At 46.7% G+C, this 72089-nt stretch overlaps 4 protein-coding genes across 4 annotated transcripts; 3 read left to right on the forward strand and 1 right to left on the reverse strand.

Moving 5' to 3' along the window:
- Positions 1 to 4345: 4345 nt before the first annotated feature.
- Positions 4346 to 53328, reverse strand: LOC310816446 (large neutral amino acids transporter small subunit 4-like). The gene is made up of 3 exons (XM_083686649.1): positions 53260 to 53328; positions 4852 to 4975; positions 4346 to 4662 (listed from the first exon to the last, which is right to left on the reverse strand). The coding sequence occupies exons 2-3, from the start codon at positions 4936 to 4938 to the stop codon at positions 4390 to 4392; spliced, it is 360 nt and encodes a 119-aa protein (XP_083542775.1). The 5' UTR covers positions 4939 to 4975; positions 53260 to 53328; the 3' UTR covers positions 4346 to 4389.
- On the forward strand, positions 8814 to 14270 carry LOC310816115 (equilibrative nucleobase transporter 1-like; the record flags this gene model as incomplete). Its single annotated transcript, XM_083686121.1, has 6 exons — positions 8814 to 8831; positions 10874 to 11013; positions 12627 to 12745; positions 13498 to 13641; positions 13767 to 13874; positions 14080 to 14270. 6 exons carry the CDS (start codon positions 8814 to 8816, stop codon positions 14268 to 14270), a joined length of 720 nt encoding a protein of 239 aa, XP_083542247.1.
- LOC310816116 (equilibrative nucleobase transporter 1-like) lies at positions 22299 to 25252 on the forward strand (the record flags this gene model as incomplete). The annotated part of the gene is made up of 6 exons (XM_083686122.1): positions 22299 to 22485; positions 22567 to 22696; positions 24176 to 24222; positions 24354 to 24430; positions 24871 to 24963; positions 25109 to 25252. 6 exons carry the CDS (start codon positions 22299 to 22301, stop codon positions 25250 to 25252), a joined length of 678 nt encoding a protein of 225 aa, XP_083542248.1.
- LOC310816117 (equilibrative nucleobase transporter 1-like) lies at positions 51819 to 55239 on the forward strand (the record flags this gene model as incomplete). Its single annotated transcript, XM_083686123.1, has 6 exons — positions 51819 to 51936; positions 52989 to 53132; positions 53336 to 53443; positions 53675 to 53861; positions 54484 to 54607; positions 54799 to 55239. The coding sequence occupies 6 exons, from the start codon at positions 51819 to 51821 to the stop codon at positions 54919 to 54921; spliced, it is 804 nt and encodes a 267-aa protein (XP_083542249.1). The 3' UTR covers positions 54922 to 55239.
- Between the last annotated feature and the right edge of the window lie 16850 nt (positions 55240 to 72089).

Consider the following 72089-nt stretch of genomic DNA (forward strand, 5'->3'; position numbering starts at 1 on the left):
AACCTTTGACATTGCCGGTCATCGCAGCAGCGCCATCGGTGCAGACACTGATACAATTTTTCCAACTTAGACCTCCCTGTTCAAGGTACTCTGTTGTGACACGGTATATCTCCTCTCCTGTTGTTTTGTGCGGCAAACACTTGCAAAATAAATAATTCTCACGAATTTCTCCTCCATCAATAAATCTCACAAATCCCAAAAGTTGTGCATGGCCACTCACGTCTGTTGATTCATCAACTTGCAGAGAGAATTTCCCACATAGCCTTATTTTCTCTAAGACCACGTCTTCTATGTCTGCCGACATGTCATTTATACGCCTTCCAATGGTAGAGTTCGAAAGTGGTACCTTTGCGATCTCTTTAGCTGCTTGTGGGCCTATCATTTTGTTTACAATAGCCGTGCAGGCTGGCATTATTACTGATTTGGCAATGGTGTGAGGCTTTTTAGCCTTAGCTATTATTTCGGCTACCAGATAGCTAGCCTCCAGTGCATTGTTTGAGACTTTCGCACACTTGAACATCACCTGCTCCTGTCGGCTGTGTTCGCTTTTCAAACGAACAAAGTATTCCCTACTTTGGTTGGCATGTGATGGGTGATCAGATGTCAGTTGTCAGATGTCTTTTCAACTTGCTGGGTACCATTGCCTGGTTGGACAATTTCATACCACATAACAGGCACAGGGGGAGAGGACATGACAGCTCTCCAGTGAAGATGAATCCAAACGTGAGGTAATTGTCATCATACTGTCGTTTCTTCATCTTGCTGGAGGTGCCTACCTCCTTCACTGACTGACGACACGATGACGATGTTGAGGGCTCAGATTCAGATATATCAGACTGTGGAGCTTTTCTTTTCAAAAACTTGTCCATGCTGCTGGCTAATTAACCGCTGCACAACGCTATGACAACTCATCCGATATCGCGCGCTGTAAATAAAAGTATTTGCCTACGTCATGCAGCCTACTTTCCAAACACTGATTGCAGCGTCGGTAGGCAACTAGAAAATTAATCCGAACTATTTTCTCTGATGTGTGCCTCGATTTACTTAACTGTATGATACAGCTAAAAGAAAGATTCCAAAATGATGCATTCATTTATTTCAATTTCACTATATTAGCCTAGTGTCAGCCACGTTTCTGCGGCACCCCTAAGGATGCCAGACGGCACCCAAGGGTGCCGCGGCACCCCTGTTGAGAAACACTGATCTATCCAACAGTCATCATAAGACAAAGTAATCAATGCTCACACCAGGGGCCATTGGCAGTCGTAATGCCAGAAGCCAAGTATTATTATAATTTTTTTATTAACAGAAGAGAACTTGTACAGAGGGGAAGTGGGGGTGAAGAGGTCTCAAGGGTTGGGGTTAGGGTTAGTACAGGGGGGGTAGTGGGGGTGAAGAGGTCTTTAGGAGGGACTGTTAAGATGTAGCCTGAAGAGATGGGATTTCAATCTACGGCGGAAGATCGGTACTGACTCTGCAGTCCTGACAGTGGTGGGAAGCTCATTCCACCAGCAGGGCGCCAGGACAGTGAAAAGCCGTGACCGAGTGGCACGGCCGCTGCATCCACGTAGAGGTGGCGGTGCAAGGCTGGCAGCCGAGGTGGAAGAGCGGAGCGATCGTGCAGGGGTTTGGGGGCTAACCATTGCTTGCAAGTAGGGAGGGGATGTTCCCTTTGCCACTCGGTAGGCGAGCACCAGGGTTTTGAATCTGATGCGAGCTGCAACCGGGAGCCAGTGGAGGGTGCGGATGAGGGGCGTGACATGGGAGAATTTGGGGAGATTGAACACCAGTTGAGCGGCAGCGTTCTGGATGATCTGCAGAGGCCTGATGGCGGAGTCGGGGAGTCCGGCCAAGAGTGTGTTGCAGTAGTCAAGGCGAGAGATTACAAGTGTTTGGACAACAGTTGTGCTGCTTCTCTGGTGAGGAATGGACGTATCCTTCTGATGTTGTAGAGGAAGAATCTACAGGAGCGTGCTGTCGCTGTGATGTTTGCCACACAGGATAAGTGGTTGTCAAGGATCATCCCAAGGTTCTTGGCTGTATGGGAGGAGGTCACAGTAGAGTTCTCTTCTGTGATGGAGAAGTCTTGGAGAAGGCAGGCTTTCCCAGGGAGGAAGAACAGCTCAGTCTTCTCAAGGTTGAGCTTGAGGTGGTGGGCTGATATCCACGGAGAAATGTCTGCAAGACATGCCGAGACACGTGTTGCCACCTGTGAGTCAGAAGGGGGGAAAGAGCGACTGACTGACGACGGACCATTAATGCCCTGTCGCGACCACCAGGGTCTTGAATCTGATTTGAGCTGGTACTGGGAGCCAGTGAAGGATCCAGTGTTTTGATCACGAGTTGTGCTGCTTCTCTCATGAGGAATGGCCGTATCCTCTGACAGTTGAAGAGGAAGTATATATAGGAGCAGGCCATTGCTGTGATGTTGGCTGCACAGAACAGTTAGCTCCAGGATCACCCCAAGATTCTTGGCTGTCTGGGGGGGGGGGCACAGTGGAGGTCTCAACAGTGATGGAAAGGTTTTGGAGTGGGCAGGCTTTCTCATGGAGGAAGAGTAGCTCCATCTAGGAAGAGCAGCTCTGTCTTTTGATCTGGGAATATTACTAATGTTGTATGTTTTATCAAAGTTGATTTGACCAGTCTCTGTCTCTCTCTCTTTCTCTCAGAGCGTAGTTTCCGGAACAGTTTTCTGTCCAAGTTCTACATGTTTCACATGGTGTGGCTGTCTGTCATGCAGCTGCGACACTATCGGCACACTCAACCGCATGCTACAGCGACTGACCGAGGGCGGACCATCCCTGGGTAACCACACACACACACACACACACTACGCAAAATGAGTGTTGGCTCTGTTTGTCCCTCCAGTGAGCCTGTACATCAATGCGTTTGCGGTGACCCAGCTGTGTGGGGTGCTGTTCGCCCCTTTGAATGGCCTGATCATGGACCGACATAAGGGCATGGCCAGGGCCCCAGGTACCAACCATACACCTACAGTACAACCACTAAAACCCTACACAACACACACACACACGCACGCGCACACACACACACATGCACAGGCTTCAGAAAGTATTCAGTCCCCTTCACTTTTTCCACATTTTGTTGTGTTATAGACTCAATTTAAAATGGATTAAAACATGTTTTGCCATCAATCCACACACAATACCCCATAATGACAAAGTGAAAACACGTTTTTAGAAAGTTAATAATAATTTTCTTTTGATCCTGACAAACTCCCCAGTCCCTGCTGGTGACAAACATACCCATAACATGATGCAGCTACCACTGTTCTTCACACGATGGACGGTGTGGAAACAGCATTGCATGTGCTGGATTTCCACTAAATTTAATGCTTTGTAGTAAAACCAAATAAACAAATTTCCAGACACTTTATTTGGTGTATCACTTGAATTGTTGCAAACACAATTATGGATGTGAGAGAGATTCTTTTTCAGATTAAGTTGTCCCATCGACTATGCTTTTTCCTTTTGAGTTATGCATACAATACTCTATGTACAAATAGTATACATAGTCTAATGCTATAGTCCCTGTGTGTAAATATTACACAGTTGTAGTACACTGCTTATGAAAAATAATCCCTTTACAATTGATACAGTTCCAATACAAATAGTAAAGTTTCAATAAATGTCATTTTACATGTTACGGTGTAAGGCATAAATGCTGCAACCTGCAATACCTGAAGCAAGTTGTCTTCTACGGTACGGCCACTAGGGGACAGACATGCATTGTCATTTTGGATGACATTTCAGAATCAGGGTGGAAGGCATGTACAGTTCTTTGTACACTGTTATTTTTCAACACACAACCTGAAAAGCTGTACAGTTGTGCTAAACAAGATGTGTGTGATGATTTATTATCTGACTGTTGGTTTGGCCATGGCTCGATTTAACACAGGTGCAGTGCAGATCCTCACTGTAGGATCATTCCTATAATCAAGCTGGAAGGAAGTGTCCATCTGACATCTTTCCTACCTACAAAGTGATGGATTGTAAATGTGATGAAATATACTATATAGGCAGTTGTCTCGCCTGTATTGCCTGATGGGTGGAGTAGTGGTAATAGGCTCAGGACAATGAGCAGGTCAAGTGCCATCAGGTGCACTGAAACATTCTGACCTTGAAAACAGCGATAATATTTCAGATACACCCCCTAGTGCCAGCGCCACCATTGGCAGTAAGACTGTATTACACTGTTAAAATTGCCTTCGAGTTTTACAAGCCACTCTGGTATCCTATAATGACAAGCATGACTGTAGGGCTTCGGACAACAAGAGTCACAATGCACAGGTAGTTGATACAGCTTGGAGGACAATATTGAAGAGTTGACAGCTACAATACATAAGAGCCTGTAGGCACAGGAATACAGCTAGAGTACATGAAGTAGCAGACGATATGACCTGTCAGCTGCTGTGACAAACAGCAGCCAACAGCATGAGGAAGCTTTAGCACTCATGGGTCTGTAAATGGGGTTGTTCCCACTCGGATTAAAATCGCTATTATTATAACCAGAGCTGGCCTTGGAGGCAGTGATGGTGTCCTTGGTTTTAGCCCTCTGGGCTGCCAGGCCACGACAGTGCAGGTAGACGTTGACAGGATGGATGAAGGCCAGCAGACTGAGAAGGACCAGGGCTATGTTCAACTGTAGGGAGATTGAGGGAGAGAGGAGTGGAAAGAGAGAGAGGGAAACGATAGGGTTACAACTACCACTGTCTCTACCATCACTTTAGTGATGGCCAAGTTGATGCTGTCTCTGGTGTGAATGGTAAATGTTACTGGGAGCTCTAATCAAGCTAGTGCTCTAGTGATGGTAACAGGTAGCTTCACTCACGTATAGCGGGTCCCCTCCCAGTATTCCTTTGATCAGGATGAAGCAGGGGTACTGCAGCAGGGCCACAAATGCAGACAGGGCGAACATCAAGCCGTAGAGCTTACCAAAGTGACAGGCAGGGAAACTAAACAGAGAGAGAGAGAACGATGGGACACAGGTGAGAGGGAGGTCATTGATCTACAGTGCAAAGGTATGAACCAGGTGTGACGGTCTATCCTGTTGAACCATGTATGTGTTTGCAAACAGCTGGTGTATATGATATGAGTGTTAACTGAGTGTACATATACGTACATATACATACGTAGTGTGTGTGTGTGAATCATATGATCTTTCCATTTTCATTTTCATTTCCTTCTTGAATATAAAGTGTATGTTTTTATTGTGATCTCTGCACATATCTCTCTACTCACATGATCATAATACATATTCAACTTTTCATCAATTCAACGTAAACTGTGTGTGTATGTGTGTGTGTGGGTAAGGTGTGTGGGGTAGGACCCAAGTGAGGGAATGCAGTTAAAAGGCAAAACCACTTTACTTTCATAATCCACAGAGTAGACAGGATCAGACTCAGGAAAATAATAAACAAAAGGGCTTAACTAAAACAACTAGAGCATTAGCGAACTTGTTCCTATGACATGACATCGAGGACCATGAGAGATAAATCATGAACTAGAATCAAGCTATCACACTGGGAGTTACAAAACACACAACTTAAATAGGAAGGTCATGTGGCCTGGGGTAGTCCAGTGGTCTAGCACCATGGTCTACTGCGCACACATATGCCCATGTTAGCATGGGCTAGAATCTGGCCCATGCCCTGCTAAAATACCCTCTCCTTACTTTCCTGTCTATCTCCACTATCTCTATCCAATGAAAAATATGAGTGGGACTGCCCCACAAAAAATAAAATAGGACGGTCATAATGAAAATAATAGGATGCACCTGTTGTGCCTGAGTAAGAGAGTTGGTCACTGTGACCCCCTAGTGTAGGTCTGCCTCCCACTCGGTCTCTCCTGCACACACAGATAGGATTAGCATTAGAGAACACAACGATGGACATTTCCTTCCTGTCCCCAGCACATGGTTTGGTGTGCGTATGTGAAGTGGTTTGGGGTGTGTTGTGTTGGGTTTTAGTGGTTGTACTGTAAGTGGATTGCTGGTACCTGAGGCCCTGGGCTTGCCCTTGTGTCTGTCCACAAACAGAGCCAATGAGGATAGAAGAGAATAAAACTCAACTGGGGTAAAGTGAAGATAGGCAAATTTAAATATGGCAAAGTTAGATACTGAGGCCTTCTCTGAACAATATTACCCAGCAGCTCAGAGGAGAACACTCAGTTTGTGTATTGTGTATTGTGTGTGTGTGTGTGTGTGTGTGTGTGTGGGGATGTTTTGTCCTTGATCAGTCGCTGTAGCATGGGGTTGAGTGTGCTTACGAACAGGTAGTCTCGCATCTACATGACAGACAGCCAGACCATATGAAACATGAAGAACTTGGACAGGAAACAGTCCCTGAAACTACGCTCCAGTGATGGCTAGTGCTCCTTGTGTCTGTCTCCTCATCGTTGTCTTACCCCTTGCCAACGAATATGAACATCGTGTTCTCTAGGACTGAGGAGGAGCACCAACAGCACGTCCGTCTGGTCCCCCAGCGACTCCTGGAGAACAGACTCTTCGTTAAGGCCGAGAAGTACCTATTCCATGCCGCCTCCGTGGAGTATCTTGGTCACATAGTCGAGAGGGTCCACCTTCGGGCGGACGGGAGAGGCGGTGGTGCAGTGGCCACAACAGTTGAACCGTCAGCAACTACGACCTTTCCTGGGCTTCGCGGGGTTCTACCGACGGTTCATCAGGGGATTCAGCCAGGTGGCCGCCCCACTAACCGCCCTCACCTCCACGCTCCGCCCGTTCTCCTAGACCACGGAGGCGGAGGCCGACTTCTCGACCTTGAAGGATCTGTTCACAGCAGTCCCGGTGCTCATGCACCTGGATCCTTCCCATCAGTTCTTTGTGGAGGTGGATGCGTCCTCGGGACTGTCCTCTCCCAGATGTCAGCGGAGGGCCAGAAACTCCACCCCTGTGCATTTTTCTCGCAGCATCTGACTCCAGCTGAGCAAAACTACGATGTAGGGAACCGGGAGCTGCTGGCAGTGTACGCAGCATTGGTGGAATGGAGACACTGGCTCGAGGGGGCCCAGCAGCCGTTTGTGGTTTTGCCGACCACAAGAATCTCATGTACATCCAGTCGACCAAGAGACGCCAGGCACGCTGGACCCTCTTCTTCACCCGCTTCGAGTTCACTATCTCCTACAGACCTGGCTCCAGCAACACCAAGGCCGACGCACTCTCCCAACTGGCACCGGAGGAGATGGCCCCGTCAATGCCAGGCACCATCCTTCCTCCCACCCGGGTGGTTGGCATCGTCACCTGGGCCATTGACTCCGTGGTCAGAGCGGCCCAGCGCACCCACCCCGGACCAGGACGCGGACCCCCCGGTCGTCTCTTCATTCCCACATCAGCAGCCCGATCCTGAATCCTGGAGTTGGGTCACGTCAGGCCACCCGAGAGTCGGCCGGAACCTCTCTTTCATCCGCCGGCGATTCTGGTGGCCCGCCATGGAGGCAAACACCAGGGAGTATGTCACCACCTGCACCATCTGCGCCCGGAGTAAGGCCTCTCACCAGCCCCCTGCCGGACTACTGCAGCCCCTTCCCATCCCTAGCCGTCCTTGGACTCACATCGCCTTGGATTTTGTCACCGGTCTACCCACCTCCCAGGGTAACACAGTTGTGCTCACCATCGTAGACTGGTTCTCCAAGGCCGTCCACTTCATTGCCCTCCCTAAGCTCCCCTCCTCCGCTGAAACTGCCGACCTGGTACTCCACGTTGTCCGTCTCCATGGCATTCCCCAGGACATCATTTCTGACCGTGGTCCCCAATTCACTTCCCGGGTGTGGCAGGCCTTCTGTAAGGGCATTGGGGCCACAGTCAGCCTCTCCTCCGGGTACCACCCCCAGACCAACGGCCAGATGGAGCCAACCAGTGCCTGGAATCGGTCCTCCATTGTGTCTCCTCCAGCCATCCCTCCACCTGGCGCCGACACCTACCCTGGGTGGAGTACGCCCACAAACACCATGGCCAGTAACGCCACGGGCATGTCTCCGTTCCAGTGTTCCCTGGGATACCAACCCCCCATGTTCCCCTGCCAGGAGGCAGAGGTGGCAGTTCCGTCCACCAGGATGCACCTCCGTTGGTGCCGGCGGGTCTGGAGGGCCGCTCGGGCCACTTTGGAGAAAACCACAGAGCGGTCCAGGCGCAGCGCCAACCCGCAAGCGCAGACCCGCCCCGACCTACCACCCTGGGCAGCGAGTTCGGCTGCAGGCTAAGGACCTCCATCTCCCCACAACCTCCCAGAAGCTCGCCCCCCGCTACTCCCCATCGACCAGATTATCAAACCCTCCGTAGTACGTCTTACCCTCCACGCATACAGGACTATTAATCCTGTCTTCCACGTGTCCCAGCTCTAGCCTGCAGTCTCCAGCCCCCTGTCTCCCCCTGTCTCTCCCTCCTCTGCCCCGAGTGCTAGACAACGGCGAACCCATGTCGACTGTGAGGGAGGTCCTGCTGGTCCGCCGTAGGGGTCACGGTTTCCAGTACCTCGTCGACTTGGAGGGCTACGGGCCTGAGGATTGAGACTGGGTCCGGCCTCCTACTTCGCGTACCCCTCCTTATTGGCCGACTTCTATTGGGCCCACCCAGACGCTCCAGGACGGTTGCCCGGTGTCTCCTGTAGGGAGGATGTCTACTGTTATGGTTCCCCCTCCTAACCAACCCTCTGGCACCACCTCGAGGCCGTGGCGGTCATCAGTGGAACGTCTTCCTCCCAGTCGACAGCGCAGCTGGACCCGATCCCCAATCAACGCCCTACTTAAACCCTACCTGAGCTTCAGTCCAGCGTCAGAATGTACTGTGACCATACGGTAACTTTTGTGTATCTTCGCAACTATGCTTCAGCCTTCCAGTGATTCCTAGTGCTCCTTGTGTCTGTCTCCTTGTCGTTGTCTTACCCCCTTGTCTCCTGTGTTTCTCCTGCAGTCCTGACCCCTTGGATCCCGCCCTCCCATGGACTTAGCCCCTTCGTCTCCTCGACCCTCTACCCCTGTCCCACGGACCTAGCCCCCTCCCAGTTCCCTCGGCTTCTTCCCCTCCCCTCACCTGATACTGGACATCCCCCTACCGACCCTGGACCGGCCCTCTACTACTCTCTGGATTACCCTTACTCTCCCCCTTCCCTTATCCCTTATTATTATTACTATTATTAAATACGCCTTTGGGCTAACCATTATTCTCCGCTCTCTGTGCCGTCATTGGTTCCACCCAAACGTCTCTGTGTAACAATTTGAGCCCAATTTGAGCTCTTGGCCAATTTTCAAAATTGACAATATCGTGCGCTTTGATGCGTTTGTATATCATCAGTCTGAGGAATAGATAACCATGATGGCACGAGAAACACACACGCAATTGCAAACACAGACACACACTTCTCTGCTTGTCTCTCAGACTGAAGTGGGCAGGATCAACAGTTCTCCCTCATATTCACCATCGCCAACAATTTCCTGCTGCTGCCCAACGGATTCAGGCTGATGAGAATGTGTGTCTGACACAACCTTTTTTATACAGTGTTGTTTCGAAAGATACCCTTGTGTGGCAGTTATTGCATGCAAAGTATTGTCCACCAAAAATGCACAGTTGACAGACGCTGTACAGAGCAACACCAGAGGATAGGAGCGGAGAAAGCGTGAGCATACCAAGAAGTGACTAGAGAGAGAAAACCTCCCACGCACCTCCCCCTCCGCCAAATGAAATAGGCTAATCTATATTTCGGGACACTTGCTTCACCCTGCCTTGCTTCAGCCGACGCAAAGTTAAATGGTTAAGAATCAGTCTTTGTCAGTGGGAGTTCATGCTTGATTCTTACTAGTTATAACTGTAGTAGTTGTCCATAGTGACCAGAGATAAAGAGCGAGAAGGCAGGGAGAAGAAAAAAGGGGGACAGCAACACCAGAGAATAGGAATGGAGAGAGAGAGTGAACATGCCAAAGAGAGACTAGATTTAGGAACAGAGAGAGAAAACCCACAGAACCTCGACACACCTCCCCCAAATGAAATAATCAGGTCTTGCTTCAGCCTGTGTGAGTCGTGGCATGAGTGGAGAATTAGGATTGATGAGCAGCATAGCAACAAAAAGTAGACAGAGAGAGAATTCAAAGTTTGGAATCTCAGAGGGTAGTACAGGAATGACTTTGAAAGGAGGTTGGGACATGCAGCAGTGAGAACATGCTTCAATGTTCGCGACCACAATAACCAAACAGCTCTACACATTCGAGTTCCATTCATCATTGGGGGGGCAGAAATGGGCAATTTTTCAATAGGTTTAAATTTCATAAGACAGAGCAGCCTATCAATACTGTATACCTTGGCTACAGTGAGAATAAACTGAGGCAGCTAGATGGTTTGCCCAACGCGCGTGCATGCGCAGTCAGACCTTCCCTTTTCTGCACAATATGATAAAAGTGCAGTTGAAAAGATGCATGGCCTGCTAAAAACTTAACTCACCACGATGATTAGTTAGGCAATTCTCTTTAGATATAGCCTACTCAAGAAGCGCCAATCCATGCACATGACAATTACTATTTTTGTGTCAGTGTGCTTCGCCATTGCACTCATGCTGTGGGAACTCCAAGGTAATCAATGCATTAATGTTCCAGCACATGGAAACGGGCCAACTATATCTCACCAATGTTGGTGGGCTAATCAAAGCACAGTTATATCACAAGCTTTCCTTTGACAGACCAGATCTTTTTTCTCAACAGTTCAATTGCCTTGATTGTTACGCACACGCACACACACAATCACACTATTTCACTCACATATTGTATTGATCTCTCAGACATTTCTATTATTTTTCATGACCTCAGATGATGATGATGATAATTCCACTCCTGTCTCTTCCTTCCTTTAGTTGCTGTTTGAGGCTGGGGTTTCTCTACGAGCATCCTTTCTCTTCTTGTCCGCGTATGCCGTCATACACTTGGTCAGGACCTTCCTACTGTTACCCAAGAAGCACATCCCTTACCCCCTCCCTGAGGGCTACACATATGGGTAAGCAGATCGCACAATGCCCTGAGGGCCCATCTGATCTCCCTCTCTGACCTGAATGAGTTCAAGTTTTTACCTCAACCCTAGTAGGTTTACTGGTTCCCTGGGGGCAGAACATTACATGTATGGTAGAAGTGCTTACTGCCCCAGTCCATTGTTCCCTAGGGGCAGAGAGTAAAATCACAAAAGGTGGAAAAAACTTCTTACTGCCCCAAAGGCAGAACTCAGAAGGGTAGATAGCCCATGGTTCCCCGGGGACAGAAAACTACAATCACCATGTTTCCCTGAGTGAAGACAACATCAAAAGTAGCTAGCTAGATTACCCACCAGATAACTAACTATACACCTTAGTGTTAATTTTTGTCTGGATAGTTAGCTAACAACTCATCAAAAACAAATCAGATAGAGGAGGAATCATGGTACCATCTGTACAGATGGTGTGCTTGATTGACATTGCCTTTGTCATGGTCTGCCACAAGCATGACAGTAGCACCTTCCTCCTCTCCCTCCTCCCCTCCAGCATTTGTGGGAATCTCCACTTGAACAACCTGTTTGTAGTACAACTCCCGACTTGGTGGACATTGTTGTAGTGAAGAATACACACTAGTGTGGCGTTACCAAGAGTAAATTTGTGTACATATTGGTTTCACCATTGAGAAATTACAACACTTTTTATGCATAATTCCCCTAATTCAGTGACCTCACACCCACCCCCCCCCACACACACACACACACACACACACACACACACACATCTCTGAGACGGCAGTGGCCAGTTTGAACAGTTGTCCCTCATCTTAACCATCGCCAACTACTTCCTGCTGCTGCCCAACGGCTTCAGGCTGATGGGAATGTGAGTCTGACACAACCTTGTTTATACAGTGTTGTTTAGAAAGATTCCGTTGTGTGAACCAAAAGAAATGCACAGTTGACAGTTGCTCTACAGAGCAACGGCAGAGGATAGGACTGGAGAAAGAGGGAGCATACCAAGAAGAGACTAGATTTAGAGCGAGAAAACCAGTGCCCACCACGCACCTCCCCTTCCGCCAAATGAAATAGGCTAATCTATATTTCGGGACACTTGCTCCACCCTGCCTTGCTTCAGCCTACGCAAAGTTAAATGGTTAAGAATCAGTCTTTGTCAGTGGGAGTTCATGCTTGATTCTTACTAGTTATAACTGTAGTAGTTGTCCATAGTGACCAGAGATAAAGGGAGAGAAGGCAGGGAGACGAAAAAGGGGTAGAGCAACACCAGGGGATAGGAATGGAGAGAGAGAGTGAACATGCTGAGGAGAAACTAGATTTAAGAACAGAGAGAGAAAACCAGTGCCACCCACAGAACCCCCGACACACCTCCCCCTCCCCCAAATGAAATAATTAGGTCTAAAACAATTTTTTTATGATGTATGTAATGCGATTCTGTGTTTGTAAAGAGTAAGACAATTTTAATGAGAAGAGGAATGTTACAGCATACAAATGTTACAAGTTGTCTCTGAATGCAATGGCTTGTGCATTTCTAAGATAATCTAAAGGCCTAATAATATATATTTTTCCTATTGCGCCAACATTTTGGTGCGACCGAATGACCTTTGAGTTTCATGTTGTTCCTTTGACAGGATGAACTGTGGACAGATGGAGACCGTCAGCCCAGAGCCAGCAGCAGTCAATGGCAGCATGCAGGACAATACTGTGACCGAGATCACACATTGTATCAACGAGAACACAAAAAAGGAAGGTGTGTGTGTGGATTCATATAATTTCGATCATTATTATTGGCAAAGTTGCACAGCTAGCTGTTTACATTTAAGATCTTTTATTTTTTATTTTAGTCAGTTTGTACACACTCTTACATTATCCATCCACATAAACAGAGAAGAGCCGAGACTAAGCCGGGTGACCACTAGGTCCTTGTAGAGATGGCAGTGCCAAGCGGCCAGCAGAGGTGGAAAAACTGAGAGATTGTGCTAGGGTTTGGGGACTGATCATTGTTTGCAGATAGGGAGGTACTGTCCCCTTTACTGCCCTCGAGGTGAGCACCAGGGTTTTGAATCTAATGTGAGCTCCTACTGGGAGCCAGTGAAGGGTGCGGAGCAGGGGGTGACATGGGAGAATGAGATTTTGGGAGATTGAACACTGAGCTGCAGAGGTCTGATGGCGGGAGATTGAACGTACATTCTGGCGAGCCATCGCTGAGATGTTAACCACACAGGACAGTTGGTTGTCCAGGATCACCCCAAGATTCTTGGCTGTCTGGGAGGGGGGGCATAGTGGAGTTCTCAACAGTGATGGAAAAGTCTTGGAGTGAGCAGGCTTTCCCAGGGAGGAAGAGCAGTTCTGTCTAGGAAGAGCAGCTCCAGGTGTTGATCTGGGAATATTAGCAATGTTGTATGTGTTATCAAAGTTGATTTGACACTAAGCTACCAGTAACCTTTACCATTCACATACTACAGTGCCATAACAATTACTTTATCTCTCTTTTTCTCTCAGACTGTAGTTTCCGGGACTGTTTTCTGTCCAAGTTTTACATGTTTCACCTGATCTGGCTGTCTGTGATGCAGCTCCGACACTACCTGTTCGTAGGCACAATCAACCCCATGCTACAGCAACTTACCGAGGATGAAACATCCCTGGGTAACCACACACACACACACACACACAGTGTCGTATTTAGATTCGCCTTTCTTCTATTGACTCGAGTTGACTTTTTATTCCCTTTTTTCTTACCCTGTCCTCATTGGCTCTGTTTGTCCCTCCAGTGAGCACGTACATCAATGGGTTTGCAGTGACCCAGCTGTGTGGGGTCCTGTTTGCCCCTTTGAATGGCCTGATCATGGACCGACACAAGGGCAAGGCCAGGGCCCCAGGTACCAACCATACACCTAGCGTACAACCACTAAAACCCAACACAACACACACACCAAACAACTTCACACACATACACACAAAACCACTTCACACACATACACCAAACCGTGTGTGTGTGTGTTGGGGACAGGGGGTGTAAGGGAGGAAATGGCCATGATTGTGTTCTATAATGCTAATCCTGTGTGTGTGTGTGTGTGTGTGCAGGAGAGAGCGAGCGGGAGGCAGACCTGCGGTCATTGGTGCTCTCTCTGTCTCTGACGGCGGTGCAGTGCGTCCTGTTCTCCATCTGTGCCGCCACGCCCGTCCTCCCTGTGCAGTGCCTCACCTTCATACTGCAGGTCATCAACCGCTCCTTCCTCTATGGAGGCAACGCCACCTTCGTCAGTATTGCGTAAGTTACATACACACACACACACACACACAGTTCATGTTGAATTGATGTAAAGTTAAATATCTGACAAGCACTTCTGGACATTAGATCCATCTCTACTTGCCACAACTTTGACCCACCTCATCTAGATCCAGCTGTACTGCTGGCCTCCGGCTCACTTGGAATTCTGCCGGGCAAGCGACGTCGACACAAACAACAGAGGGGGTGTCGAGCCAGGATTCTAGTTAGGCTGAGACGCTGTGTGAACTGTCCCCCCCAAGCCCCCCCCCCCTCAGCTAAACTAACATTACCTCAATTGTGTTACTCAATCATACAGTAATACAATAACCCAAAACATACTGCCATGGCAACTGCTGTACAGAGGTTTTCAGGACAAAAGAGTGGAAAGTTCTTGACTGTCCAAGTCATTCTTCAGATTTAAATCCAATTTCACATGCATTTGAATTCAACATTTTAGGTGAAAAGACCTCAAAACAAACAACAACTGAAGATGCCTACAGTACAGGCCTGGCAGAGCATCACCAGAGAACACACCCAGTGTCTGGTGGGGTCAAAGAGTCGCAGGGAGACTATGCATACAATTTTGGACTTTCTGAATGGTGAAATGAATATGTACACAAATACCATTAAATAAAATCTCTCTCTGTCTGTAGTTTCCCTGGCTGTCACTTTGGTAAGCTCTTCGGCTTGATGTTGGCCCTGTCTGGATTTGTGGCCCTTTTTTTTTTTTTTTTTTCACTTTTGTTCCATGGATGTACCTGTGTTTCCCTGTGACTACTTAGGTAAAGTTACGTTTGATTTTGGCAACTCTGAGTCCATAGACTCAGCAGTCAGCAGGCAATTTATGATTAGTAATAAAACATGTATTGATTTAACATAATGGAGAGTACATGTTTCAGTAAAGAAGCTGAACACAAAATTGTTAGCATGATAACTCAAGAGGGTTACAAACACTGTACACAAATTTACAATTATCGAGTGTCATCAACACACTGAATGGCTAATGGAAAATGTAACTATAAATAAACTGATGTTTACATATGTGTGGGGGGACATGCAACGTTCGGCCTGTAGAGGGAGCTACCGGACCGTGGCCAGGGTGACGGAGGCGAGGTTTTGTTGCGTAGCTGTTGCGAATGAAGCCTCGCTAACCAAAGGGTTTAAGATGTGTGTGCCTCGGCTGTCGGGTAGAGAGGACGACTAAAAAGTCGCCGAGCGTTTTGAAGGGCTGGAAAGCCAGAGACTCTAAAATAATAAAATCTTAATAAACGGGACCATTCCCTCAACACCACACTGCGTCCGCCTCTGTGTACACAAGGATCTCGTTACAATATGTTAATGTTGGATGTTCCTCTCTTGAAATTGACACATTTGCCAGAGATAAACCAGATTTAATTGTTGAATCTTTGCATTATGTCAGAGGTTGCATTTCAGCAAAATACAGTTTGAGCAGAGACACTGCCTGCCCAAAGCCTGCTTCTCTGAGCATATTGAATGTTGATGAGAGTCCAGTCTATTTCCATCTACAGACCTGACTGACGGTGGAGAGGAAGAACCCCAGTCGTACCTGACATTTATACATAGATCCTAATCTAACATCATAAAGATGAATTCTGATATCTCTCTGTGTTCTTGTTAGTATGGTTGATGTCTCTCTCATCATGATCTCTTCATAAAGATAGATCAGCTTTCACAATATCTGATGTTTCTCCAAATATGAAGTTATGTTACTGTAACTAATTACATATTTGCTTTCATGGTCGATTGGTTTCTGTCATACTGTGTTTTTTCCCTTACATTCACTGATATGAGAGCGCTAGGTAGGTGGAAGCAGTTTGTGAAGTAGTTTGACACATACTGTATGCTATAGGCATATTTACTTCAAGAAACCAACCAACACATGTCATCCCATAAGGACTCCTACAGGCCTACAGACAGTGAATAGGATCTGATGTGGCTTCTGCTCAACTCATCAGTAATACATTGACTTTGTACCCAGGCCATCATGCCTTGCATTACACTACAAAATCACTTCACTTGTGGCCTAGAGGGAGGAGAACCCAACTGAGGTAGGCATTTGTCATCATTTGAACTTGACAAATCACATGAGTGCAAAGTGTTTCTTCAAAAGGACGAGTGTGGGGGGACATGCAGCGTTCGGCCTGTAGAGGGAGCTACAGGACCGTGGCTGGGGTTGTGTCGGCGAGACTTTGTTGCACACCTGCTGCAAATGAAGTCTCGTCGGCGAATGTTTAAGATGTGTGTGCTTCTGCCATTTCAGTAGCGAAGCTAGGAGAAGGCGAGGTGAGCTGGGAACGGCGGCACGACACAGAAGTAGAGACTTATCGAGGAGGCTGGAAAGCCCAAGCCGAGAGAGAGAGACGTATCGACGAGGCTGGAAAGCCCAAGCAGTGTTGATCTTTTTGTTTTGTAATAAACGGGAGCGATTCCCTACCCGCGACCTTGCGTCTGCCTCTGTGTACAAACGGACTTTACCACATTTGGCGCCCAACGTGGGGCACAGAGGGAAGGCGGAATGGAGGCGCTAACAGCGGCGATGTCGAGGATAGCGCTTGTCCTCGAGCAGCAGACGGCCCTGCAGCAGACCCAGCAGGTAACGCTGGAGGAACTAACGGCGGCGAGGATCGCGGACAGTGCCCTCCTCCAGGACTTCACCAGGGTCGGCGGGCCGGCGCCGGGGACCGGAGCGGCACCAGGTCCCCCCAAGGTCCAGCTACAGAAGATGGGGGACCTGGACGACCCAGAGGCGTTCCTCGCGGTGTTCGAGGGGACGGCAAGGATCTCGGGGTGGCCGGACCGAGAGTGGGCCTACCATCTGCTGCCCCTCCTGTCAGGGGAGGCGCAGCTCGCGGCCCACAGTTTGCCGGCGGCCGCCCAACGGGATTACACGTCCCTGGCCCGGGCGATTCGGGACCGCCTGGGCCTGACACCGGAGCAACACCGGCGCCGGTTTCGGGCCATGACAATGGAGGAGGGGTGCCGGCCCTTCGCCTACGCCCAGCGGCTGGGGGACAGCGCATGGCGGTGGCTGGACCCCGAGAACAACTCGGCGGAGGAGGTCGGGAACCGGGTGGTAATGGAGCAGTTCCTCGCGGGGCTCCCGTCCAGTACCACCGCCCCCAGGACCTCAAGACCGCCGTGGGACTGGCCGAGGACCATCTCTCTCGCGGGGGCCACAACGACCAACCCCGGCCCCGCGGCGGGGGGGGGGGGGGGGTGACGCCCAGGAGGAGCCGAGGGAGCAGAAGGAGAGAGGCCGGCGCCCGCCCCAAGGTCGAGATGGCAGGGGCGCACCTATCCAGAACCGACCCCGGCCCCACAGGGAGCACCTCGAGCGACAGGGGGGGTGTGTTGGCGGTGCGGACGGCCGGGCCACGTGCAGGCCGAGTGTCAGGCGATGGACGCGGGACAGGTCGTCCGCATCGGCGACATACCGCGCCCTCCCCCCGGACCAGGAGCGGCGTATCGTATTCCGGTAAGGATACAACATGATACGCACCAGGCATTCTTGGATTCGGGCTGCATGCAGTCCATGATCCAGGAGCGCCTGGTTCGGCCGGGGGCATTGTTGAAGGCATCGAGGGTGCAGGTGAGGTGTGTGCATGGGGACATTCACGAATATCCGGTGGTCGCTATCGAAATTCATTTTGAGGGGAAAAACCATAGTGTACAGGCGGCGGTTAGCCCACGCCTCACGCATCCCCTGATTCTAGGTGTGGATTGGGAGGGGTTTCCTCAAGCGGTAAAGAGGGCTACCGGGATGCGTGCACGACAGCTAGGGAGGTGTGTGGCGTGTAATGTGCTCTGTGCCGAGGCGGCGCCTCGCGACACTGCCGGGGAGCCGGAGCCGGCGGGGGCGCCTCACCCCGAGACTTCCCCGCCGAACTATCCGCTGCTAGGCGACTTCCCCCTCGAGCAGTCTCGTGACGAGACCCTAAGATCAGCCTTTGACCAAGTGATAGCAATTGATGGTACTTTGATACGGCCAGACACGGTGCGCGCCCACCCCTATTTTGCGATTATCAGCGACAGGTTATATCAAGTAAGTCGTGACTCACATAGTCAGGAGGAAGTAACCCAGTTGTTGGTTCCCCGCAGCCGCCGCGAAATGGTCTTCCAGGCGGCTCATTTCAACCCCATGGCGGGCCATCTAGGGTATGACAAAACACTGCACCGTATAATGGCTCGATTTTATTGGCCGGGGATTCGGGCAGAGGTGCGTAGGTGGTGCGCTTCCTGTCGGGAATGTCAGTTAGTAAATCCCCCGGCCATTCCACGGGCCACCTTGCGGCCCTTACCATTGGTCGAGAACCCGTTCGACCGCATTGCGATGGATATTATCGGGCCATTTGACCGAAGCACACAGGGTTATCGATTTATGTTGGACTTGATAGATTACGCCACCCGATACCCCGAGGCAATACCTCTGCGCAATATCTCTGCCAGGAGTGTAGCGCAAGCATTGTTTCAAGTCATCTCCCGCGTGGGAATCCCGAAAGAGATTCTCACCGATCAGGGCACTAATTTTATGTCACGCACCCTCAAGGAACTGTATGGCTTGTTGAACATCAAGGCGATTCGAACCAGTGTTTACCACCCGGCCACTGACGGCCTTTGTGAGCGGTTCAATCGGACCTTGAAGTCAATGATCCGGAATTTTGTCCACGAGGATAGTCGGAATTGGCATAAATGGCTAGATCCCCTGTTGTTTGCGGTGCGGGAAGTTCCCCAAGCTTCCACCGGGTTTTCCCCGTTTGAATTACTCTACGGGCGTAAGCCCCGGGGTGTCCTAGACCTGCTTAAAGAAAATTGGGAGGAAGGGTCTAGCGACAGTAAGAGTGAGATCCAGTACGTCCTCGACTTGTGCACAAAGCTCCACGCCCTAGGGGCTATCTCACGTGAGCATTTGCTGCAAGCCCAGGAGCGTCAGAAACGCCTGTATGACAGGGGGACTACCCTACGAGAGTTTACACCGGGAGACAAGGTGCTCGTACTGTTACCCACCTCCAGCACGAAATTACTCGCGAAGTGGCAAGGGCCGTTTGTGGTCACACGTCGCATGGGGGACGTGGATTATGAGGTTGTACGCTCGGACCGGGGGGATAGCTTGCAGGTGTATCATGTCAATCTCCTAAAAAAATGGAACGACGTGGTCACGGTTGCTCTGGCTACTGTAATTCCGGAGAGAGAGGAGTTCGGTCCGGAAGTCCCAAAATCGAAAATTAGCACTCCGGTCGATATTGATAACCATCTCTCTGCTAGCCAGGCCGCGGACGTTGCAGATTTGCAGCTTAAGTTCGCGGACGTGTTCTCTCCCCTGCCCGGTCGGACTACGCTCATCGACCACCATATAGAAACGCAGCCGGGTTTAACGGTGCGCACGCGTCCCTATAGGTTGCCGGTGCACAAACGAAACGTTGTGTGCACGGAGTTGGAAGCCATGCTGGAGCTGGGTGTGGTCGAGGAGTCCCGCAGTGATTGGTGTAGCCCCATCGTGCTTGTCAACAAGCCAGATGGGGCTATACGGTTCTGTGTGGATTATAGACGGGTTAATGCGGTCTCCAAGTTCGATGCATATCCGATGCCCCGGGTCGACGAGCTCTTGGACCGGCTTGGTACGGCCAGGTACTTCACGACATTGGATTGCACGAAGGGATACTGGCAGATTCCACTCTCGCCGGTGTCCCGGGAGAAAACGGCATTCTCCACTCCGCTCGGGTTATTCCAGTTCACCGTGCTCCCTTTCGGGTTGTTCGGAGCCCCAGCCACTTTTCAGCGCCTCATGGACCGTATTCTGCGGCCGCACTCTGCCTATGCTGCGGCCTACCTAGACGACATTGTCATTCACAGTGACACCTGGCCGCAGCATGTGCGGAGTGTGGCTGCTGTTTTGCGGTCCCTGAGGCAGGTGGGGCTGACGGCCAACCCGAAAAAGTGCGTGATCGGGCGGAGGGAGATCCGGTATCTGGGGTACCACTTGGGACGGGCGGAGGTGCGACCGCAGATTGAAAAGACTGCGGCCATCGCCGCCTCTCCCCGGCACAAGACAAAGAAGGAGGTGAGGGCCTTCCTGGGGCTGGCGGGATATTACCGGCAGTTCGTACCAGGGTTTTCAGAGCTGGCCAGTCCCTTGACGGACCTCACCCGGAAGGGTGCCCCGGATCCGGTCCAATGGTCGGGCCAGTGCCAGGGGTCGTTCGAGGCCCTTAAGGGGGCTCTTTGTGGAGAAACGGTCCTGTATGCGCCTGATTTTAACCTCCCTTTCTCCCTACAGACGGACGCGTCGGATAGAGGGCTGGGAGCAGTACTGACCCAGCGCGTGGAGGGGGCCGACCGGCCGGTGCTGTACCTGAGCCGCAAGCTGTTGGAGAAGGAGTGCCTGGCCATCAAGTGGGCGGTCGGCACTCTCCGCTACTACCTGCTGGGTCGCGCCTTCACCCTCTATTCCGACCATGCCCCCCTCCAGTGACTCCACCGCATGAAGGCTGTAAACGCGAGGATCACCCGGTGGTACCTCGCGTTGCAGCCCTTCAACTTTTCCGTCGTGCACAGACCGGGGGCGCAGATGGTCGTGGCAGACTTCCTCTCCCGTGCGGGGGGGGGGGGGAGTAGGTCGTCGGCCGTCGGGTCGTCGGCCTGTGTCGGGCGGTGGGGGTATGTGGGGGGACATGCAGCGTTCGGCCTGTAGAGGGAGCTACAGGACCGTGGCCGGGGTAGTGTCGGCGAGACTTTGTTGCACACCTGCTGCAAATGAAGTCTCGTCGGCGAATGTTTAAGATGTGTGTGCTTCTGCCATTTCAGGAGCGAAGCTAGGAGAAGGCGAGGTGAGCTGGGAACGGCGGCACGACACAGAAGTAGAGACTTATCGAGGAGGCTGGAAAGCCCAAGCTGAGAGAGAGAGACGTATCGACGAGGCTGGAAAGCCCAAGCAGTGTTGATCTTTTTGTTTTGTAATAAACGGGAGCGATTCCCTACCCGCGACCTTGCGTCTGCCTCTGTGTACAAACGGACTTTACCACAACGAGCTTCAGAACCCTCACACAGGTGGGAAGCAGCAAAGAGAGGGGGAGGTACATGGGGGGTTTTGAGGGAGGGACTGGTTGGGAGAATAACCAATGACTATGCGCCGCTTGCTTTGGACGGTGCTCCTGTTCAGGGAATGAAGGCCATGTAAGGCCAATAAATTTGATCAATGATCATACTAATCAACAGGTTTGTCTCGTCATCATATGGATACAATGAATAAGGGGCCTCACTCCCAGTTTCAGGTCACCACACCTTTGGGGTCTCTTGTATAAAATATGTGTCTCTCAAACATGTAGTTGTTGTTGAACTGCCTTTCATTACCTGGTATACTCGGTGTACCGTACATTACTATTTTGGACAATAGACTTGGCCAATAGACTTGTTACTTGACAAACCGCTTTTGGAACTGCAAGACATTTTATTTCACGGGTGAAATTCTTACAGCCAGTCAACAAGTGAGTGATGAGACTCGTGAGATTGGTAAGACTGCAGATGCATTCAGGAGATAGGAGTGTGTAGGGGTGGGGCGAATGGGTGGAAGGAAGGGCTACAGTCTAAAGAATGAGCGAGAAAGTCAGAGGGAGGAGGACTTGTTTGTAAGAGTGGCAGGAGGAGATTCTTCTGAACTGTGAGTAGTCGGCTGGCTGTTTGTTTCCATGCAAATAAATGTTGCAAATGGGGTAGTTTGTGTGCAATATTGGTTTGTGTGTAGTTTCTTTATGATGAAATGACAAATGTTGATTTGTTTGTACTTTCTATTATGTATTTGCACAACTATTTGCATGTTCCTGAGTGCCATGGGCAGTTATTAATCAACTCAGAAAGGCAATGTTTGTCATTAAATCATTACATTCAGGAAAGACTCTTTGAGATCTGAAGACACTTCAGAGGAAGAGAAAGAGGAGGTGATTCCACAAGGAAAGCTTTAGGAGATTAAGCTAAAGGAAGAGTGACATCTAGGCGCTGTGTGTGTGTGGGGGGGGGCATGCTGGTGTGTGAGGGCGGGGTAGGGGTGCGGCGCTGGCTGACCCTAGCCACGGGGCTGCTGGAATGCCTATGTTTTGCGGGAGCCCTGTTCGGCTGGGCCTCCCTGGTGTTCGTCCTGAAGACGGAGGGCTATTTCAGCTACCTGTGTGTGAACGCCACAGAGGTCAACAGCACACAGGTCCTAGGTCAGTGACCTCACCACACACCCACACTCACTGACTCACTCACTCACTCTGTCATTCATAACAAAAAACTCTTTCTCTCAGACTGCAGTGGGCAGGATGAACAGTTCTCCCTCATCTTCACCATCGCCACATTCCTGAACAACTTCCTGCTGCTGCCCAGCGGCTTCATCTTTGACCACTTTGGCACCACGGTGCTCAGGCTGATGGCAATGTGAGTCTGACACAACTTTGTTCATAAAGACCTAATCAAGCTTGTTTATCTAGTGACCATTGTGTTAATAACTAAAAAGTTTAATAAGTTGACAGTTTTCAATATCTCCCTGAGACAACATGTCCTGGTGCAATTTTTATGAAGCCTGCAGTCACAACACTAGTATGACTAAAGTTACGCATTGTCTCCTGCTTGATTGATGGAATCATCTCATGGAGACGTCAGGTTTTGTTAAAATGCTGTGAGGAATTTGTTTTGACCTATTCATACCATCTGTACAGATGATTTGCTTGATTTGTTGTCTCAAGCATCCTTTATCTGATGGAGACTTCAGGCAACTTTTGTTAGAATGCCATTAAGGAGTTTGTTTTGGCCTAATCTCGGATCCCATAATCTCATCTCTTGGTTGACTTTGACAGAGAGAGAATTCAAAGTTTGGATTCTCAGAGGGTAGTACAGGAATGACTTTGAATGGAGGTTGGGACATGCAGCAGTAAGAACATGCTTCAATGTTCGCGACCACAATAACCAAACAGCTCTACACATAGGCGCCGAGTTCCATTCATCATTGGGGGGGGGCAGAAACGGGCAGTTTTTCAATAGGTCTACATTTCATAAGACAGAGCAGCCTGTCAATACTGTATACCTCGGCTACAGTGAGAATAAACTGAGGCAGCTAGATGGTTTCCCCAACGCGCCTGCATGCTCAGTCAGACCTTCCCTTTTCTGCACAATATGATAAAAGTGCAGTTGAAAAGACGCGTGGCCTGCTAAAAGCTTAACTCACCACGATGATTAGTTAGGCAATTCTCTAAAGATAGCCTACTCAAGAAGCGCCAATCCATGCACATGACAATTACTATTATTGTGTCAGTGTGCTTCGCCATTGCACTCAGCGCACGCTGTGGGAACTCCAAGGTAATCAATGCATGTCACGCCTGAGGTTGCTGTCTGGTGACTCTGGCGCCCACCTCTGGCTATACGGGTCAGTGGCCTCCCAATCGACCCTGAATCGTCACACCTGTGTGTTCTGTCCCCTGTTTGTATATCTAGCCTGTGTGTTCCCCATGTATTTATCTGAGATTCTTCCTGTCTGCTTCACCAGTCTCAGTGATGATCCCGTCCTCCGTATTATTCCACTTGTTAAGTGTGTACCTTTTGTTAACGGAGCTCGTTTTCTCCACCCTTGTTTTGCCGTTTGGTCCCCGTGTTTGTTTGTACCCCATTCCCCACTTATCTCTCCGCACTTGGGTCCACCACACTACCACCCACCCTAACAATGCATTAATGTTCCAGCACATGGAAACGGGCCAACTATATCTCACCAGTGTTAGTGGGCTAATCAAAGCACAGTTATATCACAGGCTTTCCTTTGACAGACCAGATCTCTTTTCTCAACAGTTCAATTGCGTTGATTGTTGATTTGTCACAGCCTAATATTGTATTGTTGTTGTCTGGTTGTTTTAACTTCCTCTACAGATCACTGTACACCACTGGTAACTTGTTAGTAGCCTTCTCCAGTGCAAGTAAAAACCTTCCCTTATCTTCAATACTGTTTAGTATGTACCCCAACATTTTGAGATCATGATGATGACGTAACATGGTCAGACACCATGGAGTTTTAAGATGTACTAAAGCTTTCTGCTTTGTCTGTCAGCTCTGTCTGCCCTTCTCTACCCGGCACTCTCCTTCATTGCGGTCGGTGGCGTCTTGCTTCTGGTCTCCAACATACAGGTAGGCCCAGTCGCCACTGAACCCAGGGTGTTACCATAGCTACCCCCAAGGTGTTCTTTATGAGGTTCTATCATGATCTCTGTCTCCTACATAAACATAGGCTGGAGAGCTACATAAACATAGGCTGGAGTCCTCAGGCTAGAGAGCTTATTTCCTCAAACAAAGATCAATATGTTGGTCGAATTACTACTAAGAACTATCAAAGTGCAAACGTAATCTGAGGTTTGAGCCCAATTTGTGCTCTAGGCCGATTTTCAAAATTCACAATATTGTGCGCAAACACCTCTGGAGATGGAGAACGCTTTGATACGTTTGTATGTCATCAGTCTGAGGAATAGATAACCATGATGGCACGAGAAACACACACTCAAATGCAAACACACACATACTCACTTACACACACACACACACACGGTAAACTGCTCTCTCTCTTCCTGTAGGTTGGAAACCTGTTTTGCTCCCATCGCTCCACCATCATCACTCTGTACAATGGAGCCTTCGACTCCTCTTCTGCCCTCTTCTTCATCATCAAGGTAAGAGTAAGACACACACACATGCACACGCACAATCACACTATTTCACTCACATATTGTATTGATCTCTCAGACATTTCTATTATTTTTCATGACCTCAGATGATGATGATAATAATTCCACTCCTGTCTCTTCCTTCCTTTAGTTGCTGTTTGAGGCTGGGGTTTCTCTCCGAGCATCCTTTCTCTTCTTGTCCGCGTATGCCGTCATACACTTGGTCAGGACCTTCCTACTGTTACCCAAGAAGCACATCCCTTACCCCCTCCCTGAGGGCTACACATATGGGTAAGCAGATCCCACAATGCCTTGACGGCCCATCTGATCTCCCTCTCTGACCTGAATGAGTTCAAGTTTTTACCTCAACCATAGTAGGTTTACTGGTTCCCTGGGGGCAGAACATTACATGTATGGTAGAAGTGCTTACTGCCCCAGTCCATTGTTCCCTAGGGGCAGAGAGTAAAATCACAAAAGGTGGAAAAACGTACTTACTGCCCAAAAGGCGGAACTCAGAAGGGTAGATAGCCCATGGTTCCCCGGGGACAGAAAACTACAATCACCATGTTTCCCTGAGGGAAGACGACATCAAAAGTAGCTAGCTAGATTACCCACCAGATAACTAACTATACACCTTAGTGTTAACTTTTGTCTGGATAGTTAGTTAACAACTCATCAAATAATTTGCCACCAAGGTAGGTCAATCGAGGGTGAGATTCTGGGATCCAAGACTAGGCCAAAACAAACAAATCAGATAAAGGAGGAATTTGTTTTCGCCTAATCATGGTACCATCTGTACAGACGATTTGCTTGATTGATATTGCCTTTGTCATGGTCTGCCACAAGCATGACAGTAGCACCTTCCTCCTCCACCTCCTCTCCTCCAGCATTTGTGGGAATCTCCACTTGAACAACCTAGGCGTAGACCGACTCCCGACTTGGTGGACATTGTTGTCATGAAGAATACACACTACTGTGGCCTTACCAAGAGTAAATTTGTGTACATATTGGTTTCACCATTGAGAAATTTCACCACTTTTTATGCATAATCCCCCTATTTCACGGTCAGTGACCTCGCCAAACACACACACACACAGACACAGACACTTCTCTGCTTGTCTCTCAGACTGCAGTGGGCAGTAAACAGTTCTCCCTCATATTCATCATCGCCAACAACTTCCTGCTTCTGCCCAACAGCTTCAGGCTGATGGGAATGTGAGTGACACAACATTGTTTATATAGTGTTGTTTAGAAAGATACCGTTTTGTGGCAGTTATTGCATGCAAAGGATTGTCCACAAAAAATGCACAGTTGACAGTCGCTGTACAGAGGATAGGACCGGAGAAAGAGTGAACATACCAAGAAGAGACTCGATTTAGAGAGAGAAAAACATTGCTCCCAATGTACCTCCCCAGAGAATATAGTATTCACCTTCTGTCAAAAGGTGATGACGTCACATGAATTTAATCATCAAAAATAATACTTGAAAATTATAAGTCCCGCCCCTTTGGGGTGATGGGGTTTGTGTTGATGATTGTGCAATGAGATGTAGGGGCGAGGTCTCTTATAACTCCCGCCCGTTTGGGGTGATGGGGTTTGTGTTGATGGTTGTGCAATGAGATGTAGGTGAGAGGTCAAGGTGTTCTGCTCTTTGTGAAATTAGAAATTAACCAGGGGCCCTGAGAGCTGGTCACAACGGATCAAAGACTTGATCAGCGGCATCAGAACTGAACTGGCTGAACCCCAAGCAAGGGCTAGTGATGACTATGTGTGGTGATGCCTTTATGCTGCATACAGGCATCTAAGTCAAAATTGCATATGAGGCTTAAAATAAAAGTTCAATACAGAGGGTTAAAATGTGCAATTAAAAAAAGGCCATTAAAAAATGGTTAGGCTGCTACTCTAGGGGTAGTAATGTGTTCAATAATGAAGGGTTAGGGTTAATAAAATGGGGGATTAAAAAATGGTTAAATTTTTTAAAATGACAGGTCGCGGGCGTGTCACTGATAAGATCACGTGTTTCCCGGGCAAAAGGTGTATATATATGAGCCTGTGTGAGATCTGTAGTAGTTGTGGCTATATGACAGTGTCTAAAATGGCGTCTACAAGTATGATGTGGGAAATGGAAGACGGTCGTGTAGTGCGTGTAGAGTTTGCATCAGGAGGTGCATTCCCCTATGTGGACATATACACTTTCGAAAAAGAATCTGAGAATATTTTGAGAATCTATTCATCAGAATTCGAAAGATTGAAGGGTCACATCATGGAATTCATCTGCTACATGCATTCTGTACACGACAAGCAAAATGCGACCCTGGAGGGTATGAAACCCTCTATCCAGATGAACGTGGATCCCAGAGTACCGAGCCGTTCCCTGCAGGAAGCTTTTCTTGTTGACTGTTCAAGATCTCACATATGGCTGTTGGTGCGATTCCAGACAGAGGCAGAGTCTTCTGAAAGACCAAAGACGGTGATGGAGAAAGAGCGCTACTGGCCTATTAAACTGGCATTCAAAGTGGTAGACTTCTCAAGGTTGACAAATCTCTTGAAAACTATCACCGAGTTTTTCAATCAGGAAAGTCAGAGACTGAGACTCATCCAGCTGTCAAAACGTCTGAACACGTGCTCGGGTAAACGGATCTCAGGCCCGTCCAGGCGTTTAACCCCTAGATCTCTGTCTGACTCTGAGATTAGATTAGATTAGATTAGATTCAACTTTATTGTCATTGTGCAGAGTACAAGTACAGAGACAACGAAATGCAGTTAGCGTCTAACCAGAAGTGCAAAATAAAAGTGCAATGAACAGTATTTACAGGTAGTGCAATATATGATCAGTAGTAGTGCAGTATAATATAGCAGTGCAGTATAGCAGTATATGAGTACAGTAGCATTATAGCAGAATAAATAGTTACAGTATGAACAGTGTAGCAGCATATGAGCTGTATGGGTAATGCAGTCTAGCAGTATATATGTATTAACAGTAGCATGAGGTAGATAGCAGAATAAATATAAATATGAATATGGAATGCCGTATAAACAGGTATGTACAGTATGTGCAGTAGTATTAAGAAAATATAAGGATATGTGCATTATGTGCAGTATGAACAGTATGGACAGGTATGTACAGAAGAGCAGTGGTATGAGTAAGAGCAGGGGAGGGGAGGGGAGTAATAGTGCAATTGTCCGGGGGGTTGCAGGGGTAGTAGGTTGTCAGGTCGGTGCAGTGTTCAAGTTCAGTAGGGTGACAGCCGCAGGGAAGAAGCTGCCTCTGAACCTACTGGTTCGGGTGCGGAGAGACCTGTAGCGCCTCCCGGAGGGGAGTGGGGTGAGAGATGTCCTTGACGATGCTGCGTGCCTTACGCAAGCATCGTTTGCCCTGGACAGCCTCGATGGAGGGGAGTGAGGAACCGGTGATGCGTTGGGCAGTTTTCACCACCCTCTGCAGTGCTTTCCGGTCCGATGCCGAGCAGTTGCCATACCATACTGTGACACAGTTGGTAAGGATACTCTCGATGGTGCAGTGGTAGAAATTCACCAGGATCTGAGGAGACAGATGGACCTTCTTTAGTCTCCTCAGGAAGAAGAGACGCTGGTGAGCCTTCTTTATCAGGGTGGAGGTGTTGAGGGTCCAGGAGAGGTCCTCAGAGATGTGGACACCCAGAAACTTGAAGCTGGTGACTCGCTCCACCTCAGTCTCGTTGATGAGGATGGGGGTGTGTGCGCCAGCTTTAGACTTCCTGAAGTCCACAATGAGTTCTTTGGTCTTCTTGGTGTTGAGAGCCAGGTTATTGTCGTTGCACCACACTGTTAGGTGCTGTACCTCCTCCCTGTAGGCCGACTCATCGTTGTTGCTGATGAGACCAATCACCGTTGTGTCGTCTGCAAACTTAACAATGGTGTTTGAGCCATGTACAGGTGTGCAGTCGTAGGTGAAGAGGGAGTAAAGGAGGGGGCTCAGCACACAGCCTTGTGGAACGCCGGTGTTCAGGATGAGGGTTGAGGAGGTGTGGTTGTGAAGCCTAACAGACTGCGGCCTGTTGGTCAGGAAGTCTAGAATCCAGTTGCAGAGGGAGGGGTTGATGCCCAGTTGCCTGAGTTTGGAGATCAGTTTGGAGGGGATGATGGTGTTGAATGCTGAGCTGAAGTCAATAAACAGCATTCTCACATAAGAGTTAGTCTTGTCGAGGTGGGACAGGGCGGAGTGAAGTGCCGTCGAAATGGCATCCTCTGTACTCCTGTTCTGCCGGTAGGCGAATTGAAAGGGGTCCAGTGTGGGTGGTAGGCAGGTCTTGAGTTGGGCTAAGACCAGCCTCTCGAAGCACTTCATGATGATGGGCGTGAGTGCCACTGGTCGGAAGTCATTTAAGCTCGTTGCAGTGGAGTGTTTTGGCACCGGCACGATGGAGGTGGTTTTGAAGCACGCGGGGACAGCTGCTTGGGCTAGGGACAGGTTGAATATGTCAGTCCAAACCTTAGTCAGCTGCACAGCGCAGGCCCTGAGGACGCGTCCGGGAATCCCATCAGGACCAGCAGCCTTGCGTGCGTTAGTCCTGCTCAGTGCCGCACACACGTCGGTGGGAGATAGAGTGAGGGGCTGGTGATCCGCAGGGAGCACAGCCTTGATGGCCATCTCCTTGTTGTCCCTGTCAAAGCGGCCGTAGAAGTGGTTCAGCTCATCAGGGAGGGAGGCGTCAACGGAGAGGGGTGAGGTGTTAGTTGTTTTGTAGTCTGTGATGGCCTGGATGCCCTGCCACATGCGTCGGGGGTCAGAGTTGTTTCTGAAGTGATCCTCTATCCTCAGCTTGTGGTTGTGCTTGGCCTTTTTGATGCCCCTCTGCAGATTAGCCCTGGATGAGCTATAGGCCCGAGCATCCCCTGATCTGAAGGCAATGTCGCGTGCCTTCAGCAGGAGTCGGACCTCACTGTTCATCCATGGCTTCTGATTAGGGAAAGTGGTGATCCGCTTGAGTGTGGTGACACTGCTGCCATCCAGACGTAATTTTTTTCCAATCTTTTCAATGCTTGAAACAGACGGTGTTGAATCATAGTAAATCATGCTAGACACCTCTACTACCAATGGCTACTAGACACGCCTACTAGACACACCCCCCTTCAATCTATATAAGAAGTTTGGAAAAACGAGTTTGTGCGACATTACTTATTACTTCAACATGGCTGATTTTTTCACAGTCAACGATTTGCCTTCATCAAGTGATGACGAAGGCTACTCTGCCGCTGCGGAATGTAAACCCCTAGAATCTCAAGATGAAGAGTCTAAGCTTCTCAGCTATCTTCCGAGCCTTTCTCAGGAATCTGGCGGCTACGATGATTTGTATAAACCGGTTCTTGAAGACTACCGGAATGCCCAGACGGACGACCTCACAAGGTGGAAAGCCCTAGAGCATCAGAGTGATTCCGAGGAGCCTATTAGCCCTGTCACCTACTCACCCGTCTCGCCCGACAGCGACGTGTCAAATACTCTGTTCGAGCCTCTTGAATTCCCCGTCAGAAGATATAGGCCATATACCGGCAAGCCAACATCCGACAAAGCACCCGGTCTGCACACCCCTGGGGGCCTGGCTTCAGATTTTGCTGCCCCCGTGGCTGAAGATCGTTCTGTCCTCAACGTCTATCCAACACCTCCGACTTCGCCACGCCTGCAAGTAGCGGGATCCGCTGGGGTTCAGAATGAACCCGGTGCGGAAGCTAGCATCACTGCTCAGGGGACCCCTCAGAACCCTCCCTTGAATGATCCGATGGTTGTAGAGGTTAAAGAAATTCTAGAGAACCGGCTTCAATCTCAGCGTCGGGGTGGTGATGTTTTTATGGACACAGTGAAGGCCGGCGTTGCCATTGTGTTAACAGTGGTGATAGATGATCAGATAAAAAACGAATGTTATGGGTGTAAAACCGGTCTACCCTCTAGAGAGTGATTACTTTTACAGCAACTTTGAGGCGCAGATGACCGCCCTGTGGACATGGAAATTTCTCCCGACTCTTATGGTTGCTCTGGAGACGGTTGGATTAGGGGAGATAGCAACCGGCCGTGTTCAAGGAGCAGCCGAGGCCTTTCTATACGGTCTGAAGTATGAAGAAAACATCCAGGGGAAGCTTAAAGAGATCGTTGATGCGTATGTGGGGGTTAACAAGGACCGGGATCGTATGACAGATGAACTCGTATCCTACTGGGAGCGAGTTGACATAGTTCACACCCTCTTTTGAACTAGTCTAAACTGATCAAAAATGGGGAATGCTTTCAGACTATTCTTTAACTTTTTAAATTCCACTTCAGGTCATCCTGGGGTCAGCTCTCTTGTAAAACGGGCTATTGCTAATCGTGTTAATGATGAATCTTTATTTCAAACATGTAGCGATGTTGACATTGAACAAGTTGTCCGTTTTGAGAGGTCATTGGAAATTGTGAGAGATTGTGTGTCTTTTAACCGTTGGAAGGAATTGGTGTATATTGGTTCAAATGCATCTGAGGCGGAGAAATTTGAAAAAACATTAGATGGAATTATTAGAGAAGTGTCTAGGCATAGCTTCAAATTTAGTCATCTCATGGTGTTGTATACCTATATAATTGATGTAGCAGCATATCGCTTTAAGAATGGTCTACCATTTGATGTTGATAGGGCTCTAAATGCCTTACACACTTCTGTGGGGTTGTATTAAAAACATGTATTAATCATTCAAATGTAATGACATGTAGTCAATAAATAATTATGCAAAATCGTCATTGTACTCAGATCTTGCATGCTTACTAGTCGTCATGACCTCAAAAAAGTCTGAGCGTGTAATGAAGAGAATATATTATGACCCTGCACACCCGGGATCATTTGGAGGGGTAGAAAAACTTCAAAAAGCCGTCGAAGAGCAGACGGCTGAAAAAGTTAGCCCTGATCAAGTACGAGAATGGCTGTCAGGTCAGGAGGCATATACCTTACACAAAACGGCTAGAAAAACCTATGCTAGAAATCGTGTTTTTGCGCCACGTCCTATGTATCAATTTCAAGCGGATCTTTGCGATATGAGTGCACTGTCTAAAGACAATGATAACTTTAAATTTCTGCTTACAGTAATAGATGTATTTTCAAAAAAAGCTTATGCACGCTCTTTAAAAAACAAGACGGCCGTCGTAGTTGCAGAGGCCTTTGCTGCAGTCTTAGAGGAGAGCGGTATACCTGTTAAAATTCAAACGGATGCAGGAAAAGAATTTTTTAACCGTATCTTTGAAAAACTAATGAAGAAACATAATATTCAACACTTTGCAACGGTTAGTGATTTGAAGGCGTCAGTCGTGGAACGTTTTAACCGTACGCTGAAGACGAAGATGTGGAGGTTTTTCACTGCTAAGAACACCCGCAGATATATTGATGTGATTCCGGATTTGCTTGATAGCTATAATAATAGTTATCATAGCAGTATCAAAATGAAACCTGTTGAGGTAACACCCTCCAATAGCATGCAAGTCTTTGAGAATTTATACGGGACTTTACCTCTGAACAGTAAGCCCCCAGTGTTTAAATTCAAAGAGGGTGACATTGTGCGGATTTCCAAATACAGGGGGATATTCGATAAAATGTACGAACAATCATTCACTGATGAATACTTTATAGTTAACGAATGTATACCTAGACTCCCGACCGTTTATAAATTAAGGGATATAAAAGGTGAAATTCTTACTGGCACATTCTATGAGGCAGAACTGCAGACACGGTCTTTCGGGTAGAAAGGATTTTAGACAAGAAAATTCAAAATGGACGGAAGATGGTTTTAATCCACTGGCAAGGTTGGCCTAGTCAGTTTGACTCATGGCTGCCTGCTAAAGAGGTCATAGAGCTTGGGAAGAAGAAAAACAAGAAGAAGCCAAACTAGAAGAAGCAAGGATGGAGGAGCGAGAATCTTTCTATGTGACGCTCCCTTCAAATGCATGTCACAACGTTTACCCTAGCAATAACAGTTCAAATTATACGATAACGCTGTCTCAGCCTATAGAGTTACATGGACCATATGAGGTGGCGTTAGCAGAGATAATGTACTGTCATACATGGAATAATATTATAAGTTTAGAAGATACCTATGACCTGAAAGACCATTCGAGACCGCGGGACCCTCCAATCTACCAGAAAATCCCTACAGGCTATTATGACAGTGTCGATGCGATAGTGAAGGAGATAAATGTCATATTTAAGAAACAAAAAACAGATCTACTTTTATATTACAGTTCTATACATAAAAGAATTTCTGTATTAGGACCTGATAAATATTCTCTCAGGTTCAAGGCTCCACTAGCCTACATGCTAGGATTTGAGCCTGACGAATGGACACGAACGGGTGGAAATCCCAGGAGTAAATATCCCAGCGATATTAATGCAGGGCAGTATAATTTTTTCGTCTATACGAATATCGTGGAAGCACAGCATGTCGGAGACTATGTTGTTCCCCTTCTAAGAATCGTTAAAAAAGAAGGATCTTACGGTGATGTAATCACTCTCTCCTATAGCAAGCTACACTACGTTCCTGTTAATAAACAGCGCATACAGGATATACAGATTGAGCTAAAAACGGATTTAAACAAGCCGATTCGATTCACATACGGGAAGACAATTTGCAAGCTGCACTTTAAACCAAAGTCTCTCATCTGAATCTATAGAACAAAGCAAAAACAGCCGCAAAAAAATAAATAAATAATAAAGAATGGATTCACAAAGATTTGTGAACTATTACGTAAACCAAACAGGTCGTGGCAGTCTAAGTGGGTTTGTAGGTGCTCCTGTGCAATATGGCCGAGGGTTAGGGTCTATCTTAAGTAGGGCGTTCAGATTTGTCCTACCGTTTCTTAAGCGAGGGGCAAATATTGTTAAACCACATTTGAAATCAGCAGCGAAGGGGATAGCATCAGACGTTGTGGGGGCCGTAACCAGTCATATCGCCAATCGAGCCAGCCAGTCTCAGGAAGGATCAGGAATAGGACGCCTTGCCAGAGGAAGAAGAAAAAAAAGATCTGTGGCATTGTTAGAGCATCGCACCTCTAAGAAACGCATATCAAAAAAACCCAGAAAGACTAAAAGACTAAGTGACGGACATATATTCTAAAAATAAGAAGAATAATAAGAAGAAGAATGTCTCTTGTACATCATCTCTCAGCTGAGTGCACCAAATCGGAACTTGACCTTTTTGCACCGCCCATGACCCAATTGTCTATAGAACAAAGCAGTTATGTGGAGATCCATCCTCTAAACTCTATTGTGGATCAAGAGGTTCTGGATTTTCAGATATCCGGAAGTGGAAGTGCCTATCTAGATCTAAACTCAACATTGCTCTATCTACGACTCAAGATTACCAAGGCAGATGGAACAGATCTTGCAGGCGCTGATAATTGTGGAATAATACAATACCCATTAAATACTATATTCTCACAGGTAGATGTCAGTCTGAATGATGTTCTCATTAGCTCATCGTCCGCAACACATCCTTACAGATCTATTATTGAAACTCTGCTCAACTTTTCAAAAGAAACCTTGGAGAGCCAGTTTTCAGCAGGGCTATGGTACAAAGATGAAGGTGTTGATTTGGATTCTGTATCTATTGCGGCTGATGGTCCTAACACAGGGCTTGTTAAGCGCGCGAGCTTCTGTCGAGGTTCACGCGCATTCGAACTAATGGGACCTCTACACAGTGACATATTCTTCTCCGAAAAACTCTTGTTAAACAATGTGGATGTCCGTTTGAAACTGGTGAAAGCCAAAAGTGCTTTTACACTGGTGTCAGCTGCTGACCAGGAGTATGCATTAAAAATCCTATCTGCAAGTATTTTTGCGAAAAAAGTACAGGTTTCACCCGATGTCATGTTAGGACATTCGGCTGCTCTGATGAAATCCAATGCGTTATACCCTATAAGCCGGGTAGTCGTTAAGAATTATACAATCCCTAGAGGCTCACGGGTGTGCGCGCAAGACAATTTATATTTAGGGAGGCTCCCTAAATATATAGTAGCGGGATTAGTTGATCATCGAGCTTTCGTTGGAGCAAGGGAAAAGAACCCGTTCAGATTCCAGCAGTTGGATCTTGAATATCTCAGTCTCAGTGTAAATTCACGCTTTATCCCCGCAAAACCCTACCAACCCCACTTTGATACACATCAGAGTGTTCGAGAATTTTACAACTTATATGTGGGTACAAACCGACATATCAGAGACTCTCCGCTCTGCATTAACCGTGACAACTTTGAAAACGGTTACTCATTGTTCCTGTTCAATTTGTCGAGGGATGATGAATTAGACAGCGAGGCTCTCTCACCCTCGATGCATGGTACCTGTCGTCTGGATTTAAGATTCAGAGTAGCCCTGCCTCAGACAATGACTCTGATAGTGTATGCCTGCTATGACAGTGTCATAGAGATAAACTCAAAGCGACAAGTCCTGATTGACTATTAAAAAAAGTGGAAACCTTCAAACCTGAAAAAGGATGGATAACCATCAGCTGGAGTCTATATTAAAGCCAATTTTAGGTGATGCTTTTGCAGGTGTTTGGCCTAGTGATTTACTACCCTCCAAGATAGATAGACGGCCGAGCTATCTAGTCGTTAACACGCACGATCAGAACAGAGAGGGCGAACATTGGGTGGGTATGATTATTGAAGCTGAACCTGACAAGGCAACATTTTTTGATTCATATGCAAATCCTCCAGATCACAGATTCTACCCTGAAGCGTTTATGCGTTTTCTATCAAGGAATGCTCATGAAATACGCTATAACAAACAGAAGGTTCAAGATGATTATTCAACGACTTGTGGAGCCCATGTAGTATTCTACCTCTGTCATCGATTTAAAGGACTCTCCTTTCAAGAAACAATGCGATTGTATTCTGATCATTTAAAAAAGAATGATGTTATGGTCAGCAAGTTTGTCAAGAAATATGCTAAATGTATTTCACGGGTGAAGACTGTTAAAATGTATAATCAGAATGCCTGCTCTTTAAAACTGTTTAAAGAGTGTTATAATTGTCATGAATGAATACTCTTTCGGTCATATATTAATTTCAATAAATCATTTTATTGATTAAAACATCATACAGTCTGCTTGAATTCATTTTTTTCGATTGAAATCTAGCCATCTAGGATGGATGGGTGTAGAGAGCTGCCATTCGGTGGGCGTTGACCATTCAGAGTCTGCTGATGTAGCCATCTGTAATATATCCTTAGGTGTTTTAGAAGGGGTCCTGGCGTAAGACATGTCTAATAATAATGATGTTGACAATGGAGATTTTTTTTTCTTTTCTCCACGGTTTCTCTTGCTGTGACGTATCTGAGGAATTGATTCACTCGAGGTTTTGGAGGGTTTAAGCCGTAATTGCTGGCGAGCCAGTGTGTTCGTAACCGTTGTGATTGGAATATTTAATTCAGAAATTGTTTTTAAAAATACATCCCATCCGCGTGGTAGAGTTCCGGAATGGAACCGACGGTTTGACAGCGTCTTCATCAAATCGAAAATATGAGATCCTTTAATAGGGGTATCCTGGACAATTATCTCGCCTGAACGATTCCATCTTAGAAGGTTTGATTGACGAAGCTTCTGCAGAATGTAGGCGGCATTTTTTCGATTGCGAGAACCTATATTCTCCAAAATCTCACCCTCCAGGTTGTCAGAAGCTTCTTCCTCCTCTCCCACTCTTATATAGCCTTCATCAGCTTCACCTGATTTCTCAGAGGGCTTGTCAGGTAGTTTAAAAACGATTTCGCGATCTAGAGTCTCCCCCTTGCGATGTAAGGTTAGATATTTATCGAGTAAATCATTGAACTGCTTGGCTTTAGTATGCGAGTCAACACTTGTCTGTTTCAGAACTTGTTCCATATTGTTTTTCAAGACATGTTGGGCTCGCTCACCAATGCTCTGTGAACTCTTTTGGGTTAAATTATCCAGCTGTTGTGGAGAAATCATGTACATTTTATTAAACGCAGCCATAACCAGAGTGTCTATGGCTATCTCTGACGAGAGAACAGACTAGTTATAAACGGAATTGCAGTGGCTAATAATGGTAGCAGGAAGCCCCCAGATTGCGTCAGCACTTTCCGCTTGTGCTTAAATCCAGTTTTACGCTCGGCAAAAAGCTTGATACATTTTTTCAGTTTTTTTAATTTAGTGAACTGGTCAGGTGTGAGAGGGATGTTTCCCTTCAATATGTTTAATGCAATCTCACACAGTGCGAGTATGAGATCTTCCGAGCCCCTACATAGAAAGCTTCTTCTCTCCTTGGGTTTTAGAGCGAGCAAAGCTTTTAAAATGGGAAGGTTTCTTTTTATCCGTTGAGACATTATTTAAAAAGTCTCTTGTCACTTTCTAGGTTGATAGACCGTCGGCCACTCTCCTGGAAGTATCCCGCTTCTTAGTCTTAAGGCTTCTGGGCAATTAGGACGTAGGTCAACGATTAAATATGTATACGGTTCCCTTGTAGCATCTTCATAACTTTCTAAAAATAATTTTTTCAGGCCGGGATACATTTGTTGAGCTAAAACCCTGATCTGCATTTTATCACGCGGTGATTTAAACAGCACCATGTAATTAGTGTTTAAACTAATCGTGCGCGAATGTTTCCCTTGATTAAACAAATTCTGAAGCAGATAAAATACGCTCAATTTTTTATGATGTCGATATTCTGTGAACGCTTTCATTAATTCATCATGATTGCCTCCCACATCCATGGAATCATCTACTACTAAAAGATTGTGCTGGTTCCGAGGGAAAAGATTTTCATCATTAAAGTTTGCGGGAATACCTTCTATGAATTTGATATTGACATTTTGACTGAGTTCGTCATACAATGGCTGGTATGAAGAGTATGCCCAGATTATACGAGCCGGAACTTTTGAAAATGTACTCTCCATGTTTTCAAGTAATTGTTTTACAAAAAAAGTTTTACCTGAGCCACTAGGCCCCACTATTAGCATGCTACATGGCATTTGGAATGCCAGGTCGGCTGTCACCTCCATTCTCAAGGCTGAGTTATAGCAGACTAACAGCATGGTTAACTGTGAACCCTGATTTTATCCAGCCTGGAATATGTAAAAATGATGAGGCGGGGTGACGTATGAATAAGAATTTAATGAGATATACATTTTTCAATTTAAATAAAACACCATTAGGATACATCGTAGAATACATTGTAGAATACATTTTTCAAATACAATAAAACACCATTAGGATACATTGTAGAATACATTTTTCAAATACAATAAAACACCATTAGGATACATTGTAGAATACATTGTAGAATACATTTTTCAAATACAATAAAACACCTTTAGGATACATTGTAGAATACATTTTTTCAAATAATGTTCCTACACAACTATAGAAAACACCCGGTAATATTGTGAACACAGTCTATTGTGAACCTAGGTAATAACAGGTGATAACAGGTAATAACAACTCAGTAACCAAACGGCAGTGTTCTACCTGAGGGGAGAAGGCGTCTCTTATCAAAAACAACTGAAAAGTTGATCACTTGTTGTTTATTAGTGAGCGAAAAAGCTTTGATATCACGTTTAATTCTATTGTAATGGGCAGGGATCTCGCGTCGCGTGTTAGGATCTATAATATAGGCTTCTACCAGATCAGTCAAATTATTAAAGTTACGTTTTTTACAATTTTCATAATTCTGGATAAAACCTTTGACTTTCAAACACACCTTTCCTTGCTGGGTGAGAAAGCCGTAGGATTTTGGCCCCGCTGCTGTCCACGCACAAATATAATCATCAGCCGCTAATTCCGTCAAATCACCTAAATAATTGGCTGTCGGAGGGGTATAAAGATCCTCGGGGGTAGAGAGGTAAACGATTGAGTCGGTGTCATAGTATAGGACTCGCTCTTGCAATAAATGTAACTGTTTGTATAATACACCTCTCGCATATGCGGTCGTAAACGCAGCTAAAAAAATATTTGATTCGCCGGGGGGTAAGACACACCTGGAATTATGACGCCATTGAATGATTGCAACATCATTATTTATGAAATGGAACTGGCTTATATCATACTTACTGCTAAAGAGGTACTGAAAAAACTCTTTGGGTTCTTTCACGATGGAGGTTGTAAGTTGATTAGATCTTTGAGCCATTTTTCCCCAGAGGGAATTCAGTAAAAGTTTTGCGATCTGACGCTTGGCTGCGTTGTACTCAATTTTATGAGGGTCAAGTTGGATACCTTGGTTCTCTATATAATCGTTTATGTAAGCCTGTTTACTAACCTCGTCTGTAACCTCATCAGGATACCCAGAGGCCTCCTGCTTCTGCTTAAGGAATGTGTAGATGTAATCTTTAAACAATTTATCGGATCTCTGTTCAAATTGCCAGACCTCATAAATTTCAGCTATAATGTAGCCTCTTTTTTGGGCTTCTATTAACTCAATACTAACCCATACACCTTGAAGCGCTCTCTCTTCCTGTGAGTGCATGCACGCCGTTGCTTGGTTATTCTCAATCCCACATGTTCGACAGAGTGTAAAAAGCAGTTTACCTTCGTCATTTTTCATAGGTAGCACAGGGAAAAACAAACGCCTCGGCGGGTGAACTTTAGCATGTATGAAGCCAAAGTAATTTTCAACCGGTTTAAAATCTTTTCTGATTATAACCGGGTGGCCAATTGGATATTCAAACTCTGCATTACAGTACGGATATAAACTGGTAAAATCGACATATTGAACGGTCTGACCCTGTTCAACAATATGCCTTAAGCATATGGCCTCTGTTCTTCCTCCGAATAGCGCGGCCCGGGGATTTAAAGGGCTCGGCTCCTGGTATCTCTCAAGGAATAATTTAACAGAAGGTTGCTGTTGTTTCATCGAATTCCATGTATGTTCCCATATAACCTCTGTTTTCAGCTTAAACTCTGTTTCTAACCGAGTTAGCCTTTTCATGGTGTTAGAGTACATCACCCCAAACTCTGATCCTGTAAGCGGTGATATGTCATGAGGGTTATAACAAGTCGGACAACCGTGAAAATAGCAGCCATAGAATTCTAATGCTGTTTTCACACCCTTTATCACGGCAAATCCATCGACATAAAGAGGACCAAAACAACGTTCACCTTGCGGTGTTAATGCATGTTCAATGTCAATGCCGCGTGAAAACGCTAGATACTCAAGCCACTGTATCGAAGCATGGGAATATGCCTTGAATTGTCGTCTGTAGTTGTTAGCATCGGGTAATGCGATTGTGTTTTTGATTAAGAAGTTGGTTTGAAAAACAGCTAAAGCAGCTGACGCAATTGTCACGCTCGCAAAAGGGTCGCATCGAGTTGTCTTTATAAATTCATTGCGGAAATTGGTGGCACCTTCGGCTAAAATCTCCACATCATTCCGACAATAAACCTTTAACTCGGTTAAAAAGTCAAATTCCTGATCTTTTACTGTGTTATACCACTTAAAGAAACTGTTTCTCTGTTCTACAGACATCTCATCACACCCGTACATTTCAGCAGCGGGGTACCGACCTTTGTACTTATTTAACATGTTTGAATAATCGGTCATTTTATGAGGGAAATATCCCTTTTTTGCTTCGGTTTTACAACCGAGCGCTTTTGGAAACTGTCTTAAGGGGATGGGGATGAAGGAATATGTGTCAATGAATTTGAGCCGGAATTGTCTATCTATAATGAGTATGATTTTACTCCCTTGGGCTATGACGAACGGTGTTATCCCCTGTTTTACATAAGCATCTAAAATTAGATAACTGTCATAACCTTTGCTATAATGGGCTAAGAACACTGTGTCTTTGAATTCTTTTCGACGGTAATACAATAAAAACTCTAGAGCACAATCAGGGCCCTGTGCACTCCATCTAGCCCCTTGCAAGGATTGTGTAGCCACATAGACAGGGATATGTGTTCCTGTTGTCTGGCTTGATTCAAAATCATAAAATACCAGCTTCTGATTAATCCTCTCCTCTGCTACACGAGGTTTGCGTTGCATGTAACATTGATGAATATCTACGCACTCTGACACTTCTTCAGAAGTCTGAACAGATGATGAAGGTGGCGGTTTAGCGGCCTGAAGGAGTTGTTTACAGATGTGACAAACTTTAATTGTACAGACATGGGGTTTAGAGTCTGTGAGGTTTATACGGCATGTAAATCCACATTTAAGGCATTTTTTATTTATTTGACAATTGCTCGCCATCTTTTCAGCTTTTGGGCGCCATCTGCACACTTTATGCATCCTATAACATACACTATTTGAACAGTTACGATTGCAATCATTACAATGGACTTTTTGAAATGCAGCTTGCTGTTTACAGTCTGAAAGACAGACGTTGCAAGCTTTTTCGCAGAAGTGTCCCCCTTCTCTGCTATACCCCGTGTGACAGTGAACACAGAGGTATGCACAACCAAGGAATCCTTTAACATTTTTTATTCCGTAAAAATGATTGTCGTGTAAAAGCATGTAACGGATTGTCTCTGACTCTGTTTCAGTTTGGAACGTAATCAGACGATTTACAAAATAACGATTTTACAGTTTAACAGCTGTTCAAATTTGATCACATCCGCGAATGTGGTCCTATCATTAGGCCCGAGCCCGGCCTCGATATGAATATTGTAACCCTCGCGCATAGCCTCTTCAATGGTTAAACCGGGATTTGCAAGTAGAGCTAGGTTTATTCCGAAGCATGCTTGGTTCTGATTTAGAATTACAAATAAATGTCTGCTTTTTTTTTTGAGGGTCTCCGTAATAAATAATGTATTAATCTTCCGCCTCCCCGAGCCTCCTGGAGCCCTCACAAAGTTTACGTAGAGTTCGACCCCAGCATGACTGAAAATAGCCATGTTAGACTGAACAAGACGGTCAAGAATTTGGTTGAAATCTGTTAGCCTACCTTCACCGTATCGTACTGTCATTGAGACATCATCTTGTAAACTATCCGCTCGTAAATTGAGCTGAATAATATCACGAGGGTTTACACCAACTCTTTCGATTATCGCAGACATTCGGTTCTGAAAACCGTTTACTACAGCCTGGTAAAACTCACCGAAATTTGGGTTGGTATGTGACTGTGGGGGGACATGCAGCGTTCGGCCTGTAGAGGGAGCTACAGGACCGTGGCCGGGGTTGTGTCGGCGAGACTTTTGTTGCACACCTGCTGCGAATTAAGTCTCGCCGGCGAATGTTTAAGATGGGTGTGCTTCTGCCATTTCAGTAAGGGAGCTAAGCTGGAGAAGCAGGCGGCAAGAGCAGAGGAGAGCTGAGAGCCAGTGGAAAGAATCGGCAACTGGAAAGTTGCCGAGTGGTTGGGAGGGCTGAAAAGCCAGAGAGACTTGTGAGAACTTTTGATGAATAAACGGGAAAGTTGTTCCCTTACCCCAAACCCTGCGTCTGCCTCTGTGTACAACCGGACATTGTTACATTGGCGCCCAACCTGGGACACAGAGGCTAGATGGACGCGCTAACAGCGGCAATTGCGAGGATAACGCTCGTTCTAGAGCAACAGACAACCCTGCAGCAGACCCAGCAGGCGACCCTAAAGGAGCTGACGGCGGCGAGGCTCGCGGGCGGGGCCGGCGGGCCGGCGCCGGGGACCGGAGCGGCACCAGGTCCCCCCAAGGTCCAGCTGCAGAAGATGGGGGACCTGGACGACCCGGAGGCGTTCCTCGCGGTGTTCGAGGGGACGGCGAGGATCTCGGGGTGGCCGGACCGAGAGTGGGCCTACCATCTGCTGCCCCTCCTGTCAGGGGAGGCGCAGCTCGCGGCCCACAGTTTGCCGGCGGCCGCCCAACGGGATTACCAGTCCCTGGCCCGGGCGATTCGGGACCGCCTGGGCCTGACACCGGAGGAACACCGACGCCGGTTCCGGGCCATGACCATGGAGGAGGGGTGCCGGCCCTTCGCCTTCGCCCAGCGGCTGGGGGACAGCGCATGGCGGTGGCTGGACCCCGAGAACAACTCGGCGGTGGAGGTCGGGAACCGGGTGGTATTGGAGCAGTTCCTCGCGGGGCTCCCGGCCCGCACCGCCGCCTGGGTCCAGTACCACCGCCCCCAGGACCTAAAGACCGCCGTGGGTCTGGCGGAGGACCATCTCTCCCTCCCACCGCGAGGGCCACAACGACCAACCCCGGCCCCGCGGCAAGGGGGGGGGGGCCAACGCCCAGGAGGAGCCGGGGGAGCAGAAGGAGGGAGGCCGGCGCCCGCCCCGAGAACGAGATGGCAGGAGCGCGCCGATCCGGAACCAGCCCCGGCCCCGCAGAGAGAACCTCGAGCGACAGGGGGGGTGTGTTGGCGGTGCGGACGGCCGGGCCACGTGCAGGCCGAGTGTCGGGCGATGGACGTGGGGCAGGTCGTCCGCATCGGCGACATACCGGGCCCTCCCCCCGGACCAGGAGCGGCGTATCGTATTCCGGTAAGGATACAACGTGATACGCACCAGGCGTTCTTGGATTCGGGCTGTATGCAGTCCATGATCCAGGAGCGCCTGGTTCGGCCGGGGGCACTGTTGAAGGCATCGAGGGTGCGGGTGAGGTGTGTGCATGGGGACATTCACGAATATCCGCTGGTCGCTATCGAAATTCATTTTGAGGGGAAAAACCATAGGGTACAGGCGGCGGTTAGCCCACGCCTCACGCATCCCCTGATTCTAGGTGTGGATTGGGAGGGGTTTCCTCAAGCGGTAAAGAGGGCTACCGGGATGCGTGCACGACAGCTAGGGAGGTGTGTGGCGTGTAATGTGCTCTGTGCCGAGGCGGCGCCTCGCGACACTGCCGGGGAGCCGGAGCCGGCGGGGGCGCCTCACCCCGAGACTTCCTCGCCGAACTATCCGCTGCTAGGCGACTTCCCCCTCGAGCAGTCTCGTGATGAGACCCTCAGATCAGCCTTTGACCAAGTGATAGCAATTGATGGTACTTTGATACGGCCAGACACAGTGCGCGCCCACCCCTATTTCGCGATTATCAGCGACAGGTTATATCGAGTCAGTCGTGACTCACATAGTCAGGAGGAAGTAACCCAGTTGCTGGTTCCCCGCAGCCGCCGCGAAATGGTCTTCCAGGCGGCTCATTTCAACCCCATGGCGGGCCATCTAGGGTATGACAAAACACTGCACCGTATAATGGCTCGATTTTATTGGCCGGGGATTCGGGCAGAGGTGCGTCGGTGGTGCGCATCCTGTCGGGAATGTCAGTTAGTAAATCCCCCGGCCATCCCACGGGCCCCCTTGCGGCCCTTACCATTGGTCGAGAACCCATTCGACCGCATTGCGATGGATATTATCGGGCCATTTGAGCGGAGCACACAGGGTTATCGATTTGTGTTGGTCTTGATAGATTACGCCACCCGATACCCCGAGGCAATACCTCTGCGCAATATCTCTGCCAGGAGTGTAGCACAAGCATTGTTTCAAGTCATCTCCCGCGTGGGAATCCCGAAAGAGATTCTCACCGATCAGGGCACTAATTTTATGTCACGCACCCTCAAGGAACTGTATGGCTTGCTGAACATCAAGGCGATTCGAACCAGTGTTTACCACCCGGCCACGGACGGCCTTTGTGAGCGGTTCAATCGGACCTTGAAGTCAATGATCCGGAAGTTTGTCCACGAGGATAGTCGGAATTGGCATAAATGGCTAGATCCCCTGTTGTTTGCGGTGCGGGAAGTTCCCCAAGCTTCCACCGGGTTTTCCCCGTTTGAATTACTCTACGGGCGTAAGCCCCGGGGTGTCCTAGACCTGTTTAAAGAAAATTGGGAGGAAGGGTCTAGCGACAGTAAGAATGAGATCCAGTACGTCCTCGACTTGCGCACAAAGCTCCACGCCCTAGGGGCTATCTCACGTGAGCATTTGCTGCAAGCCCAGGAGCGTCAGAAACGCCTGTATGACAGGGGGGCTACCCTACGAGAGTTTACACCGGGAGACAAGGTGCTCGTACTGTTACCCACCTCCAGCACGAAATTACTCGCGAAGTGGCAAGGGCCGTTTGTGGTCACACGTCGCATGGGGGACGTGGATGATGAGGTTATACGCTCGGACCGGGGGGATAGCTTGCAGGTGTATCACGTCAATCTCCTAAAAAAATGGAACGACGTGGTCACTGTTGCTCTGGCTACGATAGTTCCAGAGAGAGAGGAGTTCGGTCCGGAAGTCCCAAAATCGAAAGGTAGCACTCCGGTCGATATTGATAACCATCTCTCTGCTAGCCAGGCCGCGGACGTTGCAGATTTGCAGCTTAAGTTCGCCGACGTGTTCTCTCCCCTGCCCGGTCGGACTACGCTCATCGACCACCATATAGAAACGCAGCCGGGTTTAACGGTGCGCACGCGTCCCTATAGGTTGCCGGTGCACAAACGAGACGTTGTGTGCCGGGAGTTGGAAGCCATGCTGGAGCTGGGTGTGGTCGAGGAGTCCCGCAGTGATTGGTGTAGCCCCATCGTGCTTGTCAACAAGCCAGATGGGACTATACGGTTCTGTGTGGATTATAGACGGGTTAATGCGGTCTCCAAGTTCGATGCATATCCGATGCCCCGGGTCGACGAGCTCTTGGACCGGCTTGGTACGGCCAGGTACTTCACGACATTGGATTGCACGAAGGGATACTGGCAGATTCCACTCTCGCCGGTGTCCCGGGAGAAAACGGCATTCTCCACTCCGCTCGGGTTATTCCAGTTCACCGTGCTCCCTTTCGGGTTGTTCGGAGCCCCAGCCACTTTTCAGCGCCTCATGGACCGTATTCTGCGGCCGCACGCCGCCTATGCTGCGGCCTACCTAGACGACATTGTCATCCACAGTGACACCTGGCCGCAGCATGTGCGGAGGGTGGCTGCTGTTCTGCGGTCCCTGAGGCAGGCGGGGCTAACGGCCAACCCGAAAAAGTGCGTGATCGGGCGGAGGGAGATCCGGTATCTGGGGTACCACTTGGGACGGGGGGAGGTGCGACCGCAGATTGAAAAGACTGCGGCCATCGCCGCCTCTCCCCGGCCCAAGACAAAGAAGGAGGTGAGGGCCTTCCTGGGGCTGGCGGGATATTACCGCCAGTTCGTGCCTGGGTTTTCAGAGCTGGCCAGTCCCTTGACGGACCTCACCCGGAAGGGGGCCCCGGATCCGGTCCAATGGTCGGGCCAGTGCCAGGGGTCGTTCGAGGCCCTTAAGGGGGCTCTTTGTGGAGAAACGGTCCTGTATGCGCCTGATTTTAACCTCCCTTTCTCCCTACAGACGGACGCGTCGGATAGAGGGCTGGGAGCAGTGCTGACCCAGCGCGTGGAGGGGGCCGACCGGCCGGTGCTGTACCTGAGCCGTAAGCTGTCGGAGAGGGAGGGCCGGTACAGCACCGTGGAGAAGGAGTGCCTGGCCATCAAGTGGGCGGTCGGCACCCTCCGCTACTACCTGCTGGGTCGCGCCTTCACCCTCTACTCCGACCATGCCCCCCTCCAGTGGCTCCACCGCATGAAGGATGTAAACGCGAGGATCACCCGGTGGTACCTCGCGTTGCAGCCCTTCAACTTTTCCGTCGTGCACAGACCGGGGGCGCAGATGGTCGTGGCAGACTTCCTCTCCCGGGCAGGGGGGGGGGAGTAGGTCGTCGGCCGTCGGGTCCCCGGCCTGTGTCGGGCGGTGGGGGTATGTGGGGGGACATGCAGCGTTCGGCCTGTAGAGGGAGCTACAGGACCGTGGCCGGGGTTGTGTCGGCGAGACTTTTGTTGCACACCTGCTGCGAATTAAGTCTCGCCGGCGAATGTTTAAGATGGGTGTGCTTCTGCCATTTCAGTAAGGGAGCTAAGCTGGAGAAGCAGGCGGCGAGAGCAGAGGAGAGCTGAGAGCCAGTGGAAAGAATCGGCAACTGGAAAGTTGCCGAGTGGTTGGGAGGGCTGAAAAGCCAGAGAGACTTGTGAGAACTTTTGATGAATAAACGGGAAAGTTGTTCCCTTACCCCAAACGCTGCGTCTGCCTCTGTGTACAACCGGACATTGTTACAGTGACCTATTCGGCATTGGGAAATTTAAAAATGTTCTCACCTCAACATTATTGAAGCTATCTCTGTTTATTACCTGCATGCCATCATGCGTGTCAAAAGAAACTCGGTCAATTTCCATACGCTCCGCAAGATCCTCCCCGCTACCTACATTATAGGGCGGTACAGACACGCCGGCTTCACCCCCCTCTGGTAATTGCTGGTTGTTATTATCCATTACAATATCATTAATTTCACCATCTCCATCACCCCCACCACTCCCGTGTTGAGTTTCAACATCGTTGAGGGCTTGACAACATACATTATCTGCAGGACTCCATGGGGTCTCATAGTCAGTTATCTGTGAAAGAGAGATGGGACTCCATGGGGTCTCATAGTCAGTTATCTGTGAAAGAGAGATGGGGCTCCAATCCATGTCCTAATCATGGCTGACCTCCATAGCCCCCTCGGGCGATTCTGCCTCTTCCTGCATACAGGCAGGTGGCGGAAGCGTGTCAGATAAAGGATATCTATAAGCGTCGAGTATATCATCTAGCTCCTCCACTGAAGGGAGGAAGTAGTGCTCCTGCGGCCTGTTTGTAGGGACAACGGGAAGCCCCTCTAAGGGTTGTATCGGAGGATTTACATGATCAAACTCTCTAACAACATCAGACCATTGACCATTTGCATGAGGTCAAGAGGAATATCATGATGATTAACCCTGTCAGATTCAGCCATTTTTTATTTATTTATTTATTTTATTTATATTATTAAATTGAAGGAAATTGTGACTTTTTAATCAGTAAACAGACGTCTTGCGATACGACTCAATAGGCCTGTACGCCTTCGTATCTGTCGAAGGCTATTACGCCGATGATTAGGGTGAGCTATATTTCTGGATCTCACACGTAACAACCGGGCCGTTTGCAACCCTGTTTCAATGCTGACCAGGGTCCGCTCAAAATCTAGACTATTCACAGAATCGGTCTCTGAACCACTTTCATCAGACACTGTAGTTATACCCATAGCATCGTCGATACCTTCACGATAAGCTGTGAGAACAGCATCAATGCGACCACTATCAACATGCTCCTCTTGACTGAGGGTGGGAGACATTTGAACATCTTCATCATCAACATCATAAAAACCTTGACGATTCTCCTCTAGATGGTTCAGACCTCGCACCTGCGCACCCTCACTGTAGAGAGAAGACCGTGGTGACGTCGGCAAATAGGCCCCGCTGTCGCTGGATGGCGAATGGAAGAGCATGAAGGTGCCGGGGGGTCCAGAATCTTCGTCGTTGTAACCCTCTGGTTCTATTGTAAAAAGAAGAGAAGCAGGTTACAGCTAGTTTTTTTATTTAATTATGAATTTAATAATTTTGTTGATTTATTGATTGATTTATTTAACATACCTGGAGCATCCCTCCAGTGCTGATATGGAGAAACACGTGCTATTTGACGTTCACGACGGGGTGACGATTGAAGCTTTGAAGAGTCAATTGTTTGATCTGGAAAGATTAAAGATTACCTCTCTCACAGAAACCCTCCCTTACACACACCGGATGTGAAACATATAGGATAAAAACGTACGTACATCTTCCATGGTGGAGAGAGATTGATCTGATGCTGCTGTCACAAGTCTTTGCTGAGTTGTGACCAGCTCTCAGGGTCATATATATACACCTTTTTGCCCGGGAAACACGGGATCTTATCAGTGACACTCCCACTACCTGTCATTTTTAAAAATTTAACCATTTTTTAAACAAAAACAAACTTTAGCGGGGCCCTTGGTTGGGGGGTTCAATCAGTTCAGGGTTCAGTCAGTTCAAACTAAACATTGAGAGATCGATCTGATGCAGCTGGTCACAAGTCTTTGATCCGTTGTGACCATCTCTCAGGACCCCTGGTTAATTTCTAATTACACAAACAGCAGAACCCCTTGACCTCTCACCTACATCTTTATTTTAAGCCTCATATGCAATTTTGACATAGATGTACAGTCATGAGAAAAAGTTAGGACACCCCCCAAAATATTATGTTATTCTCTTAAAAATATGGACATATCAATATTTTATCTTCTTTCTAACAATATCTATAGATAAAGGGGATGTAATTGAACAAAAAACAATGAAAATGTAACTTTGTAATCATTTATTTAACGAAACATTAACAATAATGCCAATTCCTACTGAGGAAAAAGTTAGGACACCCTATGCCCTAATAGCTAGTATTGCCCCCCTTGGCTGAAATAACCTCAATTAGACGTTTCTTATAACTGTCTACAAGTCTCTGACATTGATTGGGAGAAAGCTTTTCCCACTCCTCCTTGCAGAATTCTTTCAGCTGTGTGATGTTCGAGGGGTGTCTTGCATGCACAGCCAGTTTCAAATCAATCCACAGCATCTCAATAGGATTAAGATCCGGGCTTTGACTTGGCCATTCCAGAACTCTCAATTTCTTTTTCTTGAGCCATTCCTTGGTAGATTTACTGGAATGTTTTGGGTCATTGTCATGTTGCATGGTCCACATCCGCTTCAGCTTCAACTTTCGAACACATGGTCTCACATTTTCCTCAAGCACCCTCTGATACAATACAGAATTCATAGTGGATTCTATGATGGTGAGCTGACCAGGCCCTGCTGCAGAAAAGCAGCCCCAAACCATGACATTTCCACCCCCATGCTTCACAGTTTGGTATGAGGTTCTTGTTCTCAAATGCTGTCTTGGTTTTGCGCCAAACATGTCTACTCTTACTGTGCCCAAACAGTTCAACTTTGGATTCATCTGTCCAAAGCACATTGTTCCAGAAGTTCTGGTCTTTCTCTAGGTGTTCTCTGGCAAACTTTAGTCTTGCCCTGATGGGTTTTTTTGACAGCAGGGGTTTCCTCCTTGCACACCTCCCATGTAATGCAAACTAGTTCAGTCTCTTTCTTATGGTGGATGCATGTACTTTGACATCAATTGTGGCAAGAGATACCTGTAGGTCCCGTGATGACATTCTGGGATTGTTGGAGACTTCTTTAAGCATCTTTCGGTCAGCTCTTCGGCTGAACTTGCTTGGGTGGCCTGACCTGGCCATGTTGGTGGTGGTTTTAAATGTTCTCCACTTGTAAATTATTTTCCGGACAGTGGAATGGCTAATTTCGAATTGTTTGGAGATCTTTTTATATCCCTTCCCAGACTCATATGCATCTACAATTTTTCTTCTGAAGGCCTCAGAGAGCTCTTTTGATCTCGCCATGGTGATGCAACTCACTTAAACAATCAAGAGCAAACCAAACTAAATGTCTGAGGTTTAAATAGGACAGGCTCCTCCAAAATCCTCTGTAACGACGTTCTAATCATTTGCACCTGATGTGGTGCTCTTGATTATAATTTTAGGCATTTTAAGTGGAACTAAATGTGGGGGTGTCCTAACTTTTTCCTCACAAGAAGATTGCATTTCTATTAATTACATTTCACCAATCATTTTTTAAATAATATGTTTCAGTTGTATTTGTTTAGTTATATTACCTCAATTTTTCAATATTGTTCAAATGAATATCAAATGTCCATATGTTTGAATATGTTGAAAAAGACAAAGGTTTTCATAGGGTGTCCTAACTTTTTCTCATGACTGTATGTATGCGGCATGAAGTCATCACGACACATAGTCATCACACAGCCCTTATCAGTGACAAACTTTAGCTGGCCCTTGGTGGGGCTTCAGTCAGTTTAGGGTTCAGTCAGTTCAAACTAAACATTGAGAGATCGATCTGATGCAGCTGGTCACAAGTCTTTGATCTGTTGTGACCAGCTCTCAGGACCCCTGGTTATTTTCTAATTTTTCGAAAGTGTATATGTCCACATAGGGGAATGCACCTCCTGATGCAAACTCTACACGCACTACACGACCGTCTTCCATTTCCCACATCATACTTGTAGACGCCATTTTAGACACTGTCATATAGCCACAACTACTACAGATCTCACACAGGCTCATATATATACACCTTTTGCCCGGGAAACACGTGATCTTATCAGTGACACGCCCGCGACCTGTCATTTTAAAAAATTGAACCATTTTTTAATCCCCCATTTTATTAACCCTAACCCTTCATTATTGAACACATTACTACCCCTAGAGTAGCAGCCTAACCATTTTTTAATGGCCTTTTTTTAATTGCACATTTTAACCCTCTGTATTGAACTTTTATTTTAAGCCTCATATGCAATTTTGACTTAGATGCCTGTATGCAGCATAAAGGCATCACCACACATAGTCATCACTAGCCCTTGCTTGGGGTTCAGCCAGTTCAGTTCTGATGCCGCTGATCAAGTCTTTGATCCGTTGTGACCAGCTCTCAGGGCCCCTGGTTAATTTCTAATTTCACAAAGAGCAGAACACCTTGACCTCTCACCTACATCTCATTGCACAACCATCAACACAAACCCCATCACCCCAAACGGGCGGGAGTTATAAGAGACCTCGCCCCTACATCTCATTGCACAATCATCAACACAAACCCCATCACCCCAAACGGGCGGGAGTTATAAGAGACCTCGCCCCTACATCTCATTGCACAATCATCAACACAAACCCCATCACCCCAAAGGGGCGGGACTTATAATTTTCAAGTATTATTTTTGATGATTAAATTCATGTGACGTCATCACCTTTTGACAGAAGGTGAATACTATATTCTCTCTCCCCCTCCCCCAAATGAAATAGGCTAATCTATATTTCGGGACACTTGCTTCACCCTGCCTTGCTTCAGCCTACGCAAAGTTAAATGGTTAAGAATCAGTCTTTGTCAGTGGGAGTTCATGCTTGATTCTTACTAGTTATAACTGTAGTAGTTGTCCATAGTGACCAGAGATAAAGAGAGAGAAGGCAGGGAGAAAAAAGGAATGGAGAGAGAGAATGAAGTTTGAGTTTCATGTTGTTCCTTTGACAGGATGAACTGTGGACAGAGGGGGACCGTCAGCCCAGAGCCGGCTGCAGCCAATGGCAGCATGCAGGATGATGCTGTGAACGAGGTCATACCCATTAACAACAGGAACACAGAAAATGAAGGTGTGTTTGTGGATTTACTTCAATATAAATTGGATGATTATTGATTGGCAAAGTTGCACAAATAGCTGTTTACATTTATTTAAATGGAACAATTACTATGAGGTTAAAGTAGAGATTCAGTTCTGATATGATGGTATTTGTGTACATATTGGTTTCACCATTCAGACATTTTTAACACTTTTTATGCATAGTGCTATTTTAGGGTACCCAAAAGTAATGGAATAATCGGTGTTTCTGTTAAATCAGGTGTGTTCCGTCACATCATTCGTGCAGGCATAAGAGAGCTGTCAATGTGTAGTATAGATTCTAGGCTTTGAATTTGCGTCTGGAGTTTGCTATTGGTGTCTGTCAACATGAGGACCAAAGAGGTGTCAATGAAAGTCAAGGAAGCCATTATTAGGCTGAAAAATCAGACATAGCCAAAATCGTAGGCTTGCCAAAATCAACTGTTGGGAACATCATTAAAATGAAACGCACTGGTGAGCTCAGCTATCACAAACGGGCGGGCAAGGAAGACTTCCACAATGGATGACTGAATATTGCTCATAATTAAGAAAAAAGCCAACAAAAAAAACTGTCCCACAGATCAGAAACACTCTCCAGGAGGTAGGCACGAATGTATCAGAAACTACCATCTGCATAATACGTCACCAGCCGAACTACAGACGCTTCACTGAAGGGTGAAAACAATTAGTTAACCTCAAAAAGGATGGCCAGGTTAGAGTTTGCTAAAAAACCCTGCAGAGGTCTGGAAAAAAGTATTGAGGACAGATAACATAAATATTATCTTGGTGTGAGTGATTGCAAGGGGAAGGTTTGGAGAAAAAAGAATCTGCCCAAGATTTACAGTAAAAATATTCATCTGTGAAATATGGTGCTCGGCTACAGAGCGGTAAAGGTAACAGCCCCTCCTTATCAGCAAACACTGGTCAGTCCCCAAACCCCAGCCTGATCAATCCATTCTTCAACCTCTGCTGACCGCTTGGCACCTCCATCTCTGTGTGTTTCAGTTGTTACCCAGTCGTTTCTCTCTCTCTCTCTCTCTCTCTCAGAGCGTAGTTTCCGGGATTGTGTCCTGTCCAAGTTTTTCATGTTTCACCTGGTCTGGCTGTCTGTCATGCAGCTACGACACCACCTGTTCATCGGCACACTCAACCCCTTGATACAGCTACTGACCGAGGGCAAACCCTCCCTGGGTAACCACCCCACACACACACACACACGGCATATGACACATATGAACTGACTGTTCTCCTCCAAACTGCTGGGTAATATTGTTCAGAGAAGGACCTCAGGATCTAACTGTGCCATATTCAGATTTACCTTTATTTGCTTTACTCCAGTTGAGTTTTTCCCTTTTTTCAAACCCCGTCCTCATTGGCTCTGTTTTTCCCTCCAGTAAGCACGTACACCAATGCGTTTGCAGTGACCCAGCTGTGTGGGGTGCTTTTTGCCCCTTTGAATGGCCTCATCATGGACCGACACAAGGGCAAGTCCAGGGCCCCAGGTACCAACCATACACCTACAACACAACACAACACACACACCAAGCCTCACCCTCCGAACCATAAGCACTATCCAAACTCTCACCATACAACAGATCTAAGAAGCAGGCTGTCGTTTGAGTATTGTTGCATTCTCTGACTCTGTTATTTATCTGTGTGTGGACAGGCGATGGAATGGAGGAAATCGACAGGTCATGTACTGTGACGTTAATCCTATCTGTGTGTGTGTGCAGGAGAGAGTGAGCGAGAGGCAGACCTGCGGTCGTCTGTGCTCTCTCTGTCTCTGACGGCGCTAGGGTGCGTCCTGTTCTCTATCTGTGCCGCCACGCCCGTCCTCCCTGTGCAATACCTCACCTTCGTACTGCAGGTCATCAACCGCTCCTTCCTGTATGGAGGCAACGCTGCGTTCATCAGCATTGCGTAAGTCACACACACACACACTGCTGCTTATGTTAGTCCATCGTGGCCAATGATTGACTACTGTTTGTGGGTCCGTTGATGACTGTTTAGTCCAATGTGGGATGCACACTATCTGCCACAGGCAGGGCATATGAAGGCCTGACCCACTGGGGCAGGTGTGTTAGGATTGGTGGTGAGGTGAACCCATGTGTGGATGAATACTCAGACGGAAGACCTAGTAGAAAATAAAGAATGTCTTTAATGAGAGGGTTGGTGCAAGGCACAAATACATATACTGGAATAAGGGGTAAAATAAAGGTGGAGAAAACCAGGCTCCATCAACAAACTTAATAATAATCATTTAATATGTATACACTTAATAAGTGGACTAAGAAATAATAATAACGGTATAGGGCAACAATCTGATACAGATTGGGAGACAGGGTACTCACAGACAGAGAGAATATCCGACAAAGACATAGGGAACACACAGGCTATATATAACAAACACAGGACAGGACAAACAGGTGATAGCAATCCTGATGATTGGGAGAGCACTGGCACCGGACTGCCAGAGGGGGGCACCAAAGTCACCAGACAGCAACCTCCTCTCTCTTGTCTCTCTTTCTCTCTCTCTGTTTAGTTTCCCTGCCTGTCACTTTGGTAAGCTCTACGGCTTGATGTTAGCCCTGTCTGCATTCGTGGACCTGCTGCAGTACCCCTGCTTCATCCTGATCAATGGAATACTGGGAGGGGACCCGCTATACGTGAGTGAAGCTACCTGTTACCATCACTAGAGCACTACCTTGATTAGAGTTCCCAGTAACATTTACCATTCACACCAGAGACAGCATCAACTTGGCCATCACTAGTAAGTAGAGAGAGCGGTAGAAGTGACCCTATATTTTCTGTCTCTCTGTTTCCACCCCTCTATCTCTCTCTATCTCTCTGCCTGCAGCTGAACATAGCCCTGGCCCTTCTCACTCTGCTGGCCTTCATCCATCCTGTCAACGTCTACCTGCACTGTCGTGGCCTGGCCGCCCTGAGGACTATACCCCAGGAAGCCATAACCGCCTCCTAGACCAGCTCTAAAAAGGGAACACACACTTACACAGCCATCTCAGCATCACTGAGCTGCCTCCTTTCTATGTGTTGTTTGGATAATAGCTGATTTTAATCATAGTGGGTACAATCTTACACCTCTTTTGGCTAAATCCAAAGCTGAATAAGTTCTGGGTAGAGGCCTTTCATTTCATTCAGAGAACACACTTTCACATACAAACATACTTTCTCCCCAGACCCTGAAATTGCAGTCTTATGCTAGTCTCAGAAATTGTCACGCCTTTGTTTGTAAATCGGACACAATCAAGAAAAAGATTACCCTCCCCCATCAGTTCAACTCCTGGTGAGAAAGGCAGTCAGATATTTTTAGTGATGAAAAGGACACTATTGAGAGGCTGTGTTGGTAAAAATGACAACCGTTATTGACAATGAATTTGGCCACATCTCTCTTCTATGTCTTCCACCGCAGAGGTATGTCTTTTTTTCCATATAGCCCACTGGAAATTAACATTTTTACAATAGCGGACATGTACAGTATTCCCCTTTCGCTCATTCCATATTGCCGCAAATACAAACAGCCTTTTGGACTTAATACATGAGGCTCTCAAAATGCTAATTAATATAAATGCAATATACACAAATCATCAATATAAGTTGCACGGTTCAACCAATTGCAGCCATGTATGTTCTCCAAACTATGGGGAAAGCCAATGAACATGGCGTTATTTCTATTACCTGGACAACTATCATTCATATTCCCCAAGTTGATCGTTAGGTTTCGGCTATTTACATACCCACCCATGACCCTCAATGTTTCCCACCCTACACCCATCATGAGGTTGCTACACCCGAGGCAATAAATGAAAGTTCATAATGCAAGTGCACAGGAGGAAAGTAACATTGAAGTAATCAAGGTGACAGTGACACATTCCGTAACCTCCTGCACACTCTTGCATCCCCCTCCGGTTCTCTCACAAGTGAACATGAAAAAATTATTACCCTCCTCCATCAATATTACATCAGCCTTACTTTGACTAAAGTGTGTAAATAGTGAGATTTGTATTGCTTGGATCTCTTTTGTAATGACACAGGTGTGGTTGATGCAGTTGAGAACAACTATCACCAGTAGGCTAAATCTTGATTTTCATTTAAACATGGAGCAAATAATGTAATGTAATCTTGTTTTGTACACACATTTTTCATCATAATGCCATTGCTTATTTGAGAGGTGCCGTCAATCTTCCATGAAAGAACGGAATTTGTTAAATGAAGAACTGAAGAAGTGCAATCATTAGAATTGGTTTTCTCCAGTGGCTAGATAAATTGTCACACTTTTGTTAATGGGAAACAATTATGAATGCCAAATACACTACAATCTGCCTACCTTCCCCCCCATAATAATTGTGCGTATGCCTTCTGTACAATCTTAAATAAACACTTTTCTGCATCAGTTCTATCTTTATCAACATGCCAAACACAATCCACAATAAACTCACAGCAGGCGCTGGCCTTGTCCTTTAGATGTATTTTAGATGTCCCTTAAATGTGCCGGGGGCATCAAGCCATCTGTTTTATGCTGATTTTCTCCTACTGTTTAATGTCTCAGTTTTTCAGTTTACAACAGACTCTAATCTTGTGTTGTCCTCTTTAATTTTATCTATCTGAGCCCCTAAAAAATAGACTCCAGTTCCTGAATTCGACATTGTATTTATTGTTTATATTGCTTTGTATTGCTTTGTTGTGAAGCACCTTGTGACATTTGTCTATGAGGTACAATTTCAAATAATTTCATTCACTGACTTGAATGAGTTGAAGTTTTTACCTCAACCCTAGTTGGTTTACTGGTTCCCTGGCGGCAGACATTACATGTATGGTAGAAGTGCTTACTGCCCCAGTTCATTGTTCCCTAGGGGCGAGTGTAAAATCACAAAAGATAAGTCCTTACTGCCCCAAAGGCAGAATTCAGAAGGGTAGATAGCCCAAGGTTCCCTGGGGACAGAACACAACAATCACCATGTTTCCCTGAGGGAAGACGACATAAAAAGTAACTAGCTAGATAACCCACCAGATACCTAACTATACACCTTAGTGTTAACTTTTTTGTCTGGCTAGTTAGCAAACAACTTATCAAATAGTTTGCCAACAAGGTAGGTCAATCGAGGTCAATCAAGAGATAAGACTCTGGGATCCATGATTAGGCCAAAACAAACAAATCAGATAAAGGATGCTTGAGACAACAAATTAAGAAAATCACCTGTACCATGATTACAAGTTGCGTGAACACAGCCCTGAGCTAAATGTAAAATGAGTGTAGAATGACGGCTGATGAGCAGCATAGCAACAGAAAGCAGATAGAGAGAGAATTCATAGTTAGGAATCTCAGAGGGTGGTACAGGAATGACTTTGAAAGGAGGCAGGAACGTGCAGCAGTAAGGTCATCTTTCAAGACGAGTTCCACGGTATGGCACATTATTTGACTCTCTAACAGGGCAGGTAGTTCAAAAAGGCAGGCAGATAACCCGAAAAGGTGTCGGCAAAAATGCAAAGGCAAGTCAAAAGCACACTCAGAGATCAAACACCAGGAATACTTTTCACGAGGAAATGCTGGGACGTATGCCACAAAAGTACAAAGATAAACTGGCACAGAGACATTGGGACGTATGCCACAAAGGTACAAAGATAAACTGACACAGAGACAGAGGAACACACAGACTAAATACACAAGGAAGGATGATGAGGAACAGGTGAAGCCAATCAGGGCAGAGTAGACATTCACACAGGCAGGAAACACACAAGGGCAGGTGGTGAAGTGTCTGAAATGAGAGACAAGGTGAGTAACACAAAAATAAACTGGAAACAATAAATGGATAACATGAAACAACAACAAACATAACCTAAGAAACAGGACGAGACATTACACCCCAAGTATTTCACCATTTCTCACCAAGTTTCTCATTTTAATATTGTAGGTCGAATTAGCTGTGTGAGTCCAGCGTCATTGTATATCAGTCATGCAGCACACACAGCTACATATACAGAGAACCAAGCCATTGAAATTTCAATCAAAAGCATTATGATGCGTTTATACGAGTCTCTGTCTCTCTGGATTATCACTGGAGATGCTTCTCCTGGTTTTAGATCAAAGCCCAGATTGTTTAAAAGGATGCTCCACCTTTGGCCCCGATGTCGACTGTAATAGGTTAGCCCAAACTGTTTTTCGTTACATATTTTGCTGAGATACTGAGTAGTCCCATTTGGGACCCCTTTGGCACAGAGTAGATGCAGCACAACAGCATGTAGATGCAGATGCAGCATGTCTAGTCAGAAAATATGTTTAGTTTCTCTCTTCACTGTAAACCCCCAGGCATTGCTAACACAGATATATTGAGTTATATTGATATATCCTACACTTTTGGAATAATTCTTTATGTGGTACTGACACAACCATTCAAGTGGGAAGTGAGGTGTCCTTAACTTTTTAAGTTAAATTACCAACTTTTAAGTAAATGTAGCATATTGCTTTTGAGTGACAATATGTATTTATTTATCTATTTAGTACTCCTAACAAAACAAAGTTTGTAAATTAAGCATTACTTTTCTAGTAGTTCTAATTTAAAATCAATCACAGTATAATAGAACTAGATTTTTTGAGTAGTATCAACTCAAATCATTCAACATAATTGTATTGTATAACAGATTTTTAAGTAATTGTAAAATTAATGCACTTTTTGTGTGTTAGACTTAAAAATATGTTACTGATTATTTGTGTTACAGTTCATGAAATTCATCTTTTAAGAGTAGCATATTGTTTAGATTTTCAGAATAGAAATGCCTACAAATTCAAACTATTCAGATCAAAGGTTGCTACCATTACACTGTAAAAACAGACTCAGGGGCTTAGTAAAGATAACTCTCAAAAGTCTATGATTTTGACAAAGAAAATTGAGAAAGAAAATTGAAGTTTAAATCTTTGCACAACTAATATTTCTTTTTAGTACATGCATCTACTAATAAATATGATGTTTCATTTACTTACAGTACCATTCAAAAGTTTGGACACACCTTGCCAAGAGTGTGCAAAGCTGTCATCAAAGCAAAAGGTGTTTACTTTGAAGAATCTAAAATATAAAACATATTCTGGTTTGTTTAACACTTTTTTGTTTAATTCCATATCGGTTCCTTCATAGTTTTGATATCTTCAATATTAATCTACAATGTAGAAAACAAGAAAAACCATTGAATGAGAAGGTGTGTCCAAACTTTTGACTGGTACTGTATGTGTACAGTGTTTGTAACCCTCTTGAGTTTATCATGCTTCCAGTTTTTAATCCAGCTCCTGTACTGTTAAATCAATACATGTTATTTACATACTTTCTTTTCTCAGTATTCAGTAATTTCGGTGAGGTAAAACCTTGAGTTGTTGCACTGGAGTTGTGCATATACTCTGTCAAAAATAATGCTATAATCACTGTGTATTACAGTCATAGTACACTGTTTATGAGAAATAATCTTTACAATTAATACAGTTCCAATGCAAATAGTAAAGTTTCAATAAATGTCATTTTCCATGTTGCAGAGGGGATAAACTTATAACGAGGGCAACACACTAGACTTTGAATATCAATTTTAGCTCGCAATCAATTTGAGCTCGGAATCAAATAACTAGTTTGAGTAAGAGTCATCATCTGGTGTCAGGAGAACAGTCTCATCCTGAATGTCTCCAAGACAAAAGAGCTGATTGTGGACTTCGGGAGAGCACAAAAACTAAGGGCCTACACACCGCTGGACATCGGAGGGACTGCTGTGGACAGGGTGAGCAGTTTTAAATACCTGGGAGTCCACATCTCAGAAGACCTGACCTGGACTACCCACATCAGTTCTCTGGTGGGAAAGGCAAGGCAGCGCCTGTTCCATCTCAGGCAACTGAGGAAATTCAGAGTCTCCCGGAGGATCCTTCAGTCCTTCTACTCTGGAGCTGTGGAGAGCATCCTGGCTGGCAACATCACTGTCTGGTACGGTAACAGCACGGCCCAGGACAGGCGAGCTCTGCAAAGGGTGGTACGCCTGGCGGAAAAAACCATGGGAGCTCCAACCCCCCCTCTCCATGTTCTGTACACCAGGAGGTGTAGGACCAGAGCCTGCAGGATTATGAAGGATCCTCACCACCCGAAACATGGACTGTTCCAGCCGCTGCGGTCAGGAAAACGCCTCCGCTGTCATGCAGCAAGAACAGAGAGGCTAAGGCTGAGTTTCTTCCCCCACGCCATCAGAATCGTCAACGATGACCCCACCAGTGCCCCCCTCAAGACACTCACACATGCACTGTCATCTTAACACATATGCACACACATAGTCATCCATCTGCTATTTATATTGCTTACTTATATGCTTACCGGTTATACTGTTCATATTGTTTATACTGTTTATACTGTCCATACTGTATATTTTTTAGTACTTCTATTTTTATTTTATTGTATTTTAAAACTTATTGTATTGTTGCACTACTCTGTGGCACTGTCACTTTTGCATTTCACTGTATACTTGTATGCACGTGACAAATAAAGAATCTTGAATCTTGAATCTTGACATGCTGTATGTCAGAAATATCCCTCCCAATTATGAGATACGATTCTAATGCAGAAACCTCAAGGCTAGTTCTAGCAGTATATCCGAGCAGATAGCATTCTCGGATAATAGTTGAGCGTCGTACCATCAATTCAGGAGATGTATTTCGACAAGAAATTCATGGAAGCAATCCAGCTTAATTCAGTCATACAATCAAAACTGTGAACATACTAAATATGAACATACCATAAAAGGCAAACATTCTAAGAAAGCATTCAATTAAGAATACAAAAGTCGTAGGATGACAATACGTACATCTCAACTTTAAACATTAACCCTCTCACATACCATCCCTAAGAGAAGGAATAAAGGACATGTCTTACAGACGTCATCTGTAACACAGCTCTTTCCTTGAGTTGTTCTCAAAGGTAGGCTACTTATTGATACAGAACCACTGGAACAGGGATGTAACAATTAAAGCTTGACTATTAAACACGTATTACTTGAAGCAACTCAACTATAAAATCAGTTGCTGTATTAAGACAACACTCGCCCAGTGACTCGCTACCATGAGAGAGATGAATGGAATGTGAGATCAAGTCATGACGTGTTTTCACGCTAGCCTTGTGGTGCACTGGACAGCACAAAACCTGCATAAGAAGAACGCTACTTCATTTCAACTCCTGTGAAAGGGTCAAGGCTAGGAATATAACAAGCAGTAATACATTATGCTATTCCAGCAACAGATACAATCTGATTGATATAAAGGAAAATGAATATTTGCTCAAGAGACAATTAACCAATCATTAGATAATAGATTGTAAGCATTAATGCAAAACTTTTCAATTAAGCAATCATTTCGGCATCTTTCTCTTGCTGCTTTACCCAACTAAGCTTTCCGTGACCAAAGTTATCGAGTTGTAGTTTCAATTCCTGAATGCTCTCCTTCTAGGATTTTTTGCTTAGCAGTAATGCTTTTAGCACATCATATGCATTTGTGGGGGGGACATGCAGCGTTCGGCCTGTAGAGGGAGCTACAGGACCGTGGCCGGGGTTGTGTCGGCGAGACTTCGTTGCACACCTGTTGCAAATGAAGTCTCGTTGGCGAGTGCTTAACATGTGTGTGCTTCTGCCTTTTCAGTAGGTGGGCTGGGAACGACGGAGGTTTCCGATACTGACGGCTGGAAAGTCGCTAGGACTTTAAGACGGGCTGAAAAGCTAAACCTGTGCATGAGTGTGCAAATAAACGGGACCAAATCCCTCACTAAAATACTGCGTCTGCCTCTGTGTACAACGGACTTTGCTACAGCATTGTTTTCCACAGAGGCTTGTTCAGTAATCAGCAGACTCATCGTATTAAGATCCTCCTATAGTATGTTGACATCTTGCTCCTTGGCAAGATTCTTCTGTTGGTGTCTGTTAAGCAGATAACCAATCACGTGTAGAATGAGCTTTTTCTCTGACTTGCTCCTATGAACACAAATTGTTTGCCAACAGTCAAGGATTTAATTCTCTGATGAATTAGCTGTAAGAAGCTTCTTGTCTTTTTTGTTCAATTTCAGCAATGTAGTTTTAACAATCACAGAAGCACATAACTCAGTCAAATCGTGCACGTCTTTATTTCTTGCCATTATATTCATTCCACGTGGTGAGTGATTACCTTAAACTATCAAAGCACGGTTTATATCAGTCTGGCTTAGTTTATAATGCTATTCAATGCAGAGTTTTGCTCACAAACAATGCGATTATAATACCCGAGCCATGGACCAATACAACAAAATACATGAATTAATTTAAAGATTAAGAAGATTGCTCACCATAAGTAAGAAAAAAAACACACAGTCCCACAGATCAGGAACACTCCCATCTACCATCCGCCGAATACGTCACCAGCCAAACTACAGACGCTTCACTGCAAGGTGCAAACCACTAGTTATCCTCAAAAAGGATGCTCAGTTTACAGTTTGCTAAAAAGTACCTAAAAAGCCTGCAGAGGTCTGGATAAAGGTCTTGTGGACAGATCAGATGAATATTTTCATGGACCAGAGTGATTGGAAGAGGAAAGTTTAGATAAAAAAGAATCTCCCCAAGGTTGACAGCATACCTCCTCATCTGTGAATCATGGTGCTCATCTACATAGCAGTAAAAAGAACAGCCTTTCTCTATCTGCAAATGGTGGTCAGTCCCCAAACCCCGTCCCGCTCACTCCGTTCTTCAACCTCTGCTGGCCACTTGGCACCATCTCTCAAGGACGTAGAGGTCACTCTGCTCAGTCATGGCTCTTCTCTGTCTTGGTGCCCCAATGGTGGAATGAGCTTCCCGCCACTGTCAGGAGGCAGAATCACTTCCTATCTTCAGGCGTAGACTAAAGACATATCTCTTAGGGTACACCTAGGTTCCTCCTCCTCAGACGCCCACCTTACCAGAACTTGGAAAAAAACAAAGAAACCAAAAAAAACTTCATGATATGACAATGACAAAACATATTGTTATAGCAACTAGGGGGAAGTTTTTCAAGACCAAACAGTGGAAAGGTCTTGACTTGCCAAGTCAATCTTCAGATTTTACATCCAATTGAGCATTTCATTTCCTAATGATAAGATTTTATGCAAAAAAACCTCAAATGAAACAACAACTGAAGATGGCTGCAGTACAGGCCTGGCAGAGCATCACCAGAGAAGATACCCGGTGCCTGATGGGGTCAATGGGTTGCACACATCAGGCAGTTATTGCATGCAAAGGATTGTCCACCAAATACTAAACATGAAACAAACAAACAAAAAATACTAAACATTTGATAAATCTGTCCAATTACTTTTAGGTACTAGGGGGGGGGGGGGGGGGGGCTATGGGGGACTATGCATAAAACAAGGTGTAATTTCTGAATGGTGAAACCAATATGTACAAAATACCATCAAATTGAAGCTGAGAATCTCAACATTAACCTCATGGTAATTGTTTGTTTTCAATGTCGAGCCAAAAGAAGAAAAAATGCTTCACTTTCCCATTACTTACACAGGGCACTATCTATCTATCAATCTATCTATCGATCTAGAGTGACACTTTTATCCAGAACAACTTACAAGTACATCACAGTCATCGTAAGCAAAACCTTCCATAAGAATAAGTGCCACCGGCAGTCACAGTTCTAGAGAAAGGAAGAAAACAAGTTGGGTTTTTTTTATGCAAAAGTTCAGGTGCTGTACAAGTGGGTATGTTCGTGAAGTGTTAGGAGGTGTAGTGGTCTGGGGTGTAGGAGCCCAGGTGTAGTCTAAAGAGACATTGGTCTTTAGTCCTGACAGTGGTGGGAAGCCTGTTCCACCAGTGGGGCGCAAAGACAAAGAAGAGCCGCAACTGCGTTGAATGACCATTAAGTCCGTGTATAGATTGGGGTGCCAACCAGCAGAGGTGGAAGAATGGAGTGATCGTGCTGGGGTTTGGGATTGACCATTGCTTGCAGATCGGGAAGGGCTGTCCCCTACATTTACATTCACGGCATTTAGCAGACGCCATTATCCAAAGCGACTTACAACAAATACATTTGTTTAAGTAAGTGAATCATCTATCCCAGTGTTTCTCAACCTTTTTTCAGTCGCGGCACCCTTTGCATGACTGAAAAATCTCAAGGCACCCCAATATATATATATATATATTTTAATGTTGATTATCATTAGAATACACACACTGTCTCTGACGAACAACAAATGCATGACGCATGTAGCCTACTACTCTTACACGCACGCATACACACACACACACACTATTCTCGCAGGAATGGATGACAGACACACGTAGCTCCTGGTCCACAGCTCTCAGGCGCTCTCTGTACGTCCGCTACGTTCTACGGTAAAGTCCGATCGTTTCCATTGAAATGGTTTTGGGTTCCTTGTTTTGTGAGGAACTCATTTTTATTCATTTTTCCGCTGGGAACCCTGTCTTTTTTCGCCTCAAACAGTGGACCTCTCCCGCGTATTCTCTTTGATCGTGTTAGAGCGGGCGCTGTTTTGAATAATTCCAAAGCCGCGCTCATGCGTCCGCTACGTTCCAAGGTAAAGTCCGATGTTTCCATTGAAATGGTTTTGGGTTCTTTGTTTTGTTAGGAACACTGGGATATTTCATTTTTATTTAGTTTTTATTCCTCTGGGAACCCTGTCTTTTTTCGCCTCAAACAGTGGACCTCTTCCGCGTATTCTCTTTGATCGTGTTAGAGTGGGCGCTGTTTTGAATAATTCCAAAGCCGCGCTCATACGTCCGCTACGTTTGGGTTCCTTGTTTTGTGAGGACCTCATTTTTATTCATTTTTCCGCTGGGAACCCTGTCTTTTTTCGCCTCAAACAGTGGACCTCTTCCGCGTATTCTCTTTGATCGTGTTAGAGTGGGCGCTGTTTTGAATAATTCCAAAGCCGCGCTCATTCGTCCGCTACGGTTGGGTTCCTTGTTTTGTGAGGAACTCATTTTTATTCATTTTTCCGCTGGGAACCCTGTCTTTTTTCGCCGGGAACCCTGTCTTTTTTCGCCTCAAACAGTGACCTCTCCGGCGTATTCTCTTTGATCGTGTTAGAGCGGGCGCTGTTTTGAATAATTCCAAAGCCGCGCTCATACGTCCGCTACGTTTGGGTTCCTTGTTTTGTGAGGAACTCATTTTTATTCATTTTTCCGCTGGGAACCCTGTCTTTTTTCGCCTCAAACAGTGGACCTCTCCCGCGTATTCTCTTTGATCGTGTTAGAGCGGGCGCTGTTTTGAATAATTCCAAAGCTGCGCGCATACGTCCGCTACGTTCAAAGGTAATCTCCGATCGTTTCCATTGAAATGGTTTTGGGTTCCTTGTTTTGTGAGGAACTCATTTTTATTCATTTTTCCGCTGGGAAACCTGTCTTTTTTCGTCTCAATCAGTGGACCTCTCCGGCGTATTCTCTTTGATCGTGTTAGAGCGGGCGCTGTTTTTAATAATTCCAAAGCCGCGCTCATGCGTCCGCTGGGATATTTCATTTTTATTTTGTTTTTATTCCTCTGAGAACCCTGTCTTTTTTCGCCTTAAACAGTGGACCTCTCCCGCGTATTCTCTTTGATCGTGTTAGAGCGGGCGCTGTTTAGAATAATTCCAAAGCCGCGCTCATGCGTCCGCTACGTTCCAAGGTAAAGTCCGATGTTTCCATTGAAATGGTTTTGGGTTTTTTGTTTTGTTAGGAACACTGGGATATTTCATTTTTATTTAGTTTTTATTCCTCTGGGAACCCTGTCTTTTTTCGCCTCAAACAGTGGACCTCTTCCGCGTATTCTCTTTGATCGTGTTAGAGTGGGCGCTGTTTTGAATAATTCCAAAGCCGCGCTCATACGTCCGCTACGTTTGGGTTCCTTGTTTTGTGAGGAACTCATTTTTATTCATTTTTCCGCTGGGAACCCTGTCTTTTTTCGCCTCAAACAGTGGACCTCTCCCGCGTATTCTCTTTGATCGTGTTAGAGTGGGCGCTGTTTTGAATAATTCCAAAGCCGCGCTCATACATCCGCTACGTTCCACGGTAAAGTCCGATCGTTTCCATTTAAATGGTTTTGGGTTCTTTGTTTTGTTAGGAACACTGGGATATTTCATTTTTATTTCGTTTTTATTCCTCTGGGAACGTTGTCTTTTTTCGCCTCAAACAATGGACCTCTCCCGTGTATTCTCTTTGATCGTGTTAGAGCGGGCGCTGTTTTGAATAATTCCAAAGCCGCGCCCATACGTCCGCTACGTTCCACGGTAAAGTCCGATCGTTTCCATTGAAATGGTTTTGGGTTCCTTGTTTTGTGAGGATCTCATTTTTATTAATTTTTCCTCTGGGAACCCTGTCTTTTTTCGCCTCAAACAGTGGACCTCTCCCGCGTATTCTCTTTGATCGTGTTAGAGCGGGCGCTGTTTTGAATAATTCCAATGCCGCGCTCATGCGTCCGCTACGTTCCAAGGTAAAGTCCGATGTTTCCATTGAAATGGTTTTGGGTTCTTTGTTTTGTTAGGAACACTGGGATATTTCATTTTTATTTAGTTTTTATTCCTCTGGGAACCCTGTCTTTTTTCGCCTCAAACAGTGGACCTCTTCCGCGTATTCTCTTTGATCGTGTTAGAGTGGGCGCTGTTTTGAATAATTCCAAAGTCGCGCTCATACGTCCGCTACATTTGGGTTCCTTGTTTTGTGAGGAACTCATTTTTATTCATTTTTCCGCTGGGAACCCTGTCTTTTTTCGCCTCAAACAGTGGACCTCTTCCGCGTATTCTCTTTGATCGTGTTAGAGTGGGCGCTGTTTTGAATAATTCCAAAGCCGCGCTCAGACGTCCGCTACGTTCCAAGGTAATCTCCGATCGTTTCCATTGAAATGGTTTTGGGTTCCTTGTTTTGTGAGGAACTCATTTTTATTCATTTTTCCGCTGGGAACCCTGTCTTTTTTCGCCTCAAACAGTGGACCTCTTCCGCGTATTCTCTTTGATCGTGTTAGAGTGGGCGCTGTTTTGAATAATTCCAAAGCCGCGCTCATACGTCCGCTACGGTTGGGTTCCTTGTTTTGTGAGGAACTCATTTTTATTCATTTTTCCGCTGGGAACCCTGTCTTTTTTCGCCTCAAACAGTGGACCTCTCCCGCGTATTCTCTTTGATCGTGTTAGAGCGGGCGCTGTTTTGAATAATTCCAAAGTTGCGCTCATACGTCCGCTACGTTCCAAGGTAATCTCCGATCGTTTCCATTGAAATGGTTTTGGGTTCCTTGTTTTGTGAGGAACTCATTTTTATTCATTTTTCCGCTGGGAACCCTGTCTTTTTTCGCCTCAAACAGTGGACCTCTACCGCGTATTCTCTTTGATCGTGTTAGAGCGGGCGCTGTTTTGAATAATTCCAAAGCCGCGCTCATGCGTCCGCTACGTTCCAAGGTAAAGTCCGATGTTTCCATTGAAATGGTTTTGGGTTCTTTGTTTTTTTAGGAACACTGGGATATTTCATTTTTATTTAGTTTTTATTCCTCTGGGAACCCTGTCTTTTTTCGCCTCAAACAGTGGACCTCTTCCGCGTATTCTCTTTGATCGTGTTAGAGTGGGCGCTGTTTTGAATAATTCCAAAGCCGCGCTCATACGTCCGCTACGTTTGGGTTCCTTGTTTTGTGAGGATCTCATTTTTATTAATTTTTCCTCTGGGAACCCTGTCTTTTTTCGCCTCAAACAGTGGACCTCTCCCGCGTATTCTCTTTGATCGTGTTAGAGCGGGCGCTGTTTTGAATAATTCCAATGCCGCGCTCATGCGTCCGCTACGTTCCAAGGTAAAGTCCGATGTTTCCATTGAAATGGTTTTGGGTTCTTTGTTTTGTTAGGAACACTGGGATATTTCATTTTTATTTAGTTTTTATTCCTCTGGGAACCCTGTCTTTTTTCGCCTCAAACAGTGGACCTCTTCCGCGTATTCTCTTTGATCGTGTTAGAGTGGGCGCTGTTTTGAATAATTCCAAAGTCGCGCTCATACGTCCGCTACATTTGGGTTCCTTGTTTTGTGAGGAACTCATTTTTATTCATTTTTCCGCTGGGAACCCTGTCTTTTTTCGCCTCAAACAGTGGACCTCTTCCGCGTATTCTCTTTGATCGTGTTAGAGTGGGCGCTGTTTTGAATAATTCCAAAGCCGCGCTCAGACGTCCGCTACGTTCCAAGGTAATCTCCGATCGTTTCCATTGAAATGGTTTTGGGTTCCTTGTTTTGTGAGGAACTCATTTTTATTCATTTTTCCGCTGGGAACCCTGTCTTTTTTCGCCTCAAACAGTGGACCTCTTCCGCGTATTCTCTTTGATCGTGTTAGAGTGGGCGCTGTTTTGAATAATTCCAAAGCCGCGCTCATACGTCCGCTACGGTTGGGTTCCTTGTTTTGTGAGGAACTCATTTTTATTCATTTTTCCGCTGGGAACCCTGTCTTTTTTCGCCTCAAACAGTGGACCTCTCCCGCGTATTCTCTTTGATCGTGTTAGAGCGGGCGCTGTTTTGAATAATTCCAAAGTTGCGCTCATACGTCCGCTACGTTCCAAGGTAATCTCCGATCGTTTCCATTGAAATGGTTTTGGGTTCCTTGTTTTGTGAGGAACTCATTTTTATTCATTTTTCCGCTGGGAACCCTGTCTTTTTTCGCCTCAAACAGTGGACCTCTACCGCGTATTCTCTTTGATCGTGTTAGAGCGGGCGCTGTTTTGAATAATTCCAAAGCCGCGCTCATGCGTCCGCTACGTTCCAAGGTAAAGTCCGATGTTTCCATTGAAATGGTTTTGGGTTCTTTGTTTTTTTAGGAACACTGGGATATTTCATTTTTATTTAGTTTTTATTCCTCTGGGAACCCTGTCTTTTTTCGCCTCAAACAGTGGACCTCTTCCGCGTATTCTCTTTGATCGTGTTAGAGTGGGCGCTGTTTTGAATAATTCCAAAGCCGCGCTCATACGTCCGCTACGTTTGGGTTCCTTGTTTTGTGAGGAACTCATTTTTATTCATTTTTCCGCTGGGAACCCTGTCTTTTTTCGCCTCAAACAGTGGACCTCTCCGGCGTATTCTCTTTGATCGTGTTAGAGCGGGCGCTGTTTTGAATAATTCCAAAGCCGCGCTCATACGTCCGCTACGTTTGGGTTCCTTGTTTTGTGAGGAAGACATTTTTATTAATTTTTCCGCTTCGAACCCTATCTTTTTTCGCCTCAAACAGTGGACCTCTCCCGCGTATTCTCTTTGATCGTGTTAGAGTGGGCGCTGTTTTGAATAATTCCAAAGCCGCGCTCATACGTCCGCTACGTTCCACGGTAAAGTTCGATCGTTTCCATTGAAATGGTTTTGGGTTCCTTGTTTTGTGAGGAACTCATTTTTATTCATTTTTCCGCTGGGAACCCGTCTTTTTTCGCCTCAAACAGTGGACCTCTCCCGCGTATTCTCTTTGATCGTGTTAGAGCGGGCGCTGTTTTGAATAATTCCAAAGCCGCGCTCATACGTCCGCTACGTTCCACGGTAAAGTCCGATCGTTTCCATTGAAATGGTTTTGGGTTCCTTGTTTTGTGAGTGTAACAATATCCGTTTGAGGCAGGCGCAGTGTCACGATAAGGGAATCGCTCCCGTTTATTCATAAAGTAAATGGTCACAACTGTTTGGGCTTTCCAGCCTCGTCGAAAGTCTCTCTCTCCCGTGTCGCCGTTCCCAGCTCACCTCGCCTCCTGAAATGGCAGAAGCACACACATCTTAAGCACTTGCCAACGAGACTTCATTTGCAACAGGTGTGCAACAAAGCCTCGCCGACACAACCCCGGCCACGGTCCTGTAGCTCCCTCTACAGGCTGAACGCTGCATGTCCCCCCATATACCCCCACCGCTCGACACAGGCCGACGACCCGACGGCCGACGACCTACTCCCCCGACCCTGCACGGGAGAGGAAGTCTGCCACGACCATCTGCGCCCCCGGTCTGTGCACGACCGAAAAGTTGAAGGGCTGCAATGCGAGATACCACCGGGTGATCCTCGTCTTCACATCCTTCATGCGGTGGAGCCACTGGAGGGGGGCATGGTTGGAGTAGAGGGTGAAAGCGCGACCCAGCAGGTAGTAGCGGAGGGTGCCGACCGCCCACTTGATGGCCAGGCACTCCTTCTCCACGGTGCTGTACCGGCCCTCCCTCTCCGACAGCTTGCGGCTCAGGTACAGCACCGGTCGGTCGGCCCCCTCCACGCGCTGGGTCAGCACTGCTCCCAGCCCTCTATCCGACGCGTCCGTCTGGAGACCGCATTAACCCGTCTATAATCCACACAGAACCATATCGCCCCATCTGGCTTGTTGACAAGCACGATGGGGCTACACCAATCACTGCGGGACTCCTCGACCACACCCAGCTCCAGCATGGCTTCCAACTCCCTGCACACAACGTCTCGTTTGTGCACCGGAAACCTATAGGGATGCGTGTGCACCGTTAAACCCGGCTGCGTTTCTATATGGTGGTCGATGAGCGTAGTCCGACCGGGCAGGGGAGAGAACACGTCGGCGAATTTAACCTGCAAATCTGCAACGTCCGTGGCCTGGCTAGCAGAGAGATGGTTATCAATATCGACCGGAGTGCTAACTTTCGATTTTGGGACTTCCGGACCGAACTCCTCTCTCTCTGGAATTACTGTAGCCAGAGCAACAGTGACCACGTCGTTCCATTTTTTTAGGAGATTGACGTGATACACCTGCAAGCTATCCCCCTGGTCCGAGCGTACAACCTCATAATCCACGTCCCCCATGCGACGTGTGACCACAAACGGCCCTTGCCACTTCGCGAGTAATTTCGTGCTGGAGGTGGGTAACAGTACGAGCACCTTGTCTCCCGGTGTAAACTCTCGTAGGGTAGTTCCCCTGTCATACAGGCGTTTCTGACGCTCCTGGGCTTGCAGCAAATGCTCACGTGGAGCTTTGTGCGCAAGTCCAGGACGTATTGGATCTCACTTTTACTGTCGCTAGACCCTTCTTCCCAATTTTCTTTAAGAAGGTCTAGGACACCCCGGGGCTTACGCCCGTAGAGTAATTCAAACGGGGAAAACCCGGTGGAAGCTTGGGGGACTTCCCGCACCGCAAACAACAGGGGATCTAGCCATTTATGCCAATTCCGACTATCCTCGTGTACAAACTTCCGGATCATTGACTTCAAGGTCCGATTGAACCGCTCACAAAGGCCATCAGTGGCCGGGTGGTAAACACTGGTTCGAATCGCCTTGATGTTCAACAAGCCATACAGTTCCTTGAGGGTGCGTGACATAAAATTAGTGCCCTGATCGGTGAGAATCTCTTTCGGGATTCCCACGCGGGAGATGACTTGAAACAATGCCTGCGCTACACTCCTGGCAGAGATATTGCGCAGTGGTATTGCCTCGGGGTATCGGGTGGCGTAATCTATCAAGACCAACACAAATCGATAACCCTGTGTACTCCGGTCAAATGGCCCGATAATATCTATCGCAATGCGGTCGAACGGGTTCTCGACCAATGGTAAGGGCCGCAAGGGGGCCCGTGGAATGGCCGGGGAATTTACCAACTGACATTCACGACAGGAAGCGCACCACCTACGCACCTCTGCCCGAATCCCCGGCCAATAAAATCGAGCCATTATACGGTTTAGTGTTTTATCATACCCTAAATGGCCCGCCATGGGGTTGAAATGAGCCGCCTGGAAGACCATTTTGCGGCGGCTGCGGGGAACCAACAACTGGGTTACTTCCTCCTGACTATGTGAGTCACGACTTATTCTATATAACCTGTCGCTGATAATCGCAAAATAGGGGTGGGCGCGCACTGTGTCTGGCCGTATCAAAGTACCATCAATTGCTATCACTTGGTCAAAGGCTGATCTTAGGGTCTCGTCACGAGACTGCTCGAGGGGGAAGTCGCCTAGCAGCGGATAGTTCGGCGGGGAAATCTCGGGGTGAGGCGCCCCCGCCGGCTCCGGCTCCCCGGCAGTGTCGCGAGGCGCCGCCTCGGCACAGAGAACATTACACGCCTCACACCTCCCTAGCTGTCGTGCACGCATCCCGGTAGCCCTCTTTACCGCTTGAGGAAACCCCTCCCAATCTACACCTAGAATCAGGGGATGCGTGAGGCGTGGGCTAACCGCCGCCTGTACACT

The sequence above is a fragment of the Argentina silus genome (genome assembly GCF_951799395.1).
Source record: "Argentina silus genome assembly, chromosome: 15".
Lineage (NCBI taxonomy): Eukaryota > Metazoa > Chordata > Actinopteri > Argentiniformes > Argentinidae > Argentina > Argentina silus.

Bases quoted from the DNA above. Each gene is read 5' to 3' on its own strand.
- LOC310816446 (XM_083686649.1), bottom strand. From the start codon at position 4,938: ATGTTCGCCCTGTCTGCATTTGTGGCCCTGCTGCAGTACCCCTGCTTC. The intron at 4,663-4,851 runs GTGAGTGAAGCT...ATCTCCCTACAG, and splicing joins TGGGAGGGGACCCGCTATAC to TTGAACATAGCCCTGGTCCT.